The sequence below is a fragment of the Pristis pectinata genome, chromosome 16 (assembly GCF_009764475.1).
Source record: "Pristis pectinata isolate sPriPec2 chromosome 16, sPriPec2.1.pri, whole genome shotgun sequence".
NCBI lineage: Eukaryota > Metazoa > Chordata > Chondrichthyes > Rhinopristiformes > Pristidae > Pristis > Pristis pectinata.
In genome coordinates, this window is record NC_067420.1 from 1,228,162 (window position 1) to 1,289,109 (window position 60,948).

At 44.4% G+C, this 60,948-nt stretch overlaps 1 protein-coding gene across 1 annotated transcript; it reads right to left on the reverse strand.

Moving 5' to 3' along the window:
• Window positions 1-13,405: 13,405 nt before the first annotated feature.
• On the reverse strand, window positions 13,406-59,903 carry tgm2a (transglutaminase 2, C polypeptide A). The gene is made up of 13 exons (XM_052031272.1): window positions 59,737-59,903; window positions 59,259-59,438; window positions 48,706-48,945; window positions 47,303-47,421; window positions 42,996-43,124; window positions 39,016-39,193; window positions 31,011-31,146; window positions 29,361-29,464; window positions 26,705-26,947; window positions 23,405-23,677; window positions 20,651-20,811; window positions 16,931-17,067; window positions 13,406-15,294 (listed from the first exon to the last, which is right to left on the reverse strand). Exons 1-13 carry the CDS (start codon window positions 59,744-59,746, stop codon window positions 15,141-15,143), a joined length of 2,064 nt encoding a protein of 687 aa, XP_051887232.1. The 5' UTR covers window positions 59,747-59,903; the 3' UTR covers window positions 13,406-15,140.
• Window positions 59,904-60,948: the final 1,045 nt, after the last annotated feature.

The window sequence follows — 60,948 nt, forward strand, 5'->3', positions numbered from 1 at the left end:
ACCAGAAACATCATATTGCTGACAGCAGAGAAGGCCTCAGGTTAGGAAATGTAAAGAAATCATCTGATATGTATAATAGGTCCCCTAATTCTGATGCACATGGGGTCTGTTAACTTGGCAGAATGCATAGAGTGTACAGTAACTGTGTCTTGGGTAAGATTCCATTCCTGCCAGATGTACTCCATAACAATCGATCACTTTTAAAAAGCTTCTGCCTTCGTGCTACCATTGATTCCCTAAATAAACACTGAAAGTAAACTTTCAAATTTGAGGACTCAAAAATAGACAATTTGTAAAGATTAACCTGGTAGTTGTTCAAAATTGTTTAAGCAGAACTTTTCAACTGAAAAACACCTTCAGGGTAATTTAACACAAGAATTGAGTTATCTTTTTTATGTTCAAAATTATGGGCAATTTTGCCAAGGACACAATTATTGTATATCCTTCATTGTCCTGTTGAAGCCGTTATTTTATTGCGTATCTAGTTTCACTATAAAAACCTTCCAAGCAGCATTGTTCCTGAGCATCAGGGACTGAGGAACTGAATGAATTCTTTGCGATTAAACTGAAATTTAATTTCAAATTCTTATGAAGGTCTCAAATCCGAAAAAATCGAGACAGGACGTTATTGAATTATTAATATAAATTATAATATTGGGAGTTCATCAGATAACTGTCAAAAAAATGAGGTGAATGTTCATAATGATCTGATCATTTCAGCAGTTACTCATTTTTCTGAAATTTCCAATTAAAACTTTCCTTTCTCCTTCCCCAGATCGATATTTATTCTTTACCTTTTCCAATACATTCACACCCCAGATCTCAGTAAGCCCGCAGGTCATTTCTCCATGTCTCCACCCTTCAGGAACCATCAAGAGGTCCATGTTTGTGAATTGCCAAGACACATTTCACATACACACTCCCCTGTATGAGATAGGGTCATGTTTCTAATCAATGTCTATTGCAGCAACTTGGCAATGCCCAGTTCTAAGAAGAGTTGACAATGTATCTATTAAAGGCCCTTTGTTCTACGTAGAACAGTACAGCAGAGGAACAGGCCCTTCAGCCCACAACGTTGTGTCAAACTAACTAAGTTAATGACACTTAAGCCCTCCTGCCTGCACAATGTCCATATCCCTCCATTCCCTGCACATTCATGTGCCTATCTAAGAGCCTCTTAAACCCCTCTATCATTAAGGATCCTGCCATTAACTGTGTACTTTCCCTTTATTTTACCACATCAAATTTTTATTCACATTCTCAGCTTTTCACTTTCGCTGCAGTAACCACTGACCATCATAAACTCAGGAGGCTAAAGAAATTCAACATGTCCCCTTTGACCCTCACCAATTTTTCCTGATGCACCATAGAAAGCATCCTATCCAGATGCATCATGGCTTGGTACGGCAACTGCTCTGCCCATGTCCGCAAAAAACTGCAGAGAGTTGTGGACACAGCTCAGCACATCACAGAAACCAGCCTCCCCTCCGTGGACTCTGTCTACACTTCTCGCTGCCTCGGTAAAGCAGCCAACGTAATCAAAGACCCCACCCACCCTGGACATTCTCTCCTCTCCCCCCTCCTATTCATACAAAAGCCTGAAAGCACGTACCACCAGGCTCAAGGACAGCTTCTATCCCGCTGTTATAAGACTATTGAACGGTTCCTTAGTACGATAAGATGAACTCTTGACCTCACAATCTACCTCGATATGACCTTGCACCTTATTGTCTGCTTGCACTGCAGTTTCTCTGTAACTGTAAGACATGAATGATAGAAAAATGGGGAGCTATATGGGAGGGAAGGGTTAGATAGATCTTAGAGCAGGATAAAATGTCAGCACAACTTTGTGGGCCGGAGGGCCTGTACTGTGCTGTAGTGTTCTATGTTCTATGTTTTATGTTTATTCTGCATTCTGTTATGGCTTTCCCATGTACTACCTCAATGCACTGTGTAATGAATTGATCTGTATGGACGGTATGTAAGACAAGTTTTTCACTGTACAAGTCACAATAATAAACCAATTTACCAATTGCAAATTGGTAAATTGGCAAAAGCTTGTGTGTTTCGAGGGCTCTTCTTTTACAGAAGTAGCCCAGCAGCCGTTGGAGTAGCAGTTCCCTTTCAGGTACGGTGAGTGTATTTAAAAAGCTTAATAAGTGGAGGGCAACCGAAGGGTTAAACAGAGTGTTGAGTGATTGATTGGAGGAAGTGTGTACTTGAGGTAATTGGCAGGGACAAATATAAGGAGGGGTAACTGAAGAGGAGTGGCCAGTGTGTGAGTGGCTTAGGGTAGGAGTGGAGCTTTGAGGCTTTGGTGAGCAGAGGCTGAGGAAGAGCTTGCTCCCAGAGAGGTAAGGCTGGTAAATTCATTTAATTTAATTAACTTAGGAGTAGGTAGTGATTGCAGCAGTTAGTGCAGTTGTGTGCTCTGTATGCAGTATGAGGGAAGTTAGGGACAGCACACTTGTTCCTGATGACCACACCTGTAAAAAGTGCATCCCGCTGCAGTTCCTGACAAACTAAGTTAGGGAGCTGGAGTTGGATGAACTCTGGATCATTTGTGAGGCAGAAATAGATAGGAGTTTCAGGGAGATAGTCACCACTAAAAGTCAGGAGACAAGTAGCTGGGTGACTGTCAGGGAAGGGGTATAGACTGAAAGAACAGAGCACCCCCGTGGCTGTTCCCATCAACAATAAGTATACTGTTTTGGATACTGCTGGTGGGGATGACCTACTAGGGACAAGTTGTAGTGGTTGTGTCTCCCACTGAGATGGGACCCTTGGCTCAAAGGAAGGAGGGAAAAGATGAGAGCAGTAGTGATAGGGGATTCAATAGTTAGGGGGACAGGAGGTTCTGTGGGAGAGATTGAGATAGGGGATTCAATAGTTAGGGGGACAGGAGGTTCTGTGGGAGAGATTGAGAGTCCTGGATGGTCTGTTGCCTCCCTGGTGCCAGGGTCTGTGATATCTCAGATTGAGTTCTTGATATTATCAGAAGGGAGGGTGAGCAGCCAGATGTTGTATTCCACATAGGGGCCAATGATGTGGATAGGAAAGAGGAGGAGGTCCTGCAAAGAGTTCAGAGAATTAGGTGTAAAGTTGAAGGACAGGACCTTCAAGGTTGCAGTCTCAGGATTGCTACCAGTGCCATGTGCTAGTGAGGCTAGAAATAGAAAGATAATGCCCCTAAATATGTGGCTAAGGAGATGGTGCAGGAGGGAGGGCTTCATGTTTCTAGACAATTGAGCTTCCTTCCAGGGAAGGTGGGACCTGTTCTGATGGGATGGTCTGCACCTGTACTGGAGGGGGACTAACCTACTTGTAGGTAGGTTGGCTAGTGCTGCTCCAGGGGGGTTTAAACTAGATTTGCAGGGGGAGGGGAACCAGAGTGTTAGAGCAGATAGTGAGGTGGAGGAGAAAAAGGTTTGTACGTGATAGAAATGTTCTCGGGTGCATTTATTTCAATGCAAGAAGTATAATAGGAAGAGCAGATGAGCTTAGGGTGTGGACTGGCATGTGGGATTATCTCATTATTGCTATTAATGAGACCTGGATGCAGGAGGGACAGGACTGGCTGCTTAATGTTCTGGGGTTCTGTTTCAGATGTGATGGAGGGGGAAGAGTGGTATTACTAGTCAGGGAAAATATCATAGCTGTGCATGGACAGGACAGCCTGGAAGGCTCATCTACAGACTCCATATGAGTGGAGCTGAGGAATAGGAAAGGTGTGGCCACACTAATGGGGTCTATTATAGACTGCCCAATAGTCAGAGAATTGGAGGAACAAATCTGTAGTGAGATAGCAGACTGATGTAAGAAACAATGTTGTAATAGTAGGGGATTTTAACTTTCTACACATTGACTAGGACTCCCACACTGAAAGGGCTGGATGGCTTAGAGTTTGTCAAATGTGTTCGGGAAAGTTTTCTCTATCAATAGAGGTACCAATGAGAAGGAATGCAATACTTGATCTCCTATTAAGGAACCAGACAGGTCAGGTGACAGAAGTATGCGTAGGTGAGCATTTTGGGTCTGGTGACCATAATGTCATTAGTTTCAAGTTCCTTATGGATAAGGATGGGTCTGGTCCTCAGTTGAGCTTCTAAATTGGAGAAGGGCTGATTTTTGTGGAAATGAGAAGATCTAGGAAGTAGATTGGGATAAGTTGTTTTCTGGCAAGGATGTGTTCAGTAAGTGGAAGGCCTTCAAAGGTGAAATTTTGAGAGTGCAGAGTTTGCACATTCCTGCCAGGATTAAAGGCAAAGTTAACTGGCATAGGGAACCTTGGGTTTAAGGGATATTGTGATCTGGTTAAGAGAGAGGTGTATAGCAGGTATAGGCAACTAGGAACAAATGAGGTACTTGAATATAGAAAAAGTAAGAAAATACTAAAAAAATCAGGAAGGCAAAAAGATGAGGTTGCTTTGGCAGATACTGTGAAGGTAAACCTGAAGGGTTTCTACTAGTATATGAAGAGTAAAAGGATAGTAAGGGACAAAATTGGTCCCCTAGAAGATCAGAGTGGTTGTCTGTGTGGAGCCTCAAGAGATGGGGGAGATCTTAAATAGTTTTTTACGTCAGTATTTACTCAGGAAACTAGCATAGAGGATATGGAAGGAAGGAGAAACGAGCAGTAGTGTCATGGAACATAGAGGTTAAAGAGGAGGTGCTTGCTGCCTTAGTGAATAAAGGTAGATGAATCCCCTGGGCCTGATAAGATATTTCCTTGGACCTTGAGAGTCTAGAAATTGCAGGGGCCCTGGCAGATAGTTAGTGTCCTTAGCCATGGGTCCCATGCCAGAGGACTGGAGGATAGCTCATGTTATCTTTTTAAAAAAAACTCTAAAAGTAAACCACGTAATTACAAGCCAGTGAGCCTGACATCATTAGTGGGTAAATATTAGAAGGTATTCTGAGAGATCAGATATCCAAGTATTTGGACAGCCAAAGGCTGATTAAGGATAGTCAGCATAGCTTTGTGTGTGGTAGATCGTGTTTAACAAATCCTTGTAGTTTTTTTGAGGAGGTTGCCAAGAAAGTAGATGATGTCTACATGGACCTTAGTAAGGCCTTGACAAGGTCCCCCATGGGAGGTTATTAGAAGGTTCAGACACTAGGTATCCATGGAGAGGTTGTAAACTGGATTTGAAATTCTCTGTGGGAGAACAGTGGTAGTGGATGATTTCCTCAGACTGGAGGCCTGTGACTAGTGGTGATCCTCGGGGATCTGTGCTGGGATCATTGTTGTCTAGATCAATGATCTAGATGTAGTAAATTGGATCAGCAAGTTTCTTGATGACACTAAGATTGGAGGTGTAATGGACAGTGAGGAAGGCTTTCAAAGCTTGCAGAGGGATCTAAACCAACTGGAGGAATAGTCCAGAAAATGGTAGATGGAATTTAATGCTAACAAATATGGTGTTGCATTTTGGAAGGACAAATCAAGGTAGGACATACAGTAAATGGTAGGACACTGAGGAGTGTGGAGGAACAAAGGGATCTGGAAGTTCAGATACATAATTCCCTGCAAGTGGTGTTGCAGGTAGACAGGGTTGTAAAGAAGGCTTTTGGCATCCTGGCATTTATAAATCAAAGTATTGAGTATGGGAGTTGAGATGTTATGGTGAGGTTGTATAAGACATTGGTGAGGCCAAATTTGGAGTATTGTGTGCAGTTCTGGTCACCTAACTATATGAAGGATGTCAGTAAGATTGAAAGAGTACAGAGGAGATTTACTAGAATGTTGCTGGGTCTTCAGGAGTTGAGTTACAGGGAAAGATTGAACAGGTTAGGACTTTATTCCTTGGAGTGCAGAAGAATGAGGAGATCTGATAGAGGTTTACAAAATTGTGGGGTATAGACAGTTAATGCGAGTAGGCTCTTTCTACCTAAATTAGGAGAAATAAGTACAAGAGGACATGGTGAAAGGGGGAACTTCACTGAGTGGTGGGAGTATAGAACAGGCTGCCATTTGATGTGGTAAATGTGGGCTCACTCTTGTTTTAAGAATAAATTGGATAGATACATGGATGGGAGAGGTCTGAAGGGTTATGGACCGGGTGCAGGTAAATGGGACTAGCAGAATAACATTTTGGCAAAGACTAGAAGGGCTGAATGGCCTGCTTTCTGTGCTGTAGTGTTCTATCTCCTGACCCATTGGAGAAATGGACTAACACAACAGCGTGGCCTCACTCCACACCTTGCATATAAACTCAAGGTCGGTTTCAGAGCTGCTAACTTTTGGATTTAGAGCTCAGGGTCTCTGCCCTCAGGGAGATGAGCATCTGCTGCAACAATGTCAGCAGCAAAAAAAATCAACTGACCAGTGCAACTTCAGTGCAAAGTGTGATATCCCTATGGTCTGTGTGGAACTCACTGACTTTCCAAAGTGCAAAAGCAACAACATTCCACTGGCTTTAGCTGTGAGAAACCAGCAACTTGTAATGGATGGGAATATTCCTAATGCAATAATCTGCACTTGGTAGCACCTTTAACAAAGTTCACATCAATATCACTAACTGTATGGAATTGGAAGATGGGACTGGAGAGACTACAGATGCTGGTATCTGGAGCAACAGTGCTGGAGGGACTCATTGGGTCAGGCAGCATCTGTGGCAGGAAATAGTGGATCAAGAGGTGACGGGTGGATCCGGGTGAGGGGGGTGATAGGCAGGTGAGGGAGGGGGGAGAGTGGGAATGATGTCAGAAGCTGGGAGTTTTTAGGTGAAAGTGACAAAGGGCTGAAGAAGATGGAATCTCGTAGGAGAGGACAGTGGATCAAGGAGGTGGGGAGGGGAACCAGAGGGAGGAATGTGTGGATGATGTGCAGAAGGAGGGTGAGGGAGGGGAAAGAAAGGATGATGGGGGCTGGTGGGATAAGGGAAGAAGGGGGGGATGGGGAGGGGTCTCTGCAAGTTAGAGAACTTGATGTTGATGCCATCAGGTTGGAGACTGCCAAGGTGGAATATGAGGTGTTGTTCCTCTAATCTGTGTCTGGCCTCAACATGGCAGTGGAGGAGGCCGTGGACAGGTGTGTTGGTGTGGGAATAGGGAACTAAAATGTTCAGTCACCAGGCAATCCCAGCTGGTATGGCAGATGGAGCAAAGGTGCTCTATGAAGCAGTTTCCCAATCTGCATCAGGTCTCTGATGTAGAGGAGGCCACACAGGAGCACCAGATGCAATAAATGACAGTGATGGATTCACATGTGAAGGACTGCCTCACCTGGAAAGAATGTTCAGGGCCTGCATGTCCGATAGTTGGTTGCCTGCTGGATAGGAGTTTAAGGTGCAAAGCCACAGTGGCTGAGCAGATAAACTGAGTGAAGTGAGATTGTATAGAGTTCTAAAGTGTCTGGGGAGTCAGTTGTCATGGGGAGGGGCTGAGGATCAGTTAAGTTGCAGTGAGCTTGTGTCCAAAGGAAATAACTCTTCAATCTGACCAACCAGTAGTTCCAGAGCACAGTAAATGGATGTAAAGGCACTTATGGATCAAGGCATTCCTGCATCTTTCACCTGTCATGTTTCAAGGCCTGACATCAGTTAAAACGACAAGGCTTTAAAATGAAGACACAAAGCCCCCTTAAAACTTTCAAAGACCATCCCATCCCCTGAGGGAGGATTAGTCACCTTTGCATGAAATTAGAATCCAATTTATTATCACTGACTTAAATGATGTAAAATCTGTTGTTTTGCAGCAGTACAGTGCAAAGATGTGAAATTATGATAAACTACAAAAATTAGTGTAAAAATGAGTAATGAGGTCATGTTCATGGACAATTCAGAAATCTGATGGCAGAGGGGAAGAAGCTGTTCCTGAATCATTGACTGTGGGTCTTCAGGCTCCTGTACCCCCTCCCTGGTGGTAGTAATGAGAAAAGGGCATGTCCTGGGTGGTGAGGGTCCTTAGTGATGGATGCTGCCACCTTAGTAGTAAGGAGAAGAGGGCACATTCCAAAAACCCTCCTCTACTGCACCACCACATCCATAGCCCACCAAAGCCTGCCCACCATCCCACCAGTGCAGAAACTGTAGGTAGGTCCCTTTGGGATCTACTTAAGTTTAGGTTTGAAATTTTAACTTCCCACCTGTACAAAGTTGAGATGTTATTAGTTGCAATGGCACTTTTCTGTTTCTCAATGACCCAAACTTTCTCCCCCATGTTTTCAAGAATACATCCAATGTTCTTTAGGTACTGGTTCTGTTAACCTTCCAGGTGCAGATCATAACCACCTGCTTCTTTTAAATTTTAGCTAAATAGCAAGATGTTAGAATGTTTTGCTTGACTAGTGAAACATTTTGTTGTAAGCTTTCCTCAGACTGAAAAATTGTAGCCCACACTTCACACTTTTGCAGCCATTTCTCCATTTGCAAAATGGACCAAAAAAGAAGCTTGACACCATGCAGAACGTAGCAGCTCATTGGACAGGTACCCTATCCACAACCATTCACTCACTCCACCAACAAAACAGCAACAGTTTGTACCATCCACAGGATGCATTGCAACAACTCACCAAGACTCCTCAGACAGCACCTTCCAAACCCACCAGCTGGAAGGACGAGCAGCAAAAGCACAGGGAACACCACCACCTGGAAGTTGCCCTCCAAGCCCCACCCCATCCTGACTTGGAAATGTATCGCTGTCCCTTCACCATCGCTGGGTCAGTCCTGGCACCTTAACAATGTTGTGGGTGTACCCACACCTCAAAGTCTGCAGTGGTTCAAGAAGGCAGCTCACCATCACCTTCTCACAGGCAGCTAGGGATGGGCAATTAAATGCTGGCTCAGCCTGTGAAGCCCATGTCCCTTGAATGAATTAAAAAAAGAACCAGCAGATAGTGGCAACCTGGGTACCCATCCCTGATACAACCCCTCCATCATCCAGCAGTCTGATCCAATGTACTTCCTCAAGCAAGAGGTTAGTGTCCAGAGACAGATACCTGTGTATTGTTGACTTCCTTTGTCCACTTATTGGGAACTGCTCCATCAGCTGCCCAAGACTTGAGTTCAATTATCTTTGCTCTAGTTTAAGCCATTGAATAAAACTAAGGTCCAGACAAGTTTTTGGCCATTTATCTGATATCTATATGTATCTAATTGCCCATATGTGTCTAATATCTGATAATTCTTCTTTGAAGTGTTTTGGGAATTTTCACTGAAAGGCACTGGAAATGAAAGTCAATGAGTTGTTTGTGCTTCAACTTCACTAGTTGTACTAACTTGTTTATTAACAAGTCATTATTATAAATAGTCTTTTGAAGGAAAGAACATTGGAGTGAGCATTGTTTACTTTTCAGACAGGATGTGCTTCAAACACTTTCATGACCTTGTATGAGCCATCAAGTTGAGCCAAGAATAATAAGCTCTAGGATTTATCCATCATGGGTAGGTTGGTGATCAGAGGCTAACACCATTTATGGGGAGAAGCTTGTACAACAGGAGATGATGCTTCTCAAACACTGATATATCATGGAATGCATGACTCGCACTCATCTTGGTTGTTAACTTCCTATTTTGTTCTGAAGAACTGAGAAATAACCTATTTGTCAGGATGGGTTATTTTACATTAAAAGTATTATCATTAGAATCCAATAATGTACCTTTGCATCTGGTGGAAAATTAAACCTTAGTTTGTAAATGAAAATAAAATTAAAATGCAGATGATAGGAATACAGAAAATCAAAACATTGAGCAGGACAGGCTGAAAGTAATCCTTCCTTCTCTGGAAGGACTGTTGGAGTCCTTGGATGACAAAATGGGACAAGGTGTGAGGACAAGTGATGCATCTCCTCTGGCTGCACGGGAAAGCATTGTGTGAGGAGGAATGGTTGGAGATAGAAGAGTGATTCACTTGCATTTCTATAATTCTGTCTACTACATCAGTGTTTAGTGTGATTGGCTCCACATCAGAAACCACACTCGGATCTGGCAGCTCCTTTGCAGAACATCTGTCTTCAGTCCGCAGGGGTGACCCTCAGTTCCTGTCGCCTGACTGTTCCATTTTCCATTCCACTGACGTCTGGTGGAACCTCATTGCAGAAGAGAATCTATGTGGGATTTTTTGGTTCTGGCCAATGACCAGATGTTCATTAAATGTGAACTGTGCACAGGGCAAAGCCAGCTGGGCTACTGTGGCCACTGGCCAACCAATCCTGGCCCTGCTCCATGTAAAATGGTATCAGCTGCCAGAACTCTGGCCTGCTCCTTAAAGCAGAAGATTCTCCTGTGCTTTTGCTTTTCAAAGGTGCACACGTAGGTGAGTGCTGTTCTTCCTTCCTCCATTTCAAACAGATTAGCTTTCTTTGTTACTTTGTCTTGTTCAGTCACACGGCAGCTTAAGTCCCCCCTGTATGTTCCACACCAAGACAGCTGAAGGTTCCAGTGGTTATGGATTGGCAGATTTGGCTACAGCACTTCCCAAAGATGTTAGACCCTTTTAAAACTTCTCACAACATTGGCAAAACACTTCTCTCCATCTAAACCCCAATCCCATTCCCAATAGCAAGCTTGCTGATAACTGATGATCGCTTGAATAGAACTAGTGTTAGGTTGTGGGAGTTGACAACATCCTGCTGCTGAGCAGTGTGTGCTTTATGTGAGCTTGTGTTGGCAAGACCTGTGAATTATGTCAGCACAACCTGTACTCTTCTGGTGTTTATGCTACCCAATTCACCAGGTATTGATATAAACATGGACCACTGATCCACAGTCAAAACTGAAAGTCAAAGTGGAGTCTATTGTTGGGTGCACAATTCTTATCTGCAGCAGCATCACAGGCACAGCATCAGATAAGCAGCACTCAAGAAAAACATAAACTAAACAAAATTATACACTTTTTACAGGATGGATTGCAATTAGAACTGGAAAAAAACAAAGTCCATTTTAGTGCAAAGTGGTCATAATGTTGCTAAACTGTGGTGATCAGGGTTGTGCTGGTTGGTTCAAGAACCAAATGGTTGAAGGGGTAGCTGTTCTTGAATCTGGTGGTGATGATCAATGATGAGCTTTGATACCAGACTGTGATGCAACCAGTCAGGATACTTTCAAAAGAACATCTGTAGAAGTTAGTGTTCGATGACCAGCCAAACCTCCTTAACCTCTGGGGCGGGGGGGGGGGGGGGGAGAGAAAAGTAAAGATGCTAGTGTGCTTTGCTTGATTGCATCTATGTGCTGGGCCCAGCACAGGTTGTCCAATACATTAATGCCCAGGATTTTAAAGCTGCTGACTCTCTCCACTGCTGTTTTTTCCCAACCTCTGTGCGTGCCCCCCCCCCCAGTGTAGACTGGCACATGTTCACCCTCCTTTCCCCCCCCCCCTTCCTGAAGTCAACAATCAGCTCTTTAGTTGTCCTGACATTGAGCAAGAGGTTGTTGTTGTTGTTGAGGCACCACTCAACCAGGTGTCCAATCTCACTCTGGTAAGCAGACTCATCACCATCTCTGATTTGTCCAACAACAGTGGCATCATTGGCAAAATAAAATACTGTCAGTTCACCAAAGCTCACACTGCTAAGCAGCCCGCATAAATTCACTGGAGCTTAACACTGCAAAATCATATGGGTCTCAGTGGTCAAACCACTGCCAACCCAGTGATCTGCTTATTGTCATCCCTTCAATCCTGTCTTTGTAACTCAGGGTAAACTCTGCTGGCCATTCTCGGCTGTTTCCACAGCTTCATGTTATTCTCCACTTTTGTTTACATGAGCCTGCACCTAAACTGCTCACTACAGTACCAAGCCACTAACTGGAAGTCTTGCTTATCATGTCTCTGGGACACCTGGCCCTGAGTGAGCAAGAATTCATTTCCTATGTCACCTTGTCAATATCAGCCTCATTTATTTCACACATTCTTTTTGACCTCAGACCTACAATTTTAATTGTTACACTTCCTGTGATGATTACCTCTTGCTGCCTTGGTGTAGCAGCCAGCATAATCAAAGACCCCACCTACCTGGGTCAGTCTCTCCTCTCCTCTTCCATCAGGTAGAAGATACTGGAGCCTGAGGGCACGTACCACCAGGCTCAAGGACAGCTTCTACCCCACTGTGATAAGACTATTGAACAGTTCCCTTATATGATTAGATGGACTATGACCTCAATCTACCTTGTTGTGATCTTGCACCTTATTGCACTGCACTCTAGCTGTGACACTTTACTCTGTAATGTTATTGTTTTTACCTGTACTACATCAATGCACTCTGTACTAACCCAATGTAACTGCACTGTGAAATGAATTGACCTGTACAATTGGTTTGTAAGACAAGTTTTTCACTACCTCAGTACAAGTGACAATAATAAATCAATACTGATACCAATAGGGTGATTGTATATTTTTCTGCACACACCTGATTCCAATATTCAACCCCTATCCTTGATTGTATAATCTTTATTTGACTTGTTTGCCATAACCATGAGTTAACCAGTCCAATGACGTTAAGGGAATGTTATTTGGTTTGATTGTAACATTCTGGATTTTTTCAAGTTGCAATTTGGAAAGCTGACAAATGAATTTCATGCCAGTAATGATTTCAGTGTTAATGTTTCAAAATGCTTTTGGGGTTGAACCTGCTTCTTCCCTAAACACAAGGGTTCAAAATAGGAAATGGATTCTTCAGAATCTCCTTCTCAGATCCTGTTTTAAAATTTCCCTAAACATCCCCTTGGTTTGCTGGTATTGGAAACTCAGTTGATAGCTAATTTTAAACGTCACAAGTGCCTTGCCTGTACAACTGCCCAACCTCATTAGATGTTGGTTTATTTTGAGTTTAACTTCATTCTTGCTGCTAGTGCACTACATATCCCGAGAGTGAAAGTTTCCCTAGCCATCCAACTTTGACCACCTACTGTGTATGGCTGCAGAAATCTCAGTGCAAACCTGATGAAAGTGGTTGCAGGACACCTGATCATGAAGTGGAGCAATAAGGGGTAATTGTTTGTATTGTTAACAAATGACTTGTTATAAATCAGGGAAACTTGTCAGGATAATCCCACTGTATTTGATTGAAGAGCTTTGGATGTTGGTAACAAGCAGTATCATTGTGTTCAACTGCAGAAACATGGTGTAGATGAAGATGACGGGTTAGGAATTGGAGTGAAATGGAAAGGCACAAATGCAAGCATTTGGGGGGGGAAAAAATTTTCATCAGTGTCATCTGATTTCTTATGTCAATATTGCACTAAAGGCACATCCTTGTGGAGCTCAAGTCCAAATTAACCTCTCCACTTTCTGCCTAGCAGTAATGGCCAATGCTCGGGAACAGAGATCCCCCTTCTCTCCAAAGCACAGATAAACCTGAGGATTGCAGCTAAGGATTCCAAACTGAATGAAAGAAAAATCAGTTTAAAGCTGGAAATATTATAGCAGAACAGTTTGAGAAAAAGCACAATATTCCTCTGCACTCTTTGTAAAATATTTTATTGATTACATAATCAGCAAAACTCCATTATGATGTTTTATAAAATGTTAATGCTGAAGCAGAGAGAAGAAAATCTGAAAAGCAGAATAGCGTACAAAAATAATAAGGACTTTGCCCAGTCAAAGCTCAGATTTATGCCTGATAAAGAAATTGCTGTTGCATAAAATAACATAGAATCATAATTCTTGACCTCAGTTGACATTCCAAAGATGGGCAGTCTCTGAAGCTGATTTAAAGAAGGAATTTGTACTTGTACCCTAACTTGCACAAACTTGGGACACCTTAACACACTTCACAGTCAGGAAAACGCTCCTGATATATGGTCGATGTTATAATGTGAGGAACTGCAGCAATCTTTGGACACAGGACTGTCACACAAACAATGTAATAAATGACCAAGGTTCAATGATAGCATTTCCAAATAGTGCCTTAATCCTTTGTACCACACTAATGTGCCAATTTTGATTATGAGCTCAGGTTGATGGATTGGACTTGGAATAAGCTTCCAGAGAAAGAATTGTTACTGGCTTAATTCTGATAATTTGGTTCAGTGTTAACATTCTTGAATGGCTATTAGTGCCATCAAATAGCTTGACCCAATCTTCAATTGCTTTTTCTTTTTAAGTGATCTATAATATATGCCCAGTGTTGTTAATCAGCAACTGATGCCTCATGTACAAAAAGGCCTCTACCCATTGGGCTGTGGTGGACAACGAAGTCCAGAACTGCATCCTCTCAGATGAGCTGTGTCTTAAAAGGAGGAAACACAGGACAAAAGCAAATACAGAGACCACAGGTTTGGAAGAAATTTTAGGTCTCAAAGACAGGAGGCTTTGGCCGGCAGGCAGGGGACTATTGCTGGCCTGCTGCCAAGCTCCGTTACAGCACAGCCCTGTGGCTCAGGACGGTTCCCACCTGCTGCCAAGCAGTCCCCTCCCATTCCCACTCTCTAACTACATTCTTCCCTCCCAAGATAAAGGCAGATGGCTCACAATATAGTTTAGTTTCAGTTAAAGGCAACAAAGCAGAGATAAGCAGAGGGTAGAAGATTATGTGGATAGGGATAACTGGGGAAGTTGAGAACACGCCACGTGAACCAGAAGGATCAAGTGTTCTACTTGGGTACATTCTACATAACTCTCCTGACTATCACCAGTAGACAAAACCAAACTGCATATGCTGGAAATCTGAAATAAGATGCTGGAAGCACTCAGCTGCCAACCATGTCCTGCCATTACATGTTCTATCCCTCAGTTACAATGTATGATCCCAGCCCAATCTCTGGCCTGCACCACTTGACCCCAGCTCACCCGCCCTTGCTGCAGTTGTGCTCCCCTACCAACTTCTGTCTTTTTTTTTGGTGGTCCTAGTTTTGAGGCTTTTCTATCTGACAGGCTGCCAGCCTATCAAGAAGGTGAGCTGTCAGGCAGGATACACAGAGAGAAAAGAATTAACAGGCATTCTGAAGTTTTATTGGAAACCCATGCTTCCCCATTGCCACACAAACCCTACACTAAAAGCATCAGTCTTGTCCCTCTGGAGATGAGGAGAAAACTGGAACAAAGCTACACAACAGTGGTTCATTTTATCATTCAAAGATCATTCATGATTAAAGTAGTATTTTTTAAAAGACAAGGGAATGCAAGATTTAATCTCTGCTCATTTCCCCAGCTCTTCTTATAGGTGCAATCTCAGACACAACACTTCCTTCAGCAGGTTGCTATTAGTGATACGGTTTAATAATAACGGTTTTGGAACCCTTCACATCTTTCAGCTTGTTGCAGTCGAAGTCCACAAGCAGTTTCCTCTGGCCTGATTTCTGAGGGGTGAATTTAGCCTTTATCTTCACCTCTTGGCCTGGGCCAATGGACTGAACCCTGAAACAGAAAAGGGAAAGTTAGCCGATGCTTTTATTCATTCAATGCTGATAATGAGTTGGTTATTTTTCAATTCCAGTTCACATCAGGCAAACTGAAAATCAACCAGCCAACCACTTTTAATATTCTGCACAACACATCACAGGTGTTTCAGAACAGGACTGTAGTGCTCCGACCACTTTCTCTGGAGAATTCAGTGGGAATACTGAATGGACCTTGCTTATGCTACATTCACCTTTGAAACAACAACTAGCTGAAAAGTATCCACCGCTTTTTGCCTCTGTGTACATACCTAACAAGCAAAAACTCACAAAGGGCCGAGCACTTGTGCAATTGACACTGAGCCAGTCAAACGAAAATGTTCTAAGGAATTTTTAGAGGAGATAGAGAGAGGCAAAGATGTTTATGGGAAAAAACTGAACTGGAATAAGAAATTGAACAGATTTATTGCTGATCAGTAAAACTAAATCTGCTATCTAGTACTGGCCACGCATTGTACTTTTACTCAAAAGTTCGGTTCCACTAAAGTCAAAAGATTGAGGTTCGGAGGCATAGTACAATGCACTGATGCTATTCAAACAATGCATAGTGCTACCGATCATGAGTGAATTTCCAGGCTAGTCTAGTTTAATGAACTGTTTGAACCCTGGCCAGAATCCTGAGAGACTTTGGGAAGGAGAAGTCAGGTGAACACACACCAGTCCTCATTGAAGGGTGTGCAGTGGAAAGGGTGAGCGGCTTCAAGTACTTGCATGCCAACGTCTCAGAGGACCTACCCTGGGCCTAGCACATAGATGCAACCAAGGAGAAGGCGCGTCAGCGTTTCTACTTTCTTAGAAGTTTAAGGAGATTCGGCACGTCACCAAAAACTCTGCCAAACTTCTACAGATGTACAGTGGAAAGCATTCTGACTGGTTATATCACGGCCTGGTGTGGGAACTCTGGTGTACAGGAATGCAAGAGGCTACAGAGAGTGGTGGGACCCAGCCAGCTCCATCATGGGTACAGCTCTCCCCACCATCGAGGAACATCTACAAGAGGCGATGTCTCAGGGAAGGCGACATCCACCATCAGGGACCCCACCATCTGGGCCGTGCCCTCTTCTCAATGCTGCCATCAGGCAGGAGGTACAGGATCCTGAAGACCCACACCTCAAGGTTCAACAACAGCTTCTTCCCCACTGCTATCAGGTTCTTAAACCCACCTGAAGAACCTTAACACTACCTTGGACTGTACTTTTTCTCTCTCTCTCCCGATCTTGCACTAGTCCCGTTTTTTATTTTGAACATGTGTAAGTTATGTTTAATTTATCTTAATTTAAGTTTATTTTAACACGTTGGTTCTTGTCTTGCCATGCACCGTGCTGCTGCAAGGAGATAATTTCCATGGCATTTACACCCTATGTATGGGTGCGTCTGATGAAAATCAACTTGAATCTGAACTTGAACCTGGTGCACTTCTTCAAACTTTTATGTGGCCTCGGGATCAGCTGGGGTTTAACTTAGTGTTTTAAATCAGAGACTATAATTCCAACCGTGCTTGAGGGCTGCACCTGAGTATTGGTTATGGGTGAGGGCGCTCCAACCTGAGCCAAGTCAGCCTTACACAGACGCTGACAGCCACACGTTCTACTTACGGGCACGGAAGCCTCTGTTCCTCAGTGAGGCCAGCTCCCTCTACCAGAAAGAACCCATCACACACATTCTCCGGCAGTGGGTTGGTGAAGCAAATCTCTGCCGTCATGTCTCGGTACTGTACTGGTTCTCCCAGAATCTGAAGGAGCAAAAATGTTGTTTTAACTCTCAGCGAGTAACTAAGAATACATTTTGTTCTGTGCAAAACATTAAACAATTGTTTTTAATTAAAATAATATAAAGTTCTTAAATCAACAAAATACTTCCGGTATTCAAGAGCAAAATATAGGCTTAATGCACATCGACTTTTCTAATTTTATCTGCTATGGGCTTACATTCTGCCACATGGAATAATTATTTTAAAGTGCACTGTCCTCTGTTGTATGTGTTCTCTGGTCAGCAGGCTGTGACAAGTGGAGAACTACAGCGGTGCTTGGGGACCAGCTCTTGACAATGTGTGTCCATGATTTGGCCAACAGGACATAACATATATCCAAGCTTGCGGACTAGCTGGGAGTTTGAGTGTGGAACATGCCAGGAGGCTGCAGGGTGATGTAGCCATCTGAATCAGTGGGCAAGGACATGGCACGTGCAAGACAATGTGGAAAAGTGTGAAGTCTGCACACGTCAAAGAACAACACATTTGTTAAATGGTGAGAGATTGGGTGGTGTTGGTGTTCAAAGGGATCGAGGTGTGTTTGTACACAAGTTACTGATACAGCAAGAGATTAAGGTTGAGGCAAGTGATTTGCTGGCTTTTGTCATGAAAGGATTTGAATACAGGTGTAAGGAACTTATATTGCAGGCATTGATAAGACCACACTTGGAGTACTGTATACAGTTTTGATATCTTTACCCAAGTAAGAATGTACTTACCGCAGAGCAGTACAAATTAGTTTCAAGGGCATGGGGTTTGCTGTATTAGGAGATATTAAATAGATTGGGACTGTATTCTCTCTAGTTCAGATGAGATCTCATTGCAACGCACAGAATTCTGCAGGAGCTCGACAGGCAGGATGCAGGGAAGATGTTTCCCTCTGCTCAGGAGCCTAGGACCAGGAGCTAAGTTTCAAAATAAAGGGCAGGTGGTTTAGGACTGAGGTAAGGAGTAATTTGTTTATTCAAGAGGGTGGTGAACCTTATTCAAAATGACAACTGATGATTTATGGACATTGAGAGAACCAAAGGATATGTTGGTAGTGGTGGGAAATGGCAAGGAAGTAGATCAGCCATGACCTCATTGTCTGGTGTAGGCTCAAAAGGCCTGATAACCTCCTCCTGCTCTTATCTCTGATATTCCTATAAAAACCTTCAGTCCAGCCGTATGAGTGGGGCCAGGGAACACAGGTATCACTTCCAAACTGAGCTGGACAACTTTACAAGTGGAATCATCTTTTTTCTGTTTGGGCAGTTAGCGTAACACTATTACAGCGCCAGCGACCCAGGTTCAATTCCAGCCGCTGTCTATAAGGAGTTTGTACGTTTTCCCTGTGTCTGCGTGGGTTTCCTCCGGGTGCTCCGGTTTCCTCCCACATTCCAAAGACGCACGGGTTAGGAAGTTGTGGGCATGCTATGTTGGCGCCGGAATCGTGGTGACACTTGTGGGCTTCCCCCAGAACACTCCACGCAAAAGATGCATTTCACTGTGTGTTTCGATGTACATGTGACTAATAAAGAAATCTTAACTGTTTGGACTTCTTTGCATATTTGGAAAGAATGCAATAAATGGAGAGGATCAAATACTTAAGGTGCATGGCTATCAAGTAGCTATCCGGTGATAATAAAGACCAGAGACGCAGGAGACAAGTAACTGTGTTTAGCAGGGATTAGGTTATGGTTTGACAGTGTCTGTAAAATAACGTCAGGTTTTGGGTCACTGAATAGGGAATGCGTAGATCATTGGCTCGAACCACCTGCACTCAGAGGTAGAAAAAGACTAAAGAGTAATTATGCAAAATTGAATGTTATTTAATAGGCTGGGGCTTGGTGATAACTCAGACAGTGGACATCAGCTCCACCCAAAACATGGCAGCAGCTGGGAGTGAAAGCGTGTTGATAAATGAGGAGGGAACAAGTCTGGTTCAGAACATTGATGGACCAACGTAGGCATGATCGCAGTGACTGCCAAAGCAACAGAAGGGATACTGCCCTACGTTTGATTCAGTGGTTCAATACTTCCTCAGTGGTTACCAGAAACTTAAGATTGAGCATCTTGATCAGCTGGGGATGTGGGCTGAGGACTGGCAAATGGCTTTCAATCCAGATAAATGTGAGGTTTTGTATTTTGGGAGATCAGACCTAGGTCCCTCTGTTCCATAACCATTCACTGTGTAAGTCCTACCCCGTTATGGAACAGAGGGACCTAGGACTGCAAGTGCATAGTTCACTGAAAGCAGTGTCTCAGGTAGACAGGGTGGTGAAGAAGGCGTTTAGCACGCTGGCCTTCATCAGTCAGGGCATTGAATATAAGAGTTGGGAAGTTATGTTGCAGTTATATAAGACATTGGTGAGGTCACACTTGGAGCACTGTGTACAGTTCTGGTCACCCTGTTATAGGAAAGATGTTATTAAACTAGAAAGAGCGCAGAAAAGATTTCCCAGGATGTTGCCTGGACTTGGGGACCTGAGTTACAAGGAGAGGTTGTGTAGACTAGGACTTCACTCCCTGGAACGTAGAAGATTGAGGGGTGACCTGATAGAGGTGTATAAGATCATGAGGGGCATTGACGGGGTGAAAGCACACAGTCTTTTCCCCAGGGAGGGGGAGCTAAAAACAAGAGAGCATGGGTTTAAGATCAGAGGTGAGAGATTTAAAAGGGCCATCAGGGGCAGCTTCTTCACACAAAGGGTGGTGCGTATTTGGAATGAGCTGTCAGAAATAGTGGGTGAGGCGGGCACATCAGCAACATTTAAAAGCCATCTAGATGAGTCCATGGATAGGAGATGCTTAGAGGGCTATGGGCCAAAGGTGGGCGGATGGGACCAGCTTGCTGGGCAACACAGTCGGCATGGACGAGTTGGGCCAAAGGGCCTGTTTCTGTGCTGTGTGACTCTATGTGAACAAGGTTTGTTCCTCAGAAGCCACACCTACTCTCCCTTTATTTAGCATCATAGAATTGTAGACTCATACAGCAGTGAAACACACCAACCATCAACCACCCATTTACACTGATCCTACATTAATCCCATTTCTTTATTCTTCCCCGCATTCCTATCAGCTCCCCTAGGTGCTACCACTCACCTGCACTCTAGATGCAATTTACAGTGACCAATTAACCTCCCAACCTGCACGTCGGTGGGACGCAGGAGGAAACAGGAACACCATTGGGGGGGGAAACCCATTCACCGACAGGGAGAATGTGCAAACTCCACAAAGACAGCACCTGAGGTCAGGATTGAACCCAAGTCTCTGGAACTGTGAGGCAGCGGCTTGATTCGCTGTGCCGCTGTCCTTCCCAGTGGCGTTTGGCACGTTTGACCATACTTGGCTCATTAAATAATGGCTTCTGTTGGTAGGAAAGAACATCGAGCGACTGATTCCTGGGCTATTGGGGTCCTCTCTAAGTTGGGCAAGGCTAGTTTCTGATCAGGTGCAAGGTGTCACAGGACTGAGGCCATGCAGATTTTTCAGTTCAGATATATATCCTACATGAAAGATATTACAATGCTGTTACAAAGATATTACGATGCTAATTCCGACTAGATCTCCTGGTAATCTTTACCTTAATTTGCAGTTCTGGATTCTGCATCGTGATCACTTTTTTGGCAACCAGTACTTCATACGTATTGTACTCAATGACAAGGCCTGTGATGCAGATCTGATTGTGATCTGTTAAGCGCCCGCTGTAGTCTGTGTACTTCACCTGAAGGGTCTCGGTCTTCGCTGAAGGAAGAAAACGATATTGAATAAAACTAAATATTTTTTTACAGAAAACTATTCTTGATTTTCTTGCTTTTTTCTTTAGCATTCTTCTGCAGGTTATTGTAAGGATATATTTTTGTTGCACTTGGGATGTTGAACTAGTTGGTAAAAACATGTTGCAAAAGAATAAGTGTCCCCGTCATATTAAATATGTCAGACCCTTTCTCTGCAATCGAGCTAACAGCTTTGGGAGTATAAAATAAGAAGAAACAAATGGAGACTTAAGGACTTAGCATCATAGAGTCACAGAGCAATACAGCATGGATACAGGCCATTTGGCCCAAGCAGTCCATGCCGACCACGGTGCCCACCCAGCTAGTCCCAGTTCCCTGCGTTCGGCTCATTTCCCTCCAAGCCCCGCCCCTCCGTGTATTTCTTAAATTGACCTTCTGTTCAATCAGGAGCCAAAGGCTTGTTCCTAAATCAATCAAACCTCTGTGGGAACACAAGGAAAGGTAATAACTTTGGAAATACATCTGTCAAAAGGTAATTGTGACCACTGATAACAACAATTCTATTGGGTACAAATGAGCTTTGAATTTAATTGACTGGTTGAATCACAGGGAAACTGACGAGGGGCATGGGTCTGATTGGTCAAAGGGTAATAGTTAAATGTTTGGAGCCTGGTTAAGAAAATATGATGTGTAATTTTTGAATTGGATGATAGGTCACATACACTTATTGTAAGGGTATAACAATCATGGTATAATTTGTGGATTTCAAGTCATCTCAGAAATTTGTATCTGAGTGACATCCTTGCATATAATCAAATAATCACAGTAATGACTCGACTGATTACTGGGTGTATAGAGTGTAAACGGCTCACACCACAGCATTTAGACTTTATTAATTCATGGCACATGGATTTTAGTGGCCTGGGCTACATTAATTGCCCAACTTTAATTGATACAGTGAAGGTAGTGATGAGTCATATGTTCAAACCCATGCCCATCCTTCAGGGAAGATACTCCCACAGTGACGTTAGCAACAAAGCAGGGTCACTGATATATTCAATTTTCTGTTTGGTGGGAGCCATGGAGGGAGATAGTTCTGTACCTGCGTACTAGGTGCCCTTCCTACAGATAGGGGTCTCAGTTTCTGTCGAAGGACTTCATTGAGTTGCTTCATTGTGCTCCTGTGTAGCAGCGATTATGTTTTGTGTAAATGGCGGAGGGAGTAAATGTTTTAAATGATGGGTGAGCTATCAATAATAAGAGCAAATTTGTCCTAAATAACATGGAGCTCTTTGACTATCTTTGGAACTGTGCTCATCTAGGCAAATGGAGTGTTTTATGCGACACAGGCTTTGTTCTTTGTAGCCACTGGAAAAAGTCTTTGGGGAGTCAGTAACTGAGCCACTCACCACAGAATACTTAGCTTGTGGCTTTCTGTTGTAGTCACGGTACCTACGCACTGCTCTAGTTACTTGCCAATGGTGATATCCAGGGCATTGATGGTGGATATTCAAGAATAGTAACTCTCTTGACTATCGAGAGGAGATGGTTAAATGTCTTCTTGTAGGAGATGGTCAATGTCAGGCAATTATGTGGCCACTTATTTTCCTACTTATTTCTGCATGTTAACATGGGCTGCCTCATTATGTAGGAAATTTCAAACGTAAGTGAACATTATGCAATCATCAGCACACAACCTGACTTTTAACTTCACAATAGAAAGAAGATCATTGATGAAACAACTGAAAATAGCTGGATCTAAGAAAAGTCTTAAGGGGTACTTGTCTCTATTGGAAAAGACACAGATACAAGGGCAATGACATCATGCTGAAACCGTATTAAATAGCGGTTAGGCAGGAGGTAGTGCTAGGGATAACTCTGGAGTTATGAAATGATGGAGAGCAGATATTAATTAAAATGAGAACCCGTCTTCAGGAAATAAAACCTGTTCACAATTTAATTTCAACTGATACGTTAAGGCCATTGAAACCAATCAGTGGGTGCGGGACATTCTGATTCTGTCCCATTGAAGCTACACAGGGGAAGACAACAGATGAATGTTCATGTTAATTGGTGCTCATTGAAACCCTCAGGGTGAGACCAGGGAAGGCATTAAGTGGCCATCTCCTATATTAACGCATCATTAAAGGTGTATCCCTGCCACTTAATGCACAGTTCAGGACAAGTCTGTTTTGCCACTTGATATTCTGGCCAGTTGTACATTCAGATACCATCCCTCAACACTGAGCCTATTCAAAGGGGTTCTGCTGCTAGTGGAATGTGCTTCCATTGTAAATATGTAATTCTGCCCACCCACCCACCTTCCCCCTCTCACCTGGACTCACCTGTCCCCTGCCTGTGTGTGCTCCTCCCCGTCCCCCCACCTTCATCAGGAAGAAGGGTCTCAGCCCGAAACGTTGACTGTTTATTTCCCTCCGTGGATGCTGCCTGACCCGCTGAGTTCCTCCAGAATTATATACAAAAGAGTTAATAGTGAAGGTAGAAACTTCTTTATTTCCTGACACCTGCTTGATTATCTTCACAATGACCCACATTTTAGCCATCAAACACCTACACGATCCCCACAACCACCGCATTACCTTCTTGAGGTCCAATTGTGAAGTTCTCCAGATCCTTCCATCCACATTCCTGAAATGGTTTCCCATTGTACGTGGTGGTTTGGGCACAGAGCAAAAGCCTGCAATTCTTTGTCTCTGAGGACTGATTCGAGACAACAAAAGAGGCTTCAAAATTACTCCCGTTCACGTTGACCCTGTTGGCGTTCAGTTTTACAGAGAATGGTTTCTTTGGCTCATTGGGCAGACTGATAGACTTGTTGGCTTTATGGAAAATGTTCCTTTCTTCTTCAGAACCTTTTTAAAATTGAATCATTGTTGAATATGTTAGAACAGTAAGTGCTTTTTCTTCCCTTTCTGTGTAGAACTTCCCATTACAAAAACACCTAATGGTAAGTTGATAGAGAACATGATCAAAACACATTTTCAGGCACTTTCCTCCCACCAAAAGTGAAATAAAAATCCTCAGTAAAAGATGTGTTTATATTTAGAAAAGCAGCATTGTTAGTTATTAACGTTAGGACATCATTCTGCATTATTGAATGGGTGGGATTTATTCATCGTGTAGATCTGGCTTTCCCTCAGCTGTACAACTCATTTTTGGGTGGTAGAGCAGTGAATATCATGGGCACAACCCTCTCTGCCATCGAGGACATATTCAAGAGACGGTGCCTCAAGAAGGTGGCATCCATCACTAAGGACCCTCACCACCCGGAACATGCCCTCTTCTTGTTACTACCATCAGGGAGGAGGTACAGGAGCCTGAAGACCCACACTTCTTCCCCTCCGCCATCAGATTTCTGAACGGTCCATGAACACTACCTCGTTATTCCTCTTTTTGCACTATTTATTTTTAAAATTTATAGATTTTCTATCTTTGCGCTGTACTGCTGCCACAAAACAACACATTTCACGTCATATGTCAGTGATAATAAACCTGATTCTGATTCTGAGATTGGCCCAGAAATTCACCAACCACTGCAGAGATATGTTAATGGGGTTTCTCTGCTCAGCCTTATTGACAGTGGGACCCTGGGACAGGTACCGGTCAGCAGGGAACGATCGTAGATCATTGGAAGAATTGCGATCTGTGCTAGGCTGGAGGTCGTGTGTGTGTGTGTGTGTGTGTGTGTGTGTGTGTGTGTGTGGGGGGGGGGGGGTGGTGTTGGGGTGGTGGTACACAGGTTGGTTCAGGGGATTAGTGACTGAGGAATCAGTGGCCACACTAGGACTGTGGGCAAGGAGGGGGGAAGATGTTGTGGAGAATGGTCAACCATATCTTATGAGGATAGGTTGAGCGAGCTCGGGCTTTTCTCTTTGGAGAGATGGAGGATGAGAGGTGACTTGATAGAAGTGTTCAAGATGATGAGGCATAGATCGAGTAGACAGTCAGAGACTTTTTCCCAAGGCAACAATGGCTAACACGAGGGAACATAATTTTAAGGTGATCGGAGGAAGATATAAGGGGGATGTCAGGGGTATGTTTTTTACACAGAGAGTGGTGGGTGTGTGGAACGCACTGCCGGCAGAGATTGTGGGGGCAGATACATTAGGGACATTTAAGAGACTCTTAGATAGACACGTGAATGAGACAAAAATAGGGGGCTATGTGGGAGGGAAGGGTTAGATAGATCATAGAGCAGGATAAAATGTCGGCACAACATCGTGGGCCAAAGGGCCTGTACTGTGCTGTAGTGTTCTGTGTTCTATACTGTTGGGGGAGGAGAGGGGGGAAGTTGAGTGCTGAAAGGGGAGCAGACAAGTGAATCAATTCAATGGGATCAGCCTGTTCCATCCCCACTGCTGGGGATGGGATTCTTCAGGAAGACACCTTTGGGTTATGTCGCTGCCGAAGGAACAGCATTAATGAAACATGATGGAGCCGAAGTGCCCAATGATGGGTGCTGTGGAAGGGAATAAAGAGAATTAGCAAAACTCATCATTGGACCCAAGGGTTAAGGGTGGAAACAGAAGCGATTGCTCTTCCTGGGTATCGCTGCCCCTTGGAGCATCTTGTGCTGGGAGAGAAAGTGAGGCTTGCAAGATCCTCTGTTAATTAAATCTGAAATGTCCCTGAAAACCATTGTGGAATATCTTTTCCCCAGGATAGAAATGTCAAACACCAGAGGACATGTTTTTAAGGTTAGGAGGGGAAGTTCAAAGGCAACGTGAGGGGCAGGTTTATTTACGCAGGGAGTGGTAGGTGCTTGGAACGGGTCACCAGGGGTAGCAGTGGGAGTGGGCAGTTTGGTGGAGTTTAAGAGGCTTTTAGACAGACCCACAAATATGCAGGGAATGGAGGGATGTGGGTGATACACAGGAAGAGGACATTTGGTATAAATTGGCATCAAGATCGGCACAACATTGTGGGCCGAATGGCCTGTCCAGTGCTGTACTCTTCTGTGTTCTCTTGTAAAATTAATCTGGTTAACACTAACCTTGTAATACCAAAGGCAGGACAAGACGAGGGCTGAACCAATTGATCTGATCAAGGGAGAAGAGCAGAGGCACTGATTAACTGAACACCTCTGGTGCAGAAACATGAGGAAATGACTGAATAAACAGAAGATACCTGTTTTGCTCGACCCTGTATGTACATGAAAGGTACATAAACTGTGCTTTGGCAGCGCAGCCTCAGAGACGTTCTGGGCTGTTCTCCTGATTAATCAGCGCTGCGTAATAAAGCTTCTCTCTACTGCTCCGGAGTCCTTGATTTTATTTCACCTCTACAGGTGTCCATCACCATTCCTGGCAGAAGTCACTGCTAAGAATCTTACAGGCAACCTGACATATCATGGATTTTGGAGCAAGACCCCAGAGACAAGGGCCTGGGCCAACTACCCTGTCTCCCTATCAACCTCTACCAAATCCCAGATTATCCCAGGGGAAGAAGGGAGCCAAGGGATGGTCCAGGAATCAATCTGCGCTCTTTATGATCACCTGAATAAAACAGTTGAGAGATTTTTCTCTCCTTTATCAAGACTGCTGCTCTACCTGATGGTGTGGTTCTTTCTGCCTCTGCCCACTATGCCTACTAGCTGCTATCCAGGAAAGAAGTTCATGCAGTCATAGTGCTGCTAAGTACGTAAGGCCAGCTATTGGCGAGTTGTCACATTAGTCCCACTTCTTTGTCCTCTGGCAAGGCCCTGAACATTCCCCTCTCTCAGGGTGCCTCTTTTTCTATCTGCTGCATTTCTAGATGTGTCCAAGTACCAGTTCATCACCAACATTTCATCATTCCATTCAAGATGATTAAATATCATTCATCTGGCTGTCCCTTTTGATGTTTACACCAGGTCCAATATCAATATCTTCACTACCTACCTTCTGGATACTTGTAATTGTGTGTGACATCCTCACGGTCATCGCTGCCAACGGCCTTTGTGCTGATGAACTGACCAATTAATCGACTGTTAACGTCAATCTTTGTCCTTGAACCGTCCTTTCGGACTAGCCACGACACCATGTCTGCGTTGACTTCAGCAAAGACAAATGGAGTATCAAAATTCAGATTAACGTCCCCATTCTTAATGGCTTTGAGAGAAGCTGGACCACAGCAGAAGATTCCTGAAAGGAACAGAGCTTAATGTCACTGCATTGACAACATTACAGCAACTGAGCAATTTTAAATGTGCACGGTACCTGCAATTCTCAAAGCTTTTCTCAGTTTCCGTAGCTTCATTCACCTGGAATATTGTTTATGAGTTTTCCTTCCCTATCTCAGCATGGATAAGTCTGGTGACAGAGGGGGTGAACCAAAGGGTCACCAAATTGATTCTCAGGACAGAGGGACAGTCCTGCGATTCAGTGGACTGGGTTTTGCTCTCTACAGTTTGATAGAATGAGAGGTGACCTCAATGAAACATCCAAAATTGTTACATAGCTTGACAGGGTAAACGCTTGTGTATCCAAGCTGGGATGTATACAAGCTGGGGTGTATCCAAGCTGGGGTGTCTACAAGCTGGGGTGTGTACAAGCTCGGGTGTATATAAGCCGGCGTTATAGTCTTAAAACAAGGGGTTGGCCATTTTGGATAGAAATGGGAAGAAATTAGTTTACCCAGCGGATTGTGAATCTTCAAAGTTCCTTCGCCAATAGCACTGTGGAGGATTAGTCGCTGAGTATATTCAAGGTAGAGATTGTTATAATTTTGGATGTTAAGGGAATCAAGGGATAAAAGGTTGTTATTGGAAAATGGTGTCAGGGTGAAAAAGGTCATCTATCATCTTACTAGTGGAGCAGGTGCTGAAAGGCTTCCTCCTGCTTTTATTCTTTATGTTCTTAAATATATGGTCAATTTTCATTATTGGTTCACCGATTATATTACTACGTGATAGTTGCTTGGGAGTGTTTACAAGATAGTCACTTCATCTTGGCTTCAGGTAATGTTAACTATCAGGCTTGAGAGGCAGATGGTGTTAGTGTTTTGATACAATCCCAATGACATTCCACTGGCATTCTCACAGGTAGAGACATGGCACCTAAGGTATGGTTTGGTGTCCAGTCCCTTCAAAGTCATAGAATCATAGAACAATACAGCATGGATACAGGTCCTTCAGCCCAACCAGTCCATGCCGACCACGGTGCCCACCCAGCTAGTCCCAATTTCCTGTGTTCAACCCACATCCCTCCCAGCCCCGCCCCTCCATGTACCTATCCAAGTGCTTCTTAAATGACACTATTGTACCAGACTCACCCACTTCCTCTGGCAGCTCGTTCCATACACTCACCACCCTCTGCGTGAAAAAGTTGCCCCTCAGGTCCCTTTTAAATCTTTCCCCTCTCACCCTAAACTTATGTCCCCTAGTTTTGAACTTCCTTACCCTGGGGAAAAGACCCATATCTATGCCTCTCTTAATTTTAAACATTTCTATAAGGTCGACCCTCATTCTCCTAAGCTCCAAGGAGCTTGTATATACCCCAGCTTGTACACACCCCAGCTTGGATACACCCCAGCTTGTATACATCCCAGCTTGGATACACCCCAGCTTGTACACACCCCAGTTTGGATACACCCCAGCTTGTATACATCCCAGCTTGGATACACCCCAGCTTGTACACACCCCAGTTTGGATACACCCCAGCTTGTATACATCCCAGCTTGGATACACAAGCATTTACCCTGTCAAGCTCTGTAACAATTTTGGATGTTTCATTGAAGTCACCTCTCATTCTATCAAACCGTAGAGAGCAAAACCCAGTCCACTGAATCGCAGGACTGTCCCTTTGTCCTGGGAATCAATTTGGCCAACCTCTCCCTATAACTCAGGCCCTCGAGTCCTGGCAACATCCTCGTAAACCTTCACTGCACTCTTTCCAGTTTAACCACGTCTTTTCTATAACAGGGCAACCAAAATGGTACACAGTTCTCCAACGACTTATACAACTGCAACATAATGTCCCAACTCCTGTACTGAATGCCCTGACTGATGAAGACCAGTGTGCTAAATGCCCTTTTCACTACCCTGTCTACCTGTGATGCTGCTTTCAACGAGCTATACACTTGTATTCCTAGGTCCCTCTGTTCCTAAAGTATTCCTAAATGAAGAGAGGTTACTGGGGAATGCAAAAGTAATGAAAGCTGACTGTCAGGGACGCTTTGCAACTGCTTGTCAATTTTTAACTTCACTTTAGAAGTTCCTGCACAAAACGATTGAGCTGCCTTTTTGAAATGATTGTCCGTATCTTTAAAAAAGATTGAAATCGCAGGAGTTAATTGGGAACACTTTTATCGCTATGCTTTTGCAAGCTGAGGGAGTTTAAGCATGTACCAATTAACTAGATCCTTCTTTTGGTCGGGGAGCAATAGCTGTTGGTTCATCGGGTGACAATCTGTAGTTGCTGACAGGGACATAAAAATAGTTCTTTAGGAGAACACTTGTATTCACGGTCACTGGGCCATTATGTTTACATCTGACAGGAAAAGATATGCCAATGTTGATAAAAGACATACTGCATACCCTGTGTTATCTGCAGTTACCTTCACTCCGCTCCTGTGGAGTGGGGTCCAGTACTTGCCAACCATCATAGCCTGCCTTCAAATCAGGCCGTGTCATCCAAGATTCCACCCAGCAATGGAAGTTCCTTCAGCATCACAAGAGAATGACCATCGTTAACAAGAACTTGTACAACCAAGGTAGAAAATATTCTCTTTACAGACTGGAAGTTCATCAGATGATAAAACTGTGAAATATGGAGAACTGATTTGGTGATATTTATTTAAAGACTTAACATTTTCAAAGAAGGTTTTGTTCTTCCCACTGCGCCTTTAAGAAAGCCACCAAACTATACTGCCTTCCAACCCTTTCATTTCACACATCATGTGTTTTACACCTCATCAAAAATTCCCATCCTTACAAGCTTTGAAGGAAACATTCAATGAAATCATTAAATAAACTTCAGTCTCTGAATGCTGAACAATTGGGTCAATAGGGCCCTTCTTCAGGACTGGCAGTTAACGTTTGATGAAGGGTCCTGACCCTAAACGTTGACCACCTGCTTTTCTCCACGGATGCTGCCTGACCTGCTGAGTTCCTCCAGCATCATCGTGTTTTTCATTTTTATTCTATTGATGCTGATGGAAATGAAGAGTCAGGTTAGGTTGGTACTGAGTGGCTCATCCAACAATGATAATTTTTACATGATTGGTCAAAGTCAAACCCATCCACAATGATGATTATCTTGGCTATACCAGACCAGGATCACTGTCTATTAACCCTCGCTATACCTGCCCATGCAACAGGACGACTCATGGGCACACTCTGTTACCCCAAACCTTGGTAATGACAAACAAAAGCCAAAAGAAAACGTAAATAATATTCTTTTTGAAAGCCTGGCAAATTATTGGGGTGTCTGTTGCCTAGAAATTCATTACCTGCAGAGGCTCGGTAATTGATCACAAAGCAGCAAAGGCACAAGTGTTCTGACTATCAACCTGGCCACGATGAAGGAAGTAGCAGATACTCCTGGGAGCAGGGCAAGGTCATGGGGTGAGTGGACAAGCCCATTGGATAATTGCACTGGGGCCTGTGGTTTGGAGAAGTCTTGGACCATAGCTTACAGGTCCAGAACAGTCATCGTCAGCACCTGAAGCTGATGAATTGGATCCCGGAAGAAGGAGCGGTCCAGGAGATCTGAGGGTCGGGTTAGGGTTGTAGCTGGTGGGGCCCAAAGGAATATAGGCACATAACTAAATGAAGGTGGACCTGCCTGTACCTGGTTTCTCCTCCTGGGCTGGGTCCTGTTCAGATCTGCTTTATGTTGCAGAAAAAGGAACACCATCATGTCCTGGTTGCAGAGGCAGGTGCAACACAGAACTGTATAAAGTTATCGCACCGGCAGTGTTCAAATAGAGTTCTGCATGGAGAAGTGGTCTCATTAAGTATAAATCCAATGCAGAAATGTGTCACCCACACAAGCACATCTTGTCGTAAAGTTAGATATTTGTTTCAGATTTTTTTTGATGTTTAGGATAATGACGAAGGTCACAAACAGGTCAGAAATTAAAGATGTATATTGTTAGTTGTTAATCTCATCCTTATCAATTTTGCTTCTCTTATACGTTCTTTATTTTTTTATTATCAGTTTCCAATGTACCAGCTGATGTTGTACCTGCAGAGATGAAACTCACCAGACGCTGTCTTTCATTATGTTCAAGGTTCTTCCATTCTCATCACTGAAGGAGTCAATTCGTAAATCTTGCTCCGTGTCATGTGCAGAGTTGAAATTGGTGATGTGCCGAGTGGCAATTCCAAAACATCTCAAAACTGGAGCAGAGCAACGACTGTTAGGAAAAGTTCTGCGCACATGATCTATGTACCTTATGACTGGAATAATAGCTGTACATTTAGACAAACGCACCTATAGATGCATTGCTTGTTAGAACATTCACATGACAGTATGATTCCCTTTTGTTCTTTATCCCTGAACAACTCCTCATGCTCTGTCATACCAACAGCTTAACACTTACTGGTAGATCTGGAGGTGATGTTATCCAGGAGGTTCTATAGAAGTCAAGAATGAGGCACAAATCTTATGGTTACAGCCGTTTTATTAGATGTTCATCGTAGTGCAGATCAGACAGGGTCAGCCTGTATCAGCAAGTAAAGAAGTAACAAAGAAACCTAACCACATACTCTTCCTTTATACTGCAAACTGGTCTAAACCAGTTTAGATATGGAAACCTGTGAACAAGTACTGACTGAGTCACACTTCAAATTTGCAGACAATGAAACTACAGAACCAGGTAAACTACAAGTTACTAAAAGTTTACAAACAGGTAAGCAAGTGTAAAGAAAGCTAAAAATACAAGGAAAAGTACAATTAAAACAACAATCTGGACCCTAATCCAACAGAGCAGAGAAGCAACAAATCACTTGGGAGTTCACAAACTCTCTCTTTAGTTGAGGGTTAGCTTGAGCTTCAGAGAAATAAAGTTAAAGAGGAGATGCTGAGCCCAAAATTTCCACAGGGGTTCTCCCAGCACTGGAAGACTTGCAGAAAACACATTTCTCCAGGACTTTTACTATAATAATGGAGGATATCAGAAAAGAGCCAGGTTGGTTTAAAACTTCAGGTGGTGGGCAAAGTGATCATGAAGATTTGATGTAGGATAGGAAGAGGGGTGAAGAGAAATTCATCTCCTGTCAGGCGCATTGAAAAGCAATATAGCAGCAACAGCATCTACTTCAGTGGCACTGAACTTAAGAGGTATTAATGCTTCTATATAGTTCACAGATGGAAATGCGTTGTAGACCCACGAACAACCAGAGATGGAAGATAAAACCTGAAGGAAACATTCCCGGAATCAGTAATGTGCTCAGAAGTCATCAAAAGCATGCAAGACAACTTCCTTGAATAAAGACAAAAGAAAACCAGTTTGAAAGAAAAAGTTGTTAACTGGAAAAATGCAGGAGGGTTTTGGTAGCTGTGATCATAATTCAGTTTGGAACAGTGAAGGAAAAGTTAAAGAAACACCAGGAGTAAAGGTTATAGACTGGAGTAGGCCAATTTTGTTAGAATGAGATGTGATTTAGGAAGGTAACTGGGGAAAGTTTCTTGGTGATAGATCAAGATCAGTGCAACGGGAGAGTGGGGGAAAGGAACAGTAAGGACAAGAGACCACTAGAGCACCTTGACAAATAAAATGAAGGACAACTCAAAGATGTTTCATAATTGTGTAAAGAATAAGTGGATAATGAAAAAGACTGTGGTGCTTATTAAAGACTAAACAGATAATCTGTGTGTGGAGGCAGAAGGTGTAGAATTATTCTTAAAGAATACTTTGCCCCTGTCTCCATAAAAAGAGGTTACCATGTAGAAATATGAGATAGCAGAGGATTTACTTAAAGCACAGCCACAGATCCCTGAAGGTTGCAGGATGGGTTCTTAAAGGGTTAAACAAAGACATCTGAGATACCTTCCTTTACTGGTTGAGGTATAGTGACAGAGACAGGCAGGTCATACTTAAACTGTACTTAACTCTCGGTCACAGTGTGCTCTGCATGGGATACATTTCCAGTCACTACACTCCAGGGAAGATGTAAAAGCATCACATAAAGCGCAGACAAAATTTACAATCATATATCCAAGGCTGGAAGCTTTTTCGCTGTGACAGATGGACTAAGCTGGAGTTGTTTTCTTGGAAGGAGTGGAAGCTGAAAGGAGATTTGAGTTGTATAAAATTATGAGTGGCATAGACTGAGTGACAGAAGGGATCTATTTCTCTCAGCAGTGACGTTAACAACCAGGAGGCACATATTGAAGGTAACTATTAAGAGGATTAGAGGGAGTTGAGGAAAATGCAGTGGGATCTGGAATAGAATGCAAGAGGGTTGATGGGGCAAACTGTCAGTGCATTGAAGAAGCACTTGGATGTTCACATGATGTGCCATAACCTGGCTCTGGAAAACAGATAGGAAATGGGTTTTGAAGAGTACTTTTCAGACAGATTAATCTCGATAGTCTGAATTACCTCCTTCTGGAGGAGGCTTGCAGGAGTGAGACCGATCAGCTGGTTGAGTGGTGTCACAATGACAACCTCACACTCAACGTCAGCAAGACCAAGGAACTGATTGTGGACTTCAGGAAGGGGAAGTCGGGAGAACACACACCAGTCCTCACTGAGGGGTCAGCGGTGGAAAGGGTGAGCAGCTTCAAGTTCCTGAGCGTCAACATCTCGGAGGATCTATCCTGAGCCCAACGCATTGATGCAATCACAAAGAAGCCACGCCAACAGCTCTATTTCATCAGGAGTTTGAGGAGATTTGGTATGTCACCGAAGGTGCTTACAAATTTTTACAGATGTACTGTGGAGAGCATTCTGATTGGTTGCATCACAGCCTGGTATGGAGGCTCCAATGCACAGGATCACAAGAGTCTGCAGAGGGTTGTAGACTCAGCCAGCTCCATCACGGGCACAACCCTCCCCACCAACGAGGTCATCTTCAAGAAGCAGTGTCTCAAGACTGTGGCATCCATCAGTAAGGACCCTCACCACCCGGGACACGCCCTCTTCTCATTACTACCATCTGGGAGGAGGTACAGGAGCCTGAAGACCCACACTCAATGATTCAGGAACAGCTTCTTCCCCTCCACCATCAGATTTCTGAACGGTCCATGAACCCATGAACACTACCTCGTTATCCCTTTTTTTTGTACTATTCATTTATTTTTGTAATTTATAGATCTTATGTCCTTGCACTGTAAGCAGAACAATAAATTTCACGTCATATGTCAGTGATAATAAGCCTGAGGAGATCACATTAGTAAAGAAGTTGGACATCTCGAACGTCCTGGAGTGGAAAGCCTCATCATGGGAGCAGATGCGGCGGAGAAAGAGAAATTGAGAAAAAGGGATGGCGTCCTTGCAAGAGACGGGGTGGGAGGAGCTGTTATTGAGGTCGCTGTGGGCGTCAGTGGGTTTGTAGAAGATGTTGGTGGATGAGGACAATGATCTCCTCTGCTCTCCTGCTGCTCAACCATGTGCTCCCTCATAATAAGCTTCATTCTGATGCAACATCAGAACGTTCTGGGATTTATTCTGACATTGGAGAGCAACATCTTAGGGAAATGGACAAAGTTCCGATTTTATTCTTAATGGCATCAAAGGGTTTTCTACTGATTATTCAGCTGGCAGTTTGTTATTCTATGTTGATGGCTTTATTCTTGCTAAAAGTTCTAGGTACCCCAATGCTAATTGTATGTAAAGATAGTTCTGGTCTTAAATTGTTGTAAACTTCACCAACGTTTATGCCGAATCGTCAACAGATAGTTGACGAGATCAGCAGTAAAGTTTGTCATCAACCCCCAATAATTTCTCACCCAGAATGAGATATCTTGTCTTTAATTCTGAGCGCCCTTTCCCCACTGTGTTCGTTATTGAGGAGGAAGAGCATCAGTTCAGCAATGTCGTTTCTGTGCCGGTGCTGCCACTTGTTTTTCCTACAGAATTTGATATTTAAAGGTTTGCAAGAATTCTCTGGAATTAATAACAAATGCAATGCTTGGCCAAATCCTGTCACCTTTGCAAAAAGTAATATCCAACAAATAACTGCCCAGGATATTCAGTAGTCCTAATAATGCAGACCAACAGGTTCTGAAAACACATAATTGATTGGAAAGCATCACTGACTTTGATGCTGATGTTGGGACGCCATGAATTTATTTGTTAGAACAAAAACATGAATCAACAGACAGGTCTGATTGATATGGCTTAATCTTACAAGAAATGCCTTGAGGTCTGAGTTACAGATTCTAAAGAACCTTTTCCAATTTTTAATCACAAAGGAATGTTGACCCATTTATTTACCTGACAGTTACCTGACTTTTCTCACAGTCCATCATTTCCCAAACTTGCACTGTAACATTTGTCTCTGCAATCAACATGCTGTTACACTTTGTGTATTTGCAAGTCCCTCTCACTTCATATCTCCCCTGGTTTTTATCTCCTTCATGATTGTTATGAGACCATGTCATGTTTGTACCTTCATGGTTGTAAAATAACTACAACAGTACCATACATTATACTGAAGCAATGAAAGGTTTTGCCTTCCTCCCTGTTGTTGCAAAAAAACTAGAAAAAAATCAAGATCATTTGCTGAATCCATTGGTTTCACCACAGTTCTGTGATCCAGAGGTTAAGGCAGCAGTACCAAAACTGAGAAGTTCTAACATGTAGCTACTCTGCAGCAGACAGAATAAGATGAGCTTTAACTATAATTGGAGGGCAATAAGGATTAAAGTGATCTTTGTATCTGCAATAACCTCCAAGAATTAAAGTAAGTTATAGACAACTTCCCAAGGATTGTGGTTCACATTGTGCGCCTTGTTGTTAGTTAAATCAGCATTTTTTGAAATACACACTGTATAGATGCATTTAAATCATGACTTCAATAAAAGTAATAATTAAATATTTATCAAAGCAAAGGGTCATTTTAAGTTATCGCAGGCATGTGTTCTGACTTGAAATGTTCTCCTTTTTACTTCAGTTTTGAGGAATTTACCCTTCTAATTTGCTTTACATTCCACACAACTAAATGCAAATTCTCACAGTACCCTTACCTTCTCACTAATATAGTGCATTTGGGTTCTTCTTACACTGTACTATGGAGTATAGGTAAACCCGCTAAATATCAAGAGCATTAAAGAAACACGACAGTTATTGGTAGCAACTTACTCTGAACTGAACCTGGAGCAAGGTACATGCAGTAATTAACAATGCAACATTTCCTTAAGGTCGTTGCGACTCCATCAACTTTAAAGTAATAGAGTGTTTAAGAGCAAATAAAAATGGGCCACAGATCAACATACGTTGGAACTGGGACAAATAATTCTCGCATTTCATCACTGCTGTAAAAGTGGATCTCTGAAACCATCTGTATCTTCAGATGGGTGGGGTTAATTGTGTGCAGGTGGGGCCAACAGTCAGAATTTCTCAGAAATCTTTAGAGTTTACACTGTCATTCTATACAATAATCAGAAGAGTAATGCAGGGTCAGGGCAGCGTAAAAGGTGCAACACTGTTATCCAATGGGAGCTGGTAACTAGCAAACTATGAAAATCACAGTGAATCATCTCACATGTGCAACTTTGTTGTCTAGTTAAATGAACACCAGTAAGAGGCTCCAGACCTTGCAACAGCGCAGATGAACCACACTCCCGTTAAAGGGCCCTGTGGGGTCTTAGTTCCCGACAAGCAAAGTGGGGGTGAGTTTGCGTTGTCCAGGCTTTCAGCAGCCATTGTGACCAGCACCAATGGAGTTTATTTTTGTTTAACAAAACCTTTCCCCTGCGGCCAGGAGTGCTGCCCACCTCATCACGAGTGCGTGCACACTCCTGTTGCTCCTTCAACTCCTACAACCTGCACCTCAGCCACACCAGCATTCTGTCTGTGCTGGTCCCACATCCGTAAGGTCGATCCCAGACTAACCTTGGATCCCTTGGGTGGAGCACATGTTAGTTATGGACCAGAAAACATATCAAAATTAGTTAGAGCTACTGTCTATGTACACCTCACAGGCCAGGGAACAAAGGAGCACCTTGAAATAAGTGAAGATCAGAAAGAGGCAGGCACAGTATTGTAGCGGTTAGCATAACGCTATTACAGCGCCAGCGACCCGGGTTCAATTCCGGCCGCTGTCTGTAAGGAGTTTGTACGTTCTCCCCGTGTCTGCGTGGGTTTCCTTTGGGTGCCCCGGTTTCCTCCCACATTCCAAAGACATACAGGTTAGGAAGTTGTGGGCATGCTATGTTGGCGCCGGAAGCGTGGCGACACTTGCGGGCTGCCCCCAGAACACTCTACACAAAAGATGCATTTCACTGTGTGTTTCGATGTACATGTGACTAATAAAGAAATCTGATTTTATCTTACCTTCTCTTATGAATGGAATTTACTTCACAGATGGTGACAGAAAAGGAGCCTACTGTGAACTTCAAACTGCCATTCAGGTTAATGGTCGGAGTATTGTGATGCAGATTGATCCCCTAACAGATCACTCACTGATGGTACATGATTCCTGAAGGCACAAACTTGTTGTCTAGGAGCAATGTCTGATTGCGCACATACTCCGGACAAGTACTGGGAACAGATGCCCTGTGTGACAGGGAAGGCAAGTTGGCGATAACTGAGGCAGACTGCAGGTCGGGGGTTGGATCAGACTACATGGGGCAGGCAGTTTCTGCTTCAACGTCATGTTCACCAGGATGGGAGAAAACAACTGAGAAACAGGCAGGTCTCTTTCCCCTCCAGATCAAATGCTGCCCCCCTGACTTGACCCAATGAAATGGAGGTCGCCCAAGCAAAACGATAGTATGAAATGAAATGGAAGGTGCCTGGGGGACACAAAGAAAGACCAGGAGATACCACGATGAGGAGGTATGGCAGGAGCAAAGGTGTGCCAGTCCAAATATGGCAGAAAGCATTCCGTGGGCAGGTAAGACGGGCACGTGCAAACCATTGCGGAACTTGGGGAAGCAGCAACAGAAGCTGCAGAGACCAGAAGGAGTGACCCAAAGGTCCAAAACAGCAGACTGTGTTGACCATGGTTGAAATCCTGCAATGGGATCAAATGTTTCAGGTCAAAACCCTGCATCAGGACCTGGTGCAGGGTTTTGACCCAAATTGTCAACAATTCCTCTCCCCCCACAGATGCTGCTCGACCCACTGAGTTCCTCCAGCAGATTGCTTGTTGCTCCAGATTCCAGCGTCTGCAGCCCCTTGTGTCTCCTGGTCTAAAATTTAGTTTTTAAAAAAAATTTCTTTCTTTTAAAAGGGGAGTAGTGTGGTATATGTTTATTGGTTTGTGGCTCATGTATATTTAACTGCCACGCTACTGCTACTTTAAGGAACTGTCATCTGGTTGGCATTACACCTTGGGTACCATGCTTCAGTTTAGTTAAGAGTCAACTGCTACAGTAAAGAGATGTTGTTCCTTGATATTGCTCATCTAACATTATGCATATTCCACAGTTCAGTACAAGAACTCAGATGGACCTTACTGCCAATGGCAGAGGGCGCTGCGAGAGTCTGTGTTGTTAGAACTGAGACATGTGAATGTAGAATCTGTAGTTTAAGGTGTAGAAAGTCCAATACTTGACACTTGGAATGGATTCAGATTCTAAGTACTCGCTGGAGCCTATTGCTGAAAAGGAAGAGTTTATGATTGTGCTGCTCTAGTTGAAGATTACCACAAACCGGTAGATTATGATGGAAAACTCCATAAAGAATTTGTATCACTGAAGTTCCAGCTTTTCACGAAAGAGGTTGAAATGGAATTATAAAAATGTGTGAAACCACAGCAGAGATCATGAGGTGTGGGCATCTCATTGGCATGGAGTCACAACAGGCTTTGCAGTTCCATGCTAGTCCCAGATGTTAATTTTCATCTATTACAGTATTTGCTAGTATTTTGTAATCAAGCCCCATGGTGCAGAGGTTACATACCTGTCCATACCTGTACAAGCTCCATGGTGCAGAGGTTACATACCTGTACAGGTACGTACCTGTACAAGCCCCATGATGCAGAGTGTTACATACCTGTACAGGTATGTACCTGTACGAGCCCCATGATGCAGAGTGTTACATACCTGTACAGGTATGTACCTGTACGAGCCCCATGATGCAGAGTGTTACATACCTGTACAGGCCACAGCAGCAAACACCCAACACTGGCCATAGAGGACAGGCTGACATCCGGAGTTGCTCCATCGACGAAGGATGGAAATGCTTCCAATCCACGTTGTTGGAGCTGTTCCATGTGAATAGTTACCATCCCACCTTCCCTGCAGTATCCCCCTGTCGTCATTGCAATTCACCTGTAATGGAGGGAGTAATTGTACGTCATTGCAGAGTTACTCAAACTCAGGTAATAAACATTGTGTTAAGGATGGGAGGTGTATCATTCAAGACTACACAAGGCCGATATCCCTCCATTCTCTGCACATCCATGTGCCTATCTAAGAGCCTTTTAAACACCTCTACTGTACCTGCCTCCACCACCACCCCAGGCAGCACATTCCAGGCACCCACCACTCTCTGTGGAAAAACTTGCCCCACACACCTCCTTTGAACTTACCCCCTCTCACCTTAAATGCACGCCCTCTGGTATTGGACATTTCAACCTGGGGAAAAGGTACTGGCTGCCTACTCTATCTATGCCCCTCATAACCTTATAAACTCCAATCAGGTCTCCCCTCAGCCTCCGCCGCTCCAAAAGAACCCAAGTTCGTCCAACCTCTCCTTATAGCACATGCCCTCTAATACAGGCAGCATCCTGGTGAACCATTTCACCCCTCCTGTGTCATCTTCCTCCCTCCCCACCCCTGATCTTCCACCTCTGACCTGATAGACTAGGGAAAGAAAGCATTCAAGAATGACGGTACTGGGTCACACGCCCAATGTTATTTCAGCTCTGGTCTTATTGGGGAGGGACTGAGATTGGTATCACCTCCAAGCTCAGACCAGGAGGATGAGAGTAAAATTAGACCATTAATGGAGAAACAAGCCATTCCCGAGAAAGAAGATTGGAGCTGATACTTGTTACTTGAACAAGAGAGGCAATGAATATAAAACCATGTCTTAATTAAATATAATGTCACCTAACATACTCCTTTGGTGGGATGAGGATTTCATGGTGAAGAAGCAAAACTGAATTCTGCAGCATTTTCCTGCTGTGTACGAAACCCTGACTGACTGCACATCTTGGCAATCGCTTCTTCCAATCAATCAGCTGGTCTCATGTTATGCTTTGCCTTACTTTGAAACAAAATACACAGGCAGGCTTTCAATCACAAGTGGCAGTCACGGCAGTAGCAGGCAAGGAGAAGAACTGCCAATCCATGTCATTAATCCATATACTGACGAGGGATATTGGATTAATATGTTGGTTTTAAACAGAGAGTTAATGAGCAACTTGACAGGCCTAGTTGGCAGGGCTGCTGTCTCACGGCTTCAGGGACTGGGTTCAATCCTGATCTCTGGTGCTTTGTGGAGTTTGCATGTTCTCCACATGACCTGGAGAGGGTCCAGAGGAGATTCACAATGAGGATCCCAGGAATGAAAGACTTAATGTATGAGGAGTGTTTGATGGCTCTGGGCCTGTACTCGATGGAGTTCAGTAGGATGAGGGGGGATCTCATTGAAACCAACCGAATACTGAAAGGCCTGGATAGGATGGACGTGGAGAGGATGCTTCCATCAGTGGGAGAGTCTAGGACCAGAGGGCACAGCCTCAGAATAAAGGGACGTCCCTTTAAAACTGAGATGAAGAGGAATTTCTTCAGCCAGAGGGCGGTGAATCTGTGGAATTTGTTGCCACAGACGGCTGTGGAGGCCAAGTCATTGGGTGTTTTGAAGACAGAGATTGGTAGGTTCATGACTGGTAAGGAGGTTAAGGGTTATGGGGAGAAGGCAGGAGAATGGGGTTGAAAAAAAATCAGGCATCATTGAACAGTGGACTGAATGGCCTAATTCTGCTCATATTTCTTATTATGGTGACCGTGTGGGTTTATCGTGGGTGTCATGGTTTCTACCCACATCCCAAAGAGATGCAGGCTGGTCGGTTTATTGACCACTGTAGATATCCTCCCAGTTTAGTATCTGGGGGGAATGTGAGGAGAATAAAATGTGTGCAGGATGGATATAAATAGGTGCTCGATGGTTGGTGTGGTGTTGGTCGGCTGAAGGACTGTTGCCGTGCTGAGTCGCTCCATGACTTGCAGAATGAGTGAATGTTATTTCAAACTTTATGGTTTAGAATAGGCCTGTTAATGGGCAACAATGTTAATTGGGATGTCTTAGTGATTATTCTGGAGTTGTGAAATGATGGAGAGCAGATATTAATTAAAATGAGAACCCGTCTTCAGGAAATAAAACCTGTTCACAATTTAACTTCAACTGATACGTTAAGGCCATTGAAACCAAACAGTGGGTGTGGGACATTCTGATTCTGTCCCATTGAAACGACACAGGGGAAGACAACAGATGAATGTTCATGTTAATTGGTGCTCCTTGAAACCTTCAGGGTGAGACCAGGGAAGGTATTAAGTGGCCATCTCCTGTATTAACGCATCAGTGAAGGTGTATCCCTGCCACTTAATGCACAGTTCAGGACAGGTCTGTTTTGTCACTTGATATTCTGGCCAGTTGTACATTCAGGGACCATCCCTCAACACTGTAATAACAGAGGGATATTCTGGGTGTCTGGAGTTTGTGCTCAGAAACTCTCAGACCAGCCACCAGTATTGAACTTTCAAGGGGGTTCTGCTGGTTGGGACGTGCTCCCATGGTAAATATGTAATTCTGCACAGTTACCTGTCTACATTCAAAGTGTGAAAGTTAAGTAGGTGATTATAGCCATTGAATGAGTAGTTAATCGTTTATTGTTGTTTTTGTGTTCAAAAAGTATACAATGTTGTGTCGGGAGAGGAGAACTGGATTCTCCCCAGAAGATCTGCTGTGTGAATAAAGACTTTTATACCTCCAGTTTCAGTGTCCCTCTGGTGATTCAGTCAGTCACAACAGAATGATTCACTTTGCTGTAAAACCCTCTGGCCTCACGTGCAGTGGGAGGACAAAAGCCTTACGATGTGATAAGTCTTTCCTCCAACATACTGCCACTGCTGAGTGGGCAGAGAAAAGCAGGTAGATCACAGGTTCAATGGGGGGTGGGGGGGGGAGGTGGGGAGGTGATGTTGGGATAGTGAGGGAGGGGGGTAGTGTGGCAGATCATGCCAATGTGTAGCATTCTAACCAATGTGTTAATCACCCAACTGCATTCCATGTCTGACTGCTTGTGACTTTCACCCAAACCTGAACAGGGGCTCACCTACAATCATGGACCCTCACCATACGGGGAGGAGGTACAGGAGCCTGAAGACCCACACTCAATGATTCTGGAACAGCTTCTTCCCCTCCGCCATCAGATTTCTGAACGGTCCATGAACCCATCAACACTACCTCGTTATTCCTTTTTGTTGCACTATTTATTTACTTCTGCAATTTATAGATCTTTGTGCCTTGCACTGTCCTGCTGCCGCAAAACAACATATTTCACGACATATGTCAGTGATAATAAACCTGATTCTGATTAAAGTGAAAAAAAAAGTCTAAAAGCAATCAAGTTCTTGCAGGTTATGTTATTGGAAATGGTCGCCAATGAGATCAATGGGGGCTGCCACTTATTAAGTGTGGTGAAGAGTGAGATAATTCTGCACAAGCAGTGTGTCAAACTACGTCGTCCAATGCAAGGTTTGTGTGCTCTATGCGATAAAGTCTCTTCGGCAAACCGATTGCTTGGTTGGTTTCCATAACCAACCTCATCAAGTGTTACTCTCGCTCCCATTTTACTCTGAGATCTGGCAACCTTTGAAGTAATGGACCCACATCAACTCTTCTCACCGCACCTCGGTACGTGTGACAACCAATGATAATCCTTTCACAACTGTCCTTTACAGGTTTAATTATTGCAATGAAAATCTGAACATCTTACTATATTAATACAACAGGGACAATGAAAAAGTCCATCAGAATTCATCTGTGGACACTTGTAGAGAACTCTTGGTTTCCTCCCTTTGTTGTTACTAATAGCAACGGCAGATATGAGGTGTTGGTACTTACCATCGCAGTCACAAGCCTGCTGATGTAAACGGGATCGTTCCTCTTGGAGCAGTCTTCCTTTGGATTTTCCAGGTAGTTTTTGCTGTTGTCCAAGATTTTCAGGCAAATATCCAAAATCCCATCTTCAAACTGAAAGTAAGAATCAATAATAAGATACCCAGCACCTGTGGATTGTACACGGTCTGACTCATCTTCCAATGCATGAAACTGTGTTTGGTACTCCTAACAGACCCTCCACACTAATGTTGGGAATGGATGGCCTCAAACTATGTATTTCCATCTGCCATGCCCTTTCTGTGTCCCCATCAAGAGCCCATAGAGTCATCCAGCTGTGTATCATCGGCATATTTAGATATATTGCACTTGGTCCTCTCTACCAAATCATTGGTGGAGATTGTGAACAGCTGGGGTGCCAGGACTGACCCCAGCAGACCCCACTGGTCACAGCTGGGGCCCAGGACAGACTCCAGCAGACCCTACTGGTCACAGCTGGGGCCCAGGACAGACTCCAGCAGACCCCACTGGTCACAGCTGGGGCCCAGGACAGACCCCAGCAGACTCCACTGGTCACAGCTGGGGCCCAGGACAGACCCCAGCAGACTCCACTGGTCACAGCTGGGGCTCATGACAGACCCCAACAGATCCCACTGGTCACAGTTACCCAGTCTGGTGATTCCTATTTCCTACGTCCTGGCCAGTATGCAATCCTTTAGCTACTTTAAGACCACCTTCCCACCCAATTCCCATACTTCTTTCTCTCTGATAGCCTAAATGTTCTCAAACCGACCAATGAGACAGAGAATTCCAAAGGCTTACAATACCCTCCCTCAAGAAATCTCTCCTTTGGACCATGCTAAGTGGCAGGCCACTAACCCTAAGACTATATACATGCTGGGATCTGCAGGGCAAAGTTCCAGCGTTGTTCACTTTTTCTTGCTCTCCTTTCCTTATTTATCTCTCTCCACCTCCACCTCCTCCAGCCAGACCAGCCGGGTCCCAGAAGAATTCATCACCCTCCCCAGGAAGGCACCAACATCATGTTTTAGGCAGATGTTCTCAGTTCCTACCTTTCCATCCATTGCTTTCACAGCTCCTCTTTGCAATTCAAACTGAACTTCTTTTTCTCTCTAAGCTCTGATGAAGGACCCTTGACCTGAACTGTTTCTGTCTCCACAGGCCCTGCCTGACCTGCTGAGCGTTCCCAATATTTTTGTTTGTTCTCTTGTGTCTCTATTTTCTATTTTTATTTCATGTTTCCGGCATCTGTAGTTTTTTTTTAGCTTTTTGATTTCCAAAGCTTGTTCTAGATTGTTAAGTTAGAGCTAACAACCTCACAACATTTGCTGTGTCAATTTCTCTTAAAGGAGTCAATGAGGTCACCTCATATTCTTCTAAACTTGTCTTGTTCAAAGGACAAGAAATGCACCTGGGGAGACTGCACTGTACAGACCCCAACACATGTACGTCCTTAGGTGGGAGATACGGCAGATATGGTCTCACCTCAATACTACACTTCAGTTAAGACGTAATCATGCTTATTCTCCATGCCTGAGTTATAGGGAGAGTTTGGCCAGGTTAGGTCTTTATTCCTTGGAGCGACCTTATAGAGGTTTATAAAATCATGACGAGCATAGATAGGGTGGACGGTAACAGTCTTTTCATGGAATCATAGAACAGTACAGCACAATTAGGCCCTTCAGCCCACAATGTTGTGTCGACCTTTAAACCTTGCCTAAGATTATCTAACCCCTTCCTCCCACATGTCCCTCTATTTTAAATTCCTCCATATGCTTATCTAGCACTCTCTTGAATTTGACCAATGTACCTGCCTCCACCACAGCCCCAGGCAACGCATTCCACACCCCAACCACTCTCTGGGTAAAAAACCTTCCTCTGACATCTCCCTTGAACTTCCAACCCATTACTTTAAAGCCATGCCCTCTTGTATTGAGCATTGGTGCCCTGGGAAAGAGGCGCTGGCTGTCCACTCTATCTATTCCTCTCAATATTTTATATACCTCTATCATGTCTCCCCTCATCCTCCTTCTCTCCAATGAGTAAAGCCCTGGCTCCTTTAGTCTCTCCTCATAATCCATACTCTCTAAACCAGGCAGCATCCTGGTAAATCTCCTCTGCACCCTTTCCAACACCTCCACATCCTTCCTATAATGAGGTGACCAGAACAGGACACAGTACTCTAAGTGTGGTGTAACCAGAGTTTTGTAAAGCTGCATCATTACCTCGCAGCTCTTAAACTCAATCCCATGATTTATGAAAGCTAACATCCCATAAGCTTTCTTAACTACCCTATCCACCTGTGAGGCAACTTTCAGGGATCTGTGGATATAAACCCCAGATCCCTCTGCTCCTCCACACTGCCCAGAATCCTGCCATTAACCTTGTACTCCACCTTGGAGTTTGTCCTTCCAAAGTGTACCACCTCACACTTCTCTGGATTGAACTCCATCTGCCACTTCTCAGCCCAGCTCTGCATCCTATCAATATCCCTCTGCAATCTTCAATAATCCTCCACACTATCCACAACACCATCGACCTTTGTGTCATCTGCAAACTTGCCAACACACCCTTCTACCCCCTCATCCAAGTCATTAATAAAAATCACGAAAAGCAGAGGTCCCAGAACCGATCCTTGTGGGACACCACTAGTCACAGCCCTCCAATCTGAATGCACTCCCTCCACCACAACCCTCTGCTTTCTACAGGCAAGCCAGTTCTGAATCCACACGGCCAAGCTTCCCTGGATCCCATGTCCTCTCACCTTCTGAAGAAGCCTACCATGTGGAACCTTGTCAAACACCTTACTAAAATCCATGTAGACCACATCTACTGCACTACCCTCATCAATCTTCCTGGTCACCTCCTCAAAGAACCCTAACAGGCTTGTGAGACATGATCTTCCCTTCACAAAGCCATGCTGGCTGTCCCTGATCAGACCATGATTCTCTAAATGCCCATAGACTCTATCTCTAAGAATCCTTTCCAACATCCCTTCACCACTGGTCTATAATTCCCTGGACTATCCCTACTACTTTTATTGAATAAGGGGACAACATTTGCCAACCTCCAATCCTCCAGTATCATTCCCGTTGACAATGAGGACTCAAAGATCCTAACCAATGGTTCAGCAATCTCCTCCCTCACCCTGTGGAGCAGCCTGGGGAATAGTCCGTCAGGCCCTGGGGACTTATCTGTCCTAATATTTTCTAACAGCTCCAACACATCCTCTCTCTTGATATCCACATGGTCTAGAATATTAACCTTACCGACACTGTCCTCAGTGTCATCAAGGCCCCTCTCCTGGGTGAATACTGAAGAGAAGTATTCATTGAGGACCTCACCCACTTCCACAGCTTCCAGGCACATCTTCCCACCTTTGTCTCTAATCGGTCCTACCTTTACCCTTTTCCCCAGGGTAGGGGAGTCCAAAATGAGGGGGCACAGATTTAAGGTGAGAGGGGAAAGATTTAAAAGGGACCTGAGGGGCAACTGTTTCACGCAGAGGGTGGTGAGTGTATGGAACGAGCTGCCAGAGGAAGTGGGTGAGGCAGGTACAACAGCATCATTTAAGAATCACTTGGATCGGTACATGGAGGGACGGGGCTTGGAGGGATATGGGCTGAATGCAGGAAATTGGGACTAGCTGGGTGGGCACCGTGATCGGCACGGACTGGTTGGGCCAAAGGGCCTGTATCCGTGCTGTATTGCTCTGTGACTCTATGAATCAGTAACTGTTTTGCAGTAAAAGTTCAATTTCCATTTGCGTTGTTAACTGCCCACTGTGGTTGGCCATTAACATTCTACTTTTCATGAATCAGTACACCAACATCCTCCCGTACTTTAGATTTACTGGTGCTCTTTTTCTCTAATTTCCTGCCAAAATTAATAACCTGACCAATTGCACAATATACACAAGCAACCATCTTTTTTTGTCAATAGTCTGAGGCCCATGACTTGCACCCCATCACATTGCAAGGTTTTCTGCAAGTTGTTCCTTTCCAACACTAAATTTTTGATATTGAATGCGTAAATCAAATCTCCTTTTAGTCTTTTCAACAGTAGAATGTAATTGAAAACCATGAGGGAAATAAATGTCACAGTAAAGTATTGACCAATTGTTATATCATGCACATCTGCATATGTGTGTGTGTGTGTGTGTGTGTGCGTGCGTGCGTGCGTGCTTGCGTGCGTGCGTGTGTGTGTGTGTGTGTGTGTCTGTGTGTGTGTGCATCCGCTCCTTGTATTTCTTAGATGCATCCTTCACTCATACATGGTAAAACCTTCATTACCTGCCCAAAGTTCCAGGGTAACGATGAAATGTTTTTATTTGTACCGTAATACGTCAACCCCTGATCATTCAGCACATATTCCCTGCGCTGATCCTCAGAAGCTAGGAAGACAGCATCAGCTGAAATATGAATAAAACAGTGGGATTAGCCACTCCAAACACATACCCACACACTTACTTCCAGCTGAAACTGTATACCACATATGTGTTTTATTTATGTCCGAGCCCACCTCCCCTCACCCACCTCCCCCACCCCCTCCCTCACCCACCTCCCCCACCCCCTCCCTCACCCACCTCCCCTCACCCCCTCCCTCACCCACCTTCCCTCACCCCCCTTTCCTTGAGGTGATGGGGAGGAGCTCCATTCACGAACTGTTGTAGTTGGTGGGGAAGGTATTCCCACACCGGTGTCAAGGAGGCTTCCAGGACTGAGACATCACCACACTGAAGGAACAGCAAGGCAATTCCATGCCAGTACAGCTTATGACCTGTGGTGGTAAATGGTGATCCACCGTTCCTACTGCCTCGTCCTTCAGGGTGGTGAAGCTCAACACTTTGGGCATTGGTCTCAGAGGGATGAGACCAATATGAGGTACTGCATTTTGGGAGATCAAACCAGGGTAGGACTTACACAGTGAATGGTTATGGAACAGAGGGACCTTGGAACGCATGTGCATAGTTCATTGAAAGCGGCATCACAGGTAGACAGGGTGGTGAAGAAGGTGTTTGGCACGCTGGCCATCATCGGTCAGGGCACTGAGTGTAGGAGTTGGAACGTTATGTTGCAGTTATATAAGACATTGGTGAGGCCGCACTTGGAGCACTGTGTACAGTTCTGGTCACCCTGTTATAGGAAAGATGCTATTAAACTAGGAAGAGCGCAGAAAAGATTTACCAGGATGTTGCCCGGACTTGGGGGCCTGAGTTACAAGGAGAGGTTGTGAAGACTAGGACTTTATTCCCTGGAAAGTAGGAGATTGAGGGGTGACCTGATAGAGGTGTATAAGGTCATGAGGGGCGTAGACAGGGTGAAAGCACACAGTCTTTTCCCCAGGGAGGGGGAGCTATAAACAAGAGAGCATGGGTTTAAGATCAGAGGTGAGAGATTTAAAAGGGACATCAGGGGCAGGTTCTTCGCACAAAGGGTAGTGCGTATTTGGAATGAGCTGCCAGAAATAGTGGTTGCGGCGGGCACATTAGCAACGTTGAAAAGCTATCGAGATAAGTTCATGGATAGGAGAGGTTTAGAGGGCTGTGGGCCAGACGTGGGCAGATGGGACCAGCTTGCCTGGCAGCACTATATTCTCTATATCCTATACTCACTGCCCTGACTGAAGGTACGATTATTGCAGCTTGCTCTGTCTTTGAGATAATTATTTGGATACATTTCACACAAGACTGTACCTGAGCACCAGGGGTTGAAGAGGATGATGAATTCTCCCAGATGAAACTGCCTAGAATAGCCCTGTGTTGTGCACACCATCTTCAAGGAGAAGCGGCCGATTTTACTCGTGGATGGTGAACACATGGACAGGGTGAGTTGACTCCCAGCATTGTTTCCAAGGGCAGCACTCCACGAGTTTTCAGTCACTGAACTTGAAAGTTGAAACTCGACTTTTTCAGATGCCTCTGAAGCATCCAAAACTGGAATAAAAAAGATTATCGAGTTCAAAAGATGAATTGAACTCCTACCCCAAGTTATGACGTGAAAGTTCATCAATTAATTGTTCAAAATTAACAGCCAATCTAATCCATTTACCAACTAATTTACCAGCAAGTGAGACAGATGGGCTGGTTGAGTGGTGTTGCATGCCGCTGTTTCCTTACATTTGTTGTTCTACTAATACCTTCTGTTTCTTCATTTCTCTTTTCTCACTCCATATCTCAATCTGTACCCAGTTCCTTAGCTTCCATCTCTCTTCCTTCAGTAACCTAGGTGCTGGTGAATCGTCAAAGAGAATAACTCCTCCTCTCGATGTGAGAGTGGACCATTCATCTAATCAACATCTATTCAACTTGACCATTCAGTTACTGGGTGGAACATCTTGACTATGTATCTGTGAAGTTTCCTCAGGTGTGCCAGTCTAAACTTTTTCCCAATCTGTTATGTGTTGTCTCCCCATGTAGTAGCTGTTGTGTATCATATAACCTCACCTATCAGAGAAGGTGGGTTGACCCACTGTTGACGCACCAAGTTTGACTATTTTCAATGTAGAACCAATGCATTATCAGGCACTTCAGATTGAGTCGTCCAGTCAAAGGTCAGTTTTGCCTCAATGGCTGCACTCCCGTCAAATCAAAGAGTGGGTTCAAACCACATGAAGTTGTCCGGATGCAACTTAAGGGGAATGCTCCACTACATCTTGGAATTAGAACCAAGGATATCTCTGCCCTCTCAGGGAGATGTGCATAACTCAAACATACATTGTGTCAGCAACTTGCCAGCAATTTCTTGGCAATGATCCCACACTGAAATCCTTGTGGAATCTAATATTGGAGCACAAAGCTACTGAAAGTCCTTAGAGATCCGTCTGCTGAACCTGCACTGGTTTAGACCTCATGCACGATATGGAGCTCATTTGTTTGAAAGGAAAGGAATGACTGTAAGGGAGAAGGGCAGTTTACGAGTTTTGACACAATTGAGTTTACTTTAAAGTTTCTAATTATCAGAATCAGAATCAGGTTTACTATCACTGACTTATGTGTTAGGAAATGTGTTGTTCTGCGGCATTATTGAAACATGTGCAAGTGATTTAATTTTTTTTTCATGCATTTAAAGGAAATGTTTACATGATTATTGTTGTCAGGGACATTCAGAAACATTGCAGGTCAGTGGCTGCATTGACAGCCACCCAAGCCTGGGGGCATGGTCTTTCCAGTGGTCAGGTTTTTTGACTGTTTGCAAATGTGGCTTGTTCCCTTCCACCTCACCATCCCAGCCCCACATGGCACCCAAGGCCGTGCTGCTATCAGGTATGATTGGTATGTACAGGATAGGTCTGGCTGGTATCACACCAGTTGTTAGGTGAGGTACCAGTTGCACATTCTTGCTCAAACACTTGCTTCTGTCAGCAGGCACCTCTACATCTCACGGTAGCAGGAGAACAGCGGGTGCTCTGTTCCACTCAGTGACAAGGCCTTGTCCCACCAGGCACTGAGGATTTGGCCCCAGATACTTGCACTGACCATTGTGTTTCCAAGGCTCTCCCGATCACTGATACCATAAAGGAAAAGTGCTGAACGTGAGAGCTGATTTATTCATCCCTGCTCAACATCAGGTCTCCAGGATGAGGCCACCAGCGGTACATGGGTCATGGCGACACACCTACTGCCCAGCCAAGTGGGTTGAGTTCCTTCAGGCATTCTCCGAACTTGCCTGTTTCTTGAATGCAGTGGAAGGGTGGTGCTCCCGAGGTGAATCTGGCCTTTATCTTTCAAGCACGACATGCACGGAGCCGAGCAGATGATTAGGTTAATGCTGCCCTGGTGGAAGATGGAACAGTACAGCACGGGACAGGCCCTTCGGCCCACCACGTCTGTGCCGACCATGATGCCAATGTAACTAATCCCATCTTCCTGCACGTGGTCCGTATCCCTCCATTCCAGCCTGTTCATGTGTCTAAGTGCCCCTCAAACATCTGCCTTCACCACCTCCCCTGGCAGCCCGTTCTAGGCACCTACCTACCACCCTCTGTGTAAAAAAAACCTTACCTCACAAATCTCTCCAGCTCCATTTCCCCCCTCTCGCCTTAAATCTACACCCTCGCATATTCGACATTTCCAGCCTCGGAGAAAGACTCTGGCTATCCACCCGATTTATGCCTCTGGTAATTGAAAACTCTTCTTTCAGTTCACCCCTCAACCTCCGATGCCCCAGAGAAAACTGTCCAAGACCATCCAACCTCTTCTGATAGCTGATACTCTCTAATCCAGCTTTCATCCTTCAGATGGGAGAGTGAACCACAGCCATTCTATCTGCTCTGGTGGTTGGACAAGGTTTCCCAGTGAGTCCTGACCCCTCCCCGCCTGCCATCCCAGCATCTCATTCACCTCACCTAACATCCATGCAAATCGAAGCACCTCGCCCCATTGGTCAAGCCCACCTGTCACAAAGCCCCGTTCCCCAGATCACCACCAACGCCACGAGCTCTCTCCCCACCACCAACCGAACCCATGGAGAAACCAACTACCAAGTCCAAACTGCCAACCCCAAGTGCTGACCACTGTTTTGTTGACCCACCAATCCATCGAGATTACCCCCCTGCCACCCTATCTGCTCTCCGCATTAAGCAGGTCTGACCGTTTACAATGCCAAATCTTCCATCTTACCCACCTCCCTCACCTGCAGCCCACTGGACTCAGCCCCAGCTCAGGATCTACATCACCCTACATCAAGAGTAGACATAGGAAAGTCTGTTCACCAGTGCTTGGACACTTTGAACCTCTTTTAGAGGTGCAGTAGACAGAGGTGGGCCCTCAAGTGAAGCACTTGGTGGACCACCATGAAGTGTCTGGGTAATGCACCTCCTGACACACTGACTGCAAGCCCCAGGTCCAAAAGTGACCGTTTAGTGTAGGAATGCGTATCGCCTTTTGCAGGGCTGGGGTGCATGCACCATTTTAACAGAAGCATTCACCCAGCTAATACAGTAGGCATCAGAATCTTCACTCAGATGTTCAGTGCGGCATAAGGCAGGTAATCTGGGATCAGCCTTCCCAGCTTCCCACCTCCACTTCCCAGCTTCCCATCTTCAGCCTTTACAGGGCCTGCTTTATGCTGAAGCTCCAGGAGAACGCCAAAGGCTTCAGCAGGCATTTGTACACCCTGAACACATTTATTTTAATGTACTTGACTCCTTCTGCAGGCAGGTCTGAAGATTAAAACCATATAGTTAGTTAACAAAAATATTTAAAAACAAGGACTCCAGTAAAGAAACTAATGATTTTTTTAATGAAAGATGTTGTTTACACCACTGACTAAGATGTGTGAGTTTAATGCTTCAGTTTAATCACAAAGAGGATGTTTTCTTTTAACACTGCCAACACAGGAAGCTGAGGGTGTTGGTTTTGGCCTTTATTTATTTATTTTACTATTCTAACATTACACAGAATTTACAGAAGTGAAACTGGTCACTCCACCCAACTGGTGTGTGTTGGTGTTAATGTCCCACATGACAAGGGGTGACCTGATAGAGGTGCATAAGATCATGAGGGGCGAGCAGATGCTAAAAACAAGAGGACATGGGTTTAAGATCAGAGGGGGGAGATTTAAAAGGGACACCAGGGGCAGCTTCTTCACACAAAGGGTGGTGCGTATTTGGAATGAGCTGCCAGAAATAGTGGTTCAGGCGCGCACATTAGCAACATTTAAAAGCCATCTAGATAAGTCCATGGGTAGGAGAGGTTTAGAGGGCTATAGGCCAAACACGGGCAGATGGGACTAGCTCACTGGGAAACACAGTCGGCATGGACAGGTTGGGCCGAAGGGCCTTTTCCTGTGCTCTATGACTCTGTGACTCTGATATGAGACTCGTCCCTCCTCCCACTTCATCAACCTTCACCCGTACAACCTTGCTTCCTTCCGCACTTATCGCCCTTCCACTTAAGGGCATCGATATCATTCCCCACCTTCTCCACCTGGGAGCAAGTTTCCATAACTCTCCACCAGTCTCTGGGTAAAGAAGTTCCTGTTGAATTCTCTATTAATGACTTTCTTACAGTTATGGTTCCTAATTTTGGACTCACAGAATCATCTTCTCCACCACTATCCAATGAACACCTCTGTAACTTTAAGGAACATCATCAGATCATTTCACAACTTTAGTTTTCTTCCTTCGAACCAGCCTCAGCCTATTCAGATGCATCTGATGGTCACAACCTCCCTCTTCTTTGGCTCCAGATTCCAGTATCTGCAGTCTCTGATGTCTCCCAGTCATGAAGTTGTTGTTGGAGGCCTTTTTTATAGGCTCTCCAGTACCTCTTGCTTATGATTGCCTATTCACCATGATGTAGATGAACCACAAGATTGAATTAGTTCGTCACCAGTTTATGATGGTTTTGCCTGAGGTCACAATATTTTTGTGAATCCCAAATTTTGTACCGAAAACAGTGAAACACTGAGGTATTGAAAATAAATAATAAGGTGCAAATGCTGGAAATCCGAAATAAAAACAGAAAAATACTGGAAACACTCAGAAGACAGGCCATATCAGTGGAAAGAGAAACAGAGATAATGTTTCAGGTAAAAGATCCTTTGTCAGAACAGGGAAGGAGATGATAAAAAAAGTCCTTGTTACTGTGCAGAGAAGTTGTCCAGAGGCATAAATAGGACAAAGGGGATACCTGTGATTGGGAGAGGACAGATTTGCCATAAGGTTGAGCTGTTAAGGGCATCTAGTCAGATAACACACAATAATTGGGGAGAATTCCACATACGCACAGCTCTCGGTGAGAAGGGAAATCCCTCCTCACCTTAGACTTAAGTGGTCAACTCCTTTTCCTGAGACAATGCCCTCAACTCCAGACTCTCCAATGAGGTGAAACATCCTCATAGCACTCACTCTGTCAAAACTCCACGTCTGTTATGTGCTTCAGTGAGATGACCTTTCATTCTGCTGAACTTCAGAGATTACAGGCTCAGTTTAAGTAAACTTTCTTCACAGGACAACCCAAGGCATCAGACTCGTGAACTAACCCTGCGGTGAGGTAAGACAGACCTATCGTCCCATAAAGAAGACTACAGCTGTGCACAGATTACAAGAGTGACTTCACCAGGGACCTGTATAGTACTTCCTCAGTCTTGTACATTGCCCTTGCAATACAGGCCAACACTTCATTTACTCTGAACACCTACATTTAATATTCACAACAGTTAAATAATAATCTGTTCTTTTATTCTTCTGACTAAAATGCCCGCATTGTATTCTATCTGCCATCTGTTTTTCCCTCTTGCTTTACCATTTCTATCCTGTGTCTTCCTCAGAACTTGCTTTGCCTCCGACAAGTGCTCGACAGACATTGGCTGAGTATATTATATTTGGTCTTGTTGTCCTTAGATCGTGAACAGATGAGGCCCCAGCGCTGATCCCTGATGCAACCCATTAGGTGCAAGTTGCCAACATGAAAAGGACCTCCTTACTTTCAGCCTACTCACCAGTTCTCGATCTGTGCTAATGTATCACCCTCAACCTCTCAGGTGGCACTTTTTCAAGTGTCTTTTGATATTTACCCTACTAATTACATTCTCAAATAACTCAACTTAAACACAATTTCTCTTTCATAAAACTGCTGGTTCTGCCGAATCACACTATACTTTTCTAAATGCATATCTTCTATCATAATAATCAGAGTGTATATATTTTAAGATTGATACATCAGTGTAGATCAGGACATGTGAATCAGGCCAATGTATCTTTGAGGTCAATGGAAATAAAAGTTGGTGACACACAGGCGTCACAGTGATACAATGGGTAGAGCTGCCGCCTCACAGCACCAGCAACCTGGGTTCAATCCTGACCTCGGCCGCTGGCTGATTCAGTTTTTTCTCCCCGTGACTGTGTGCATTTCCTCCGGGTGCTCCGGTTTCCTCCCACATCCCCAGGATGTGTGGGATGGACAGCTGATTGGCCACTGTAAATTGCCCCTCGTGTGTGGGTGAGGGGTAGAATCTGGGGGGGGCGGAGGGAGTTAATGGGAAGGTGGGGAGAATAAAAAATTGAGATGAGTGTAACTGCGTGGCTGTTGGTTGTCATGGGCTCATGCTCCAAAAAGCCTTTCCCTGTGCAGTCTTCCTCTGTGACTTGAAGAAAATTCAGGACAGATTTAAAATGGGCTACAGATTGATTTTAAATCTCTCCTAATTTAAAACTTGCAAACAGCCAAAATCAACCCCACATTTCACAAACTAATTAGGATCATTTGTGAAGCATGCCTCTGTAATAGATAGCTGTCCCATGTCTCAATTGGAGTTGAAGTGTTATTGTTGCTTTAAGATTAAACTTATTCCAGTCTAATTTCAAGAACTGTTTTCAAGTACAAAGGTGGCTTTAACATTAAGGAAGGAGAAAGTAAACTGCACTTATTGCACTTTTCACAATCACGATTATCCCCTACACTGGTGCCCCACAAGGCTGCGTCCTCAGCCCTCTACTCTACTCCCTATACACTCAAAACTGTGTGGCCAGATTCTGCTCTAACTCCATCTACAGGTTTGCAGGTGACAACTCCGTAGTGGGCTATATCTCAAGTAACAATGAGTCAGAGTGCAGATAGAAGATAGAGAGCTTAGTGGAATGGTGTCATGACAACAACCTTTCCCTCAATGTCAGCAAAACAAGAGAGCTGGTCATTGACTTCAGGAAAGGGAGCAGTGTACATGCACCTGTCTACATCAATGGTGCTGAGGTTGAGAGTGTTGAGAGCTTCAAGTTCCTGGGTGTGAACATCACCAACAGCCTGTCCTGGTCAAATCATGTGGATGCTACAGCCAAGAAAGCTCACCAGCACCTCTACTTCCTCAGGAGGCTAAAGAAATTCAGAATATCCTCTTCAACCCTTGCAATTTTTATCGATACACCACAGAAAGCATCCTATCCAGATGTATCATGGCTTGGTATGGCAACTGCTCTGCCCGAGACCTCAAGAAACTGCAGAGAGTTGTGGACACAGCCCAGCACATCACAGAAACCAGCCTCCCATCCATGGACTCTGTCTACACTTCTCGCTGCCTCATTAAAGCAGCCAACATAATCAGAGACCCCATCCATCCCGGACATTCTCCCTTCTCCCCCCTCGCATCCGGCAGGAGATACAAAAGCCTGAAAGCACGTACCACCAGGCTCAAGGACAGCTTCTATCCCGCTGTTATAAGACTATTAAACAGTCCCCTAGTACAATAAGGTGGACTCTTGACCTCACAATCTACCTCGTTATGACCTTGCACCTTATTGTCTGCCTGCACTGCACTTCCTCTGTAGCTGTGACACATTATTCTGTATTCTGTTATTGTTTTCCCCTGGGCTACCTCACTGCACAGTGTAATGAATTGATCTGTATGGATGGCATGCAAAACAAGGTTTTCCACTGTACCTCAGTGCATGTGACAATAATAAACCAATTTACCAATCATGGGATGTTATGAAACTCCTCACATCCAGTGCATTATTTCTGAAGTACAGTTACTGTTGTCCTGCACTGTAGCTCTCTGCCTGTGTTGGATCCATTCTACTTTTGGACTCCATTGAACCTTCCCTGTATTCAGTGCTACCTTTACCATAAAAGGTTGTGGGGTGATAATGAAAAAAAGACAAATTGCAGCATCTTTTTGTTTCATTTTTAATTTTCATTTACTTACTGATCGTCTTGCAAACGTGTTATGCATGATCAGACAGACAGCATCACTGGGTCCCCTCGCAAATTCCTCTATCTGATTGTAATTGAAATAGCCAGTGAAGAAACTACTTACTCAACCTGGCACATGATACAGGGGTAAATTCTTCATGTGAGTGGTGGGGAATCGCAAACACATAGAGTCTCATACTGGGCTTCATGTGGAGCATGTCCGGAAACATAGCCGCTGAGAACAAATATTATCTTCAGAAGTCCATGTGGAAACTCTGAAGTTACCACAGTGACGTGGGGAAATGGTATCAGTAACACAGGTAAATGCTGAAATTTGCCTGCAAAATTCAGGCAATTATTTCATACTTGTTCATGATTCATTCTTCATACTATTGGCTGCGCAGGTTGACTCTGTGGTTAAGAAGGCACATGGTGTATTGTCCTTCATCAATCAGGGAATTGAATTTAGGAACCGTGAGGTATTGTTGCAGCTGTATAGGACCCTGGTCAGACCCCACTTGGAGTACTGTGCTCAGTTCTGGTCGCCTCACTGCAGGAAGGATGTGGAAGCCGTAGAAAGGGTGCAGAGGAGATTTACAAGGATGCTGCCTGGAATGCAGATCATGCCTTATAAAAACAGGTTGAGGGAACTCGGCCTTTTCTCCTTGGAGAGACGGAGGCTGAGGGGGGACCTGATAGAGGTGTATAAGGTGATGAGAGGTATTGATAGGATAGATAGTCAGAGGCTTTTCCCCAGGGCTGAATTGGTGGCCACAAGAGGACACAGGTTTAAGGTGCTGGGGAGTAGATATAGGGGAGATGTCAGGGGTAAGTTTTTTACTCAGAGAGTGGTGAGTGTGTGGAATGGGCTGCCGGAGATGGTGGTGGAAGTGAATATGATAGGGTCTTTCAAGAGACTGTTAGATCGGTATATGGAGCTGAGTAAAATAGAGGGCTATGGGTAAGCCTAGTAATTTCTAGGGTAGGGACATGTTCAGCACAGCTTTGTGGGCCGAAGGGCCTGAACAGTGCTGTAATTGTTCTATGTTCTATGTTGTTCTCTCCTTCAGAGTTTGTACTGCAGACTCGTACTTGGAAAATGATTGCTTCTCAGTGGTGTTTATGTTACAATCCCAAAATAGAGTAATATTGAAAGCTAGTGAACGTCATGACTCTTGCCACAATTACTTCAGATTAGGTAACAGCAAAATTTCCCTTCTTCATAGAAAAATGAATGTAAAAGTCATTTTAATATGCCTTGAGAGTACCAGAACACTATTTCATTATGTTGGGTACTGCTCTACAGATTATCGAACAGTTGGAGACTAGATTAAGAGTGAGTCATTGAAAATATGCAGAATTATGCATTTTACTGTGGGATCAGTTTTGATATCAAAGATAATCATTCATGAACATTCAGAAGGATAAAACTTAATTAAATATTTTTCAACGCTAAAGGTTACTTCATTAGAAAGGAAAGAGAGCACAATGACCTCAGCAACAATTCATATTTATAAGATATCACTAACTTAAAAATTGATGCAGACCCATATAAGGAGATATTAAGGCGTGTGAGCAAAAGTTTTGTCAGGAAGGGAGATTTTAAGATGTTTCTTAAAGGGGGAAAGACAGATAGAGATAAGATGTTTTTTTATTCTTTAGTCACATGTACATCGAAACACACAGTGAAATGTCTCTTTTCACGTTACTCAGAATGTGCTGGGGGCAGCCCGCAAGTGTCACCACACTTCCAGCACCAACATAGCACGCCCACAACTTCCTAACCCGTACGTCTTTGGAATTTGGGAGGAAACCGGAGCACCCAGAGGAAACCCACACAGTCACGGGGAGAACATACAAACTCCTTACAGGCAGCAGCGGGAGTTGAACCCCAGTCGCTGGCACTGTAATAGCATTACGCTAACCGCTACACTACTGTGCTTGCTTTGAGGCAGAGAGGTTTAGGGAGAAAATCCCTGAGTTTAGACTCAACAATGAGTTAAAGCCAGCAATGGTGAAGGGTTTCAATTCTGAGATCCTATAAGGAATCCAAATGACTGATTTCCCAGGTGGATAGTGGGTTGGAGCAGATTACCAGGATGGGGGCAAGACCACAGAGCTACTTGAAACTGATTTATTACCAATGTCCTGACCAATTTTTACCCCTTGATCAAGGTGACAATATAGAAACTACTTTGTTCACTGCTGCCAGTGTGAACTGGCTGTACTCACACCGGCTGGTCAGTCAGCATCTGTTGTCAGAGAGAAAGAGTTAACACTCCTTGATCAGAATCTAATGGGACTTGACCATAGCTCATCAGCTTGAAGTGCTGATCCAGTTTCCCCCTCTGTGGACACTGCTTGACCTGCTGACTATTTGCTACATATTCTGTTTTTACCTCAGTAAGATGCACAGCCTGAGCATCATCGCCCTGTGAGGACTTGTTGTATGGAAATTGGTCTCTGTGTTTCCATGGTTACAATACTGATTGCTTCATACTGTAAAATGCTTTGGGATGTCTGCTGAAAGGCGCTATATAAATGCAAGTACTTTCTCCAATCCCTGGCCTTACCCCTACATTACACATCGTACCTGAGCCCATCGCTTCTCTCTTTACCTGTTTCCACGATGAAGGAGATCTGGTCATGTTGTGGTTGGTAGCCTCTGGAGGTGAACTTCACAGTGATGGTGAAACGAGCGCCCCGTCTCAGAACCAGCCGCCTGAAGCCAAAATCGGCCGTGTTGTGCGCCGTGTTATTGAGCTGACACTGCAGATCTGTGCTTGCCACTTCCAGCGCTGTGAAAAAAGGCAGTTAAAAGCATGTTGTAGAAAAAAGTAAAAATCCGTTAAAGCGCACTTCTCAACTTCTGCAAATCACAAAATGATTAGTTATTCCCTTCGAACAGAAACACAGCAATTACCAGCAAAGTATCCTGAAATATATGGAACCATCCAAATATTTCCAAAAGTTCAACAAGTTTTCTCCTTACTTTTCAAAGCCTTAATAACTTATCGTGTTATCTTTAAGTGAGAAGTATTTGCCCGCGGGCTGTTAGTTTGCTGCTGGAACACCCGGAGTCGGAGTTGCACCCACCTTGTGCCATCTCTTCTTCAGGCTGCCCCACGCCGACTGCCCTCTGCTCCGATTCTGCGCTCACCGTCAACGTTGCAAACTTTTATAGTCAAATCTGCCTGCCCAGCCCCAAATTCCCGTCAATGGGACGGGGCGTAACGGAGAACCCAGGCTGTGAGACAGAGAACAACATCTGAAATCTCCCTCTGGTGGCAGAGCCGCCCCCCTCCTGCCCGGGAGGTACGTGACGATTTGGGTGGACGTCCCGGGCACAATTCTCTGCCTTCGTATTTCCACCTTCAAAGCAGTAAAACGTACCAAGGGGACTCATGGAGGGGCCGATTAAATATGATTCCTGACGGGTTTGGCAGAATGTTTCCCCCGGGATGAGGAGCCTACTTCAGAGTAAGGACTAGGATGAGGAGAATTTTTTCTCCATTGGAAGGATGGTGAATCTTTGGAGTTCTCTACTGCAGAAGGCGTTGTTTGTTCTTTGAAAGCAGATTTGGACAGGTTTCTGCTCACGAAGGGGATCAAGGGAGACGGGGGTCATGCTGACAGCGTCAAAGTCCAGCACAGATGAGTGATGGCATAGATTCACAGAGCAATACAGCATGGATACAGGCCCTTCGGCCCAACCAGTCCATGCTGACCACAGTGCCCACCCAGCTAGTCCCAATTTCCTGCGTTCGGCCCATATCCCTCCAAGCCCCGCCCCTCCATGTACCGATCCAAGGGTTTCTTAAATGACCCTGTTGCACCTGCCTCACCCACTTCCTCTGGCAGCTCGTTCCACACACTCACCACCCTCTGCGTGGAAAAAGTTGCCCCTCAGGCCCCTTTTAAATCTTTCCCCTCTCACCCTAAACCTGTGCCCCCCTAGTTTTGGACTCCCCTACCCTGGGGAAAAGACTGTTACCGTCCACCTTATCTCTGCCCCTCATAATTTTAAACATTTCTACAAGGTGGCCCCTCATTCTCCTACACTCCAAGGAATAAAGACCTAGCCTGGCCAACCTCTCCCTATAACTCAGGCCCTCGACTCCTGGCAACATCCTTGTAAATCTTCTCTGCGCTCTTTCCAGTTTCACCACGTCTTTCCCATTCCAGGGTGACCAGAACTGTCCACAGTTTCAGGGGCTGGACAGACCATTCCTGGTCCTATTTCTAATCTCATTGGGCCACGTGTGGAAATATTAGGCCAGATGACAAAAAGATTGGTTAAAGTGGTAG

Coding starts and splice junctions, on each gene's coding strand:
- tgm2a (XM_052031272.1), bottom strand. Junction 31,147..39,015: donor TGCTGCTGTGGCCTGTACAG/GTATGTAACACT, acceptor GCTCTGCTCCAG/TTTTGAGATGTTTTGGAATT. Junction 20,812..23,404: donor CACAATTGGACCTCAAGAAG/GTAATGCGGTGG, acceptor TTCTTCCTTCAG/CGAAGACCGAGACCCTTCAG.